At 48.5% G+C, this 70,968-nt stretch overlaps 1 protein-coding gene across 2 annotated transcripts; it reads right to left on the reverse strand.

Moving 5' to 3' along the window:
- Positions 1-11,807: 11,807 nt before the first annotated feature.
- Positions 11,808-35,834, reverse strand: LHX8 (LIM homeobox 8). Of its 2 annotated transcripts, none has more exons than XM_074221163.1 (10): positions 35,412-35,834; positions 33,896-34,508; positions 31,737-31,823; positions 31,228-31,389; positions 28,616-28,737; positions 26,332-26,549; positions 24,702-24,805; positions 21,739-21,834; positions 13,588-13,771; positions 11,808-12,424 (listed from the first exon to the last, which is right to left on the reverse strand). In XM_074221163.1, the coding sequence occupies exons 2-10, from the start codon at positions 33,971-33,973 to the stop codon at positions 12,348-12,350; spliced, it is 1,128 nt and encodes a 375-aa protein (XP_074077264.1). In that variant the 5' UTR covers positions 33,974-34,508; positions 35,412-35,834; the 3' UTR covers positions 11,808-12,347. The 2 variants fall into 2 exon arrangements, with proteins under 2 accessions (XP_074077264.1, XP_074077263.1); XM_074221162.1 differs by having other exon boundaries at positions 26,332-26,552; positions 35,412-35,832.
- Between the last annotated feature and the right edge of the window lie 35,134 nt (positions 35,835-70,968).

Below are 70,968 nucleotides of genomic sequence, written 5' to 3' on the forward strand. Positions count from 1 at the left end.
TGTTTCTCATAGTCCTGGTAAACTATTTTAATATATGCTTTTTTCATTCATTCATTCATTCATTCATTCATTCCTTAGTAATTCCTCTGTCATCCAAGGTCACTCCCTCACCATCTCACCTGGTCTCTAACTATGGCCTCCCAACTGGTGTCCATGTACCCAACTTCTCCCCTAGTCCAATTCATCCTTCACATGTGAGCCAACATGTCCCATCTATACCAAGACAAGCTCCAAAGGTGTGTATGACCTAGATATAAAGTATTCCATCTTAAATAAATTATATGATCAAGAAAGAAATTACCTGTCAGGCCTGTGGAATGGAAAGAGTTTCTGCCAACCAATAAATAGAGAAGATCTCAGAAGATAAAATAACTAATTATATAAAATTTAAAAGGTTTTGCACAAAGTTCATGTTTCTAAAATTAGAGGTCAGAGTCTCCAGTCTCCAGGATCTCCAGAGTCTCTAATCAGGAAAGAAGACAGTCTTCTCCCCATTTCCCAGCTACAGTGCTTGGATATTCTCCATCGTGACTAAGGACCTCCCTTCTCCCCTATGCTTTTTACGCTCCTTTTATGTGTGTTGGAGAGCTCTACAGGGGAAGACTTTCCTTTTTTTCTTTTTTAACCTGTATTTTTATCATTAAAACAGTGTGTGGTACATGGAACATGCTTTACACACATTTATTAACTGGCTAGACTGGTCAACACACCATTCGGGATGACTCATGATGAAGTGTCACCTAATAAAAAGGTCATGGGCTCAGATTGAGATGGAGATTTTGGACATAACCAATTCAGGAATTTGGTTTGCTTTTAATTACATATATTTATAATGGATTTTGTTTTTCCTCGATTTCATAATGGGGGTAGGATGTGGGAGGGAGAGAAATTGGATCTCCATTTGAGAATAAAATAAAATTTTAATTTTAAAAATGATCATAGTAACACCTAAAAGCTATGATCAAAAAATAAGAACCCAGATATCATATTTCAAAAAAGTTATGAAGATAAACTGTCCAGGTCACTTGAAATCTAATAAAAATAAAAAGAATCCATCATTTATTTCCTGAGATAAGCCCCCCCAATGAAAATAGCCAGGAACATTATAGCCCAAACCCAGAGCTTTTTAAAGAAACCGTATTTCAAAAAACCAAAAAGAAGTCACAAATAACGAGGCGGCAGCATCAGGATCTCACAAGACTTAGCAGCCATCAATACAAAGGAGTGAAGAACTTAAAACATCATATTCTGGAAGGCAGAAGATTCAGGTTTATCGCCCAGGAATAACCTGCCCATCAAAACCAAGCATGATCCTACAGGGCGGGAATGGTGGAAATAGCGCTCCTAATGAAAAGTGCAGAACTTCTAAGAAAGTGTGAAATATAAATTCAGGAGTGCAGAGAAACATGAAAAAGTAACCATAATCAAGCAATCATAAGGGACATGGATTCTACTATGGGCAGATGCCACATGTCCCCTCAGTGGCCTCTCCTCATCAGGGGCCAGAGATCTGGAAGGGATTCTGCTGCCTTGATGATCTTAAGAGAAGAAAGGAAAAGAAGAAGACAGTTATGTGGGGGGGGGCACAATAGAAAGGATGAGGGAAATGATCTTACATAATTGGGATGGGAAACAAAGAAAGAGGAAGGGATGAGAGGGAGGAAGGAACACTTGGATCTCACCTGAACTGGTCAAAGGAGAAGACCACACACACACACACACACACACACACACACACACACACACAGAGAGAGAGAGAGAGAGAGAGAGAGAGAGAGAGAGAGAGAGAGAGAGAGAGAGAAATTTCAGTCCATAAGAGAACAGGAAAAGGAGGGACAGGAGAGGAGAGGAGAGGAGAGGAGAGGAAACAGGGAGGGTAGATTAAGAGAATTAGCCCTAAGCAAAACAAGTTCAAAGATAGTGGACCTGGAAGATTAGGACAAGGCTCTAGGTAAAGAAAAGCAAGGTGGGACAGAGGATCAGAAAGGAATTGTGGAAGGGAAATATGTGGATTTTCATTGATTGAAAAATAAACTTTCATTTCATAAACTTCAAGGAAAAGCCTCGTCTCTGCAGTCCTCCCTCCTAGGGCAGGGAGGAAGTATCTACCTGAAGAACCTTGCAGACTCCACTTTGCAGCCAGCGGAGGCCCGGGATTCTCTTCACCCAGTTTCTGCAGAGGGATGGGATGAAGTTGAGATATCGATGGACATTCTCCTGGTCTGGCGTCAGGGGACCCGAAACCCCCAGATGCTCCCAGTGGGTGTTCAGCATCCCCTAAATACTCCTTTGGCCTCGATAGGTCGGGTCTTTGCACATGGGACATGCCACAGGAAGGCAGCCAGGCGATTCAGTGGTGGGGAATGAAGTGGACCGGTGCTCGGGAAACAGCTTTGGCACAGACACAGCCAAGCTCTCGGGGCAGCGGAGTGGACTTTGAGCCGCTGGTGGGGTTCCAAGGGGACTGAGAAGCTCAGGACTGCCATTCAACAGGCAGAGAACTGCTTAGAAAGAGATGGCATCAGGGAATTCGGGAATTCGCTAAACTGACTAGTACAACACAACAGATTGACGGAATCTCCAAAGATCCTCTGGTCCACTCCCCCTCCCGAACAACTCAAGCAAATAGCCCCCCCCCAGCTTTTTAAAGAGAGCGCCAGGCCACTTTAATGACAATTATGACTATTCTTTTTGTTAACCCATTGTGTGGGGGAGGAGGGTTATTGTGGGATCATTTAGTTGTGTCTGGCTCTTCATGGCCGCATTTGTGGTTTCTTGGCAGAGATACTGAAGGGGATCCCCACGTCCTTTTCTAGCTCATTTTACATATCAGGAAACTGAGGCAAACACAATAAAATGACTTACTGAGGGTGGCCCAGCTTGTGTCTGAAACCAGATTTGAACTTGGAACACCCCCCCCCCCGACTATCCACCTCAGCACCTAGCTGTCTCCAAGCTTTTCTTTAGATTGAGTTGAATTGGCCTGATTTTTATCATTTCTAAGCATTAGAGCCTTATTCTTTTTTGGGCTCCCCTTAAGGTGTTGTCTTCTTCCTTGGATTGTTTAAATTCCCACATGGGAAGATGATACTTGCAATTTTTTTTTATTTTTTGTTTTTTTAGGTATTTGCGAGGCAATTGGGGTTAAGTGGCTTGCCCAAGGCCACACAGCTAGGTCATTATTAAATGCCTGAGACCGGATTTGAACCCAGGTACTCCTGGGTCCAGTGCTGGTGCTCTATCCATTATGCCACCTAGCCACCCCAGATACTTGAAATTTTAAAAATTGTACCACTAGTAGTATAATCAAAGGAATAAGCATTTCTAGTTAGTGTTCTGTCATCTCAGTTGTGTCTGTCTCTTCATGAGCATATTTGGGATTTTCTTAGCAAAATTGTTGGAGTGATTTGCCATTTCCTTCTCCAGTTCATGTGATAGATGAGAAGACTGAGGCAACCAGAGAGAAGTGGCTTACCCAGGGCACACAACTAGAGAGTGTTTGAAGTCGAATTCTCTTTGCATCCCTGTTTACGTGTGTGCCACATGAATAGGAGCCAGAAATGAACTGGAGGAGAACAGAAGGCTGACATGCCTTTGGGGCTCTGTGGAGCTCTGCCAATGACTACCTGGGTGACCATGGGCAGCTCCTCTCCAGTCATTCTTCCCCCACCCTCAGTCTGGTTCAAGATTCTTAAGAAACAATCTTTCTGATGAGTGATACATCAAAGACAAGCATAGCCAACGTTTTCAGTACATTAAGGCAATGGCTTAAGGAGTCCCATTGTGGTGCCTCCTAGTCCCCTTGGGGGTCCAAGGACAAGGCTGGGAAGAGGGAATCAGTGGAATCCAATCAATATTAAAAAACCCTAATTTTTGTAAATCCCCAATGGCAGGCTTTTTGGAGAGCAACCCAGCTTGGGCTGCTGTTCTGTAATGGCATTCTGGGAACCAACCATCTACGTGCTGTTAAAAGGTGACCTTTCTTTTTTTTCTCCCCAGGCTTTTTTTTTTTTTTAACAACGGTAGAGGGTAGAATGAAGCATTTAATAGAACTAAAGGGTTCTGTGGCCACATTTACACAGAGAAAGCCAAGTGGAAGATTGAGCAATTATCCAGTAACTATAGACTGGGGAGCCGGCCAATTTGGATAACTCAGGGAAGGAAAAAACCCCTTTGGCTGCCTCTGCGGCCTGAATCGCAAGATAAGGGCTCAGTGGTGTGCCCTGCTTTGTTGAGGAGGCAGAGGCCAGCCAAGAAAGCTACTCACAAGCTGCTGTCTTGAACTCACCACCCCATACATAGACAGAAGGGAGGTTATGCTACTGGGTCAAGGTGGAAGAAGCCCAGTGGTGGGTCCTGCCCATAACAGGGAAGCACCTGGCGAGCAGGGGGCTATTTTTGTCTTTATATCAAGGGACTCTAGTGAAGAGAGAGGGCAGGGGCTGGGGCTGGGAGGACACTGATACAGGGATGCAGGAGGCAGATGAGCTTTCTCCCGATGCTGCCTGCAAGGAGAAGTCAGGGGCAGGAGGGGAGGCCAGCTCTTCCTGCTGCTAAGGTGAGCCATCTGGCCACCAGGCACTGCCCCCCACCTAGGCCATAGGAGCTGTTTAATGAACACTTGTTTTCTCCACTGTTTCCGATTATGCTGCCCTTGGGACCTAGGTTTCAGCCCAAATAAAAGAGGAAACTCCATCATCTCTCTTTCTTCTAGCTTCCTCTTTCCCTGTTTCCATCTTCTCAGCTTTCCTAATTCCCTCCATAGGTTTATGCCTTTTTCTTTTTACTGCATTAAAAAGTAGGTATTTCCAATTCTGGGTCAAACCAAAGTGATTTTTGAAAGATAGTAAAGTGTTGTGAAAAAAAAAAGCTATGTAGCAGCTGGGTAGTACAGTGGTTAGATCACTGACCCTGGAGTCGGGAAGACCCGAGTTCAAATCTGGATTCAGGTGCCATCACTACTTATTAGCTGTATGATCCTGGGCAAGACTGCCTCAATAACCAAGAAAAGCAGCAGCCTGGGGCATAGGAAGACCAGAAGGAGCCACAGGTGGGTCCCAGTCAGCAGAAGGGCTGGAAGCATTGAGTACTAGTCAGGTGGGGGGGTGCTCCAGGATGGCACTTGTGCTAACCCTTTGTCACCATTTTAATGCCCCCTTTTGGATTTGCTGCAAGGATGTGGGTGGGGGGAGACTGTTGTGCTGTTGCCAGTGCCCCCAGAGCAGGGTGCAGGATCATGGATTAGGACAGCCCTGAACTGGAGGGTCTGGAATTATCTCCCTCTGCCACACACACACACACACACACACATAAACATACACAGACAGGACACACAGACACACACATACACACAGATACATACACATGTCACAGACACACAGAGACACAACAGACACAGAGATGGACACATACAAAGACACAACACACACAGACACATACAGACACAAACACAGGCGGACAGACACACAGACACATAAACACAACACACGCACCTTTTCCCCAGGACCCAGTGGTGGACCTCTCCACCCTTCAGCAAGGAAGAGATGAAGTCCTTGATCTCTAGGGCTTTGGCAGTAAACTGAGTCTCCAGGGAACGTTCCTGCTCCCAGCATTGACCCTTTTCCTTTTATTTCCCTGTGAACCGCATGTTCCTTGGGAACTAATTTTCCCGGGGGGGGGGGGGTTGTCTTGAATACATTGTTTTTGTTGTTTCTCCTAAAGGCACTGGTGCATGGGCTCTGGACGATCCATCGGGACAGGCTTTAGCAGAGCCAAAGTGGTTTCCACGTCTCCTGAGGGAAGGACAAGGTCCGAGGGACCCTGGGCCCTCCATCCCTAGGGGAAGCTGTGGGATGTCCCCCTGGAGTGGCCTCCACAAATCCTGAAGGCACCCTCTCTGGGCCAGCCCTGGGGAGGGCGGCAGCTGTCCCGGGTGCTGACCACCTGTTGGGGCCAGCCCAGCTGAGGATGACCTTGAGCACTCCCCAAAGGCAAATTCACGTGATTCCTTTGTGGCAAGAAAACCCTCTCCCAAGGCAGCTCACAAGGAGTCTGCAGTGTAGCCCCCAGCAGTCCCAGGATTTGACAAGGCAGGGGCCATCCTGGACAGCCTCTGTGTTTGTTTTAGGGAGATGCCTAAGGTTCCTTGGGGTGAAATCCCTTTCCCAGGGTTGGGGAGCTTAGTGTCAGAGGCAGGATTGGCACCCAAGCCCAACTCCATCACTATTTTGGCGATGTCTAGCTGCCTCTCAACCTCACCTGCCCTCTCCTAAAACAAACTGTTCATATTTTAGATGTTTGTTTTTTACATTGTTCAGAGGTGGGTGAAAAATATATGATCTCACTTTAATCTCCTAATAATCCAAATTCTACAGAAGAGGAAACTGAGTCATGGAGATGGGAACTGGAAGCAGATACTGGACAAGTCTCATACTCAGATACTGGATGAGTGTTGAGCAAATGTTGGCTATTGGGGTATGGTTAAGGGCAACTAGGTGGCACAGTGGATAGAGCACTGGCCTTGGAGTCAGGACAGTTCAAATCCAGCCTCAGACACTTGACTCTTGCTAGCTGTGTGACCTTGTGCATGTCACTTAACCATGACTGCCTGGCATCCGGGGCCATCTCTAGCTGTCCTGATTCACATCTGGCCACTGGGCCTAGATGGCCCTGGAGGAGAAAGGAAGGCTGGGGACTTAGCATAAGACCCCCTCATTCACGCACTTGTCATGGTATCGCCTCCCTGATATCATGGTTTTCTTCAAGAATGAAGGACAAACATCACTGGGCTGTGGATCAAGTCCCTTGCCTGGGGTGGGGATGTGGGAAGCATTTTGTTTGGTCCTTTATCCTTTGGTTTTCATGAAATCTTACTGTACCCTGAAGTCAAAAATGGAAGCAAATAGACTATAGGTTCATCATCTGCCCATAAGAAAGATCATGAGATAAAGACATCAATTTGGTTTGGGAATGTGTCAATCAGATAATGTAATGATTCCCCAAATAGTTCCCATATCCTTTGATAAGTCTCGTGCTTCCTGGGGAATCTATGCTCCAGGTTGGGCCTAAGCTGAAGACTCCTACAGCTCCCAAGATGGAGCAGAGGATAAGTAACTACTGAGGCAGGGAGGTGGCGAGTCAGTCCGGAAGGGAAGGGAATCAGGAAGACTGCTCCTCATGAGTTCAAATCAGCCTCAGACATCTACTGGCAGTATGACCCTGGACAAGTCACTGAACTCTCTTTGCCTTGGTTTCCTCATCTGTAAAATGAACTGGAGAAGGAAATGTCAAACCACAGCAGTGTCTCTGCCAAGAAAACCCAAATGGGGTCCCAAAGCGTCAGACCCAGCTGAAGAACAACAAACACGGATGCATGACCCAGTGAATGACAATGCCGCCATCCTCTAGTGCACGCTGCCATCATTGTCCTTCACGTATTTTCAGCGAATGTGTGCTGCCTACTCTCTCCCAGCTCTTCCTCTCACCTCTCAGTGAAGGCAATGCTCAGTGCTCCTGGGCTCGAAAATCTCTGAAGAATCCCACTTCCCCAGCCCCCTTCAGCTGTACCCCAGCTACAGGTGAGTGACAAATAGATAAAACTTTGGCTCATTGGCTTTTCTAACTATTGACACTCAGGTCAGTACCATTCATCAAACACCACTGGGGCAAGGGTGGGCTCACACAACCAAGTGTGAGAGATTAAAACTACTAAAAGGCCCCTCCTTTCAGGGTAGTCCAGGGGAGACTTCAGCCTCTCTCCATTGCTCCAGGCCATCCATCTCCCCCCCTTTATTTAGTTCCTCCTGACTTCCCCAGCAGAGGTGGGGGCAGTCACCACCGATCCCCCGACATCCCTAGGTGGCCAGGCCAACGTCTCCCTTGGATGCATTCTGTTAACATCCTTTATGACATCTATGGCCTGCAGCTCTATCTTAAAGCACACTATTAATGTCTACTCAATAAATACAATGCATTGGAGCAATATGATGGAGAGAGCGCCAGCCCTGGAGTCAGGAGGTCCTGAGTTCAAATGCGACCTCAGACATTTAATACTTACTTGTGTGACCTTGGGCAAGTCACTTAGCCCCACAGCCTTGCAGACAATGCATTATCCTAACAATCTAAGAGCATGAAGATAAAGTACCTAGGTCCAGAAGAACCAGCAAGAGGTCAAACAACAGGAACCTGTCGGTCAGACCATAAACACCAAGCACCAGGCTGAGCAGCACAGATCTGAGAAGAGGCCCTCCCGGTGTGTGGGCTCCCTCCCCCCCGCCCCATCCTCCAGCTCCTGGGGCTCTGGGCGGGCCCTGGCCAGACGTCAGCCGTCCTGCTGGCGCGGGGTGACAGAGGCCAAGGGCCTCTTGGCTTCACGCCTCTCCACAAGGCTGCCCCATTAACCATCTCCACATTTCACCAGCTTCAGAAATCCTACTGCGATCACCTTTCAAGAGCCTGGAACGACTTATCAGGCGCAGCTCGGGCTCTCCAGGCCTCATCTGATACTGTACGGGAGGAGGGCATCTGGTTTGAGTCAGGTCTGGGGAATTTCAGGAATGACGCTTCCAACAGGCACAATTACTGCTAAGGGCCGAGCGCCGGCCTCGTCGGACGACAAACAACTGCAGACGTTTTGCCTGTGAGGCTTTCACAACTCAATGTTGATGAACTCTCTAAAATGAACCCAGACCCAACACACATTGGAGGAATCCCTGGGTGGTGTGCCGCCGGATGGTGTGAAGTTAGGAAGACCCAAGTTCAAATCCAGCCTCAGACACTAACGATGTGCAGCTGGGCAGGTGACCACTTCACCATGACCTGATTTCTTCACCTATCAAATAGTAATCATAAGAGCCCCACAACCCTTGGGAGGATGCAATACTAGTACAGGAGTCTTCAAATCTCAACACACCCTGTACATGGGAACTCTTGCTGGCGTGATCCAATCCCTCCCCTCAGAGTACCAGACCTTAATCAAGGTTCTCCATTCATTACTGGGGTAATGCCCTCAGAGTAAAAACCTACAAGTAACATGGAATCATTTGCATAGAGAGGTCCAAGAACTGTGGGTATGTGGTCCTGGTGCTCGGGGGTGAGGGGGAGCAGGAGAAGGAACCTGGGATCTGGGCTCTGAAGGAAGTGGATGACTGCAAAGAGGCAGGAGAAGGCCACTCCACACCAGGACAGCCACCTAGGCAAGACCCAGACAGTCTGAGGGAGGAGGATGTGAACAGGAAGAGCTGAAGGCCCATCAGACTGGACTGGAGAGGGGTAAAGTAGGGGAGGAAGACAGAATTAAAGGTCGGGGGGCTGCAGGCTGGAGGCTGGAGGCTGGGAAAGGCCAGCTGAAGACTTTGTGTTTCATCCCCACTCTCGGCAGCACTTGCTGATCCACAGACCCCAGAAGCATCCTTTTCTTCCTTCTCTTTCCACAATGGGAGGCTATAAAATGTTTGTGTGTGTGTGTGTGTGTGTGTGTGTGTGTGTGTGTGTGTGTGTCCTTCCAGAGCAGCCCTCTTTCTGTAACTGCCCATTCAGAAGTGGCAGCCCTTTCCTGGGCAGAATCCCAGGGGTGGGGTCTTCTACCCTGTGAGGTCCCAGAGTCAGAGAACCCATCCCAAATCTATCTACAACACGCAGCCTTTCACTGAGGGGCTCACCAGGCAGCTAGTCCCACTCGGACACGGGGGGGCAGTTCTGGGCACAGATTGCCCAACTTCTGCCCTCTGGACCCAATGGAATGCCACTCATGCCTCTTCTTAGAGGAGTCCCTCAAATGCTAAAGTAGAGCTCCTTGGGTCCTCTCCCTGCAGGCCAAGCCTCCCTGTTTTCTTGGATCCCCCAGGCCTGAGCCCCAAACCCTTCCCCATCCTGGTGGACTTCTAGACAGATGCCGCCCAACACGTCAATAGCCTTCGATGGTAAGACCACCAGGCCGATCTGGGGACTGGGCTGAGCAGCTCAGCTGACACTGGAGCTGATTCCCTAATCACTGAGGCAGATCTGAAGCTGGTGTGCCCAGAAGGCGGGACCAAGGAGGGGGACTCCCAGGCAGAGGTCTCCCAAGTGCAAGAACTAGCTGAAAAAGCTATCAATTTAGGCTGCCACTGCCTCTCAGCTAGGCTGGGAGGCTTCAGTGGTTCTCACCCAGGACCAACAGACTCCCAGACCCTAACCCATGGCTGCCATGAGTCTCCCAGGATGGTGGGGGGGGGGGGGATAAGCTCTGTTCCAAGGCCTGGGAACTGGTGGGAAAGTCTAATTGGAGTAACAGGTACAAATCTGTTTTCATTCTTCTTAGTCCGGAGAACTCGTTTGTTGTCCCTGATCTGAGCCGTTCCTAAGCTCCCCTGTCCGCGAGATTGCCTGGGCCACATTTATGATGTCAGCATAGAATTACCAGCGCACCTCTATTAGTCCTGGTCCTCAGCCAGATGTGGCCACTCTTTCATGTTAAACAAAAGCAATGGATTTGAACCCACCTAATATGGCCAGGGTTTTGTCAGGGATTTTTCATCATTCCTTTCTTTCCTTGTATAAGGAGGGCAACAGGGAATGGTTCCATTTATCTCCTAATATTCCATGTAAACTCAATCCTAAATATTGAGAAGTGGGCAGCGGCATTACGGATGGACACATCAAATGAGCCTTGGGGAAAAATGCCAAGAGCCCTGGCCTCAGTCAGGAAGCCATGCTTTGTCCCTCACTGGGCCAGTGGCCTTGGACCAGTCACTTCCCGGGAGCTCAGCAGTTGGACTTCTAAGGTTCCTTGCAGCATCAGCTTTGTGATCTTACCACTAACTCAGGGAGGGAGACCTCAAAGCGTCAGGGGCTGCACCCACCCCGGGTTGAAGAACTCTGAGCTACTCCGAGGCCGAAGTCCCTAGACTCCCCAGGACAGCCCCAAACAAATGCTCTGTAACGGTTTTGCATTTCCCCCTACATCCACTTGTTGGAGGGGACTAGTTGAGGCCCGTGTGGGTCTGTGAGGGCACACATTCTGAATTCTGCACCTTTCCCCTTTTCTTGCCCAAGTAAGTACTCATTCACCTCTACAGGGGGCTCTACATTCTAGAAAGTGCTTTCTTTATATCATAGCAGCACAGTGAGGATTCCCCATCCCCCTTCCCACATCCCACCCAGCTTTGCCAGCACAGAGTGAGCTTTGTCCCTAATCACACAACAAAGATCTGAGGTGAATTCAAATCCAGGACCCCAACTCTTTGGCCAACTCTTCAGTGGCTAGCTAGACAAGTGGGTTACACCTGGGTTTGAGGTACCAAGAAAGGTCAATTCTAGGAGAAATCCTCACCCCCTGGACCCATCCCCAAGCCACCCACTGCTTCATAGAAATGAAGGAGAATTGGAGAAGACAGTTTCCCATCATCTCAACTGTCAAATTTTAGTGAGGAAATGTTCTTTTCCATTAATGCTTTAGGCGCAGAATCAGAGAGTAGATCTCAGTTGAAGAAGCTTCAGGTCACCTTGATCCGCTCATACCTGATCCCCTTCCTGCCCGAGGAGCCGTGGGAAGGGGAGCCCAGGATCCCCCCAGTCAGCCCATTCTGGTCTGGGACACGTGACTTTGGGGCCTGGATACCCATCCACGAGAACTAACAAAAGGTTTTACTGGCAAAGGTGAGTCGTTCATGGGCCAAGAGCCTATGACGTCCTACTAATATGTGCGGGCAAGATATGGGACAACGCCATTTCACAGGAATAGAACATTTGCAAGCGCCTCAGCCTGGTGGGCTTCTTCAGCCCCCATGGTATTTCCAGCCAGAGGGTACCACCCACAGAAGACGGGCACAGGTCTGCCTGGCATGCTACAACAGAAGCTTTATTCATCTCATCCAGGGGGAAAGCCAATCGGCAAAATAAATTTCAGTTGCAAATTCACAGCTACAAACTTCAAAAGTATAAGTTGTATGTAACTCAAAAAACGGTAATATTTTATAACAATAACTTACAGATACAAACGGATGATAAACTACCATTTCACAAAGAATTGTAAACATTTTGCACACTTGTCAGTCCTCTCTTTTAGGCAAAGTGCTCTTTTGATGACGAATAAATTAACGGATACACAACTAGAGCAAACTACTTCCAGACAATACAAAACAGGGTGGAGTCATCTTCTTGTAAACATTGTTTAGAAAAAGGAAGAATTAACAAAAGTGTCTTGCAGGTCAACTCTACGCATGGCCGTACCTGGGCAACAAAAGGACCTTGAAGATGCTTTGGATGTTAAATAAAAAATTAACATTAATATTTTTCAATGATATTTAATACACAATAAATGACTTCAGATTATATCCTTAAGAATATCTATCCCTGAAACGAAGAAGTTAGGTATGACTTATTGGCAGCTGTGTCATCGAGTGGGGTAACAAGGCCTGGAGTCCAAGAGCTGTCGGTGAATGAGCTACAAAAAACAGAAAGAAATGGATGGCTTAATTTGGATGGAGTTTGGTTCATAAAACCAAGAGTGGTGAGCCCCTTCCCTCCTGCCCTACCCCCCAGGCAACCTCATCATAGCTTAGGGACTGTCCACTTCAACCCATTCAACCAATCCCAGAGAATGGCTAAAGCCTTCCTGGGCACAGACAGCAAACAAGGGATTAGGCAGAGAATGCCATCTGTATCTGGAGAAAGAACTGAGGAGTTTGAACAAAAACCAAGGACTGTTACCTTTAATTTAAAAAAAAAATGGTACCTTCTTATGTAATTCTGCTCTATCTCATACTATATGTTTCTTCCTTAAGGATATGATTTCTCTCTCATCACATTCAACTTAGATCAATGCATACTATGGGAATGATGTAAAGACTAACAAACTGCCTTCTTGGGGGGGGAGAAAGATTGGGGGGAAATTATAAAACTCAAAATAAATAAAACCTTTCTAAAATTAAAAAAAAAACAAGGGATTAAGGCTGTGACCCCTTCCTTTCTGGGTCATCCCCATACAAGTCCCTTCCATTGTACTTTGTCCTGAAGCCAAAGTAAAAACAGGGTCTGGGGCAATGAGGGCAGAGGGTCCCCATTTCATCACTAGGGTTTGGAAGGTGTGAGCCCCAGATCTTACATCTTTCTTAAGCCAAACAGGAAGAGAGACTTCCTCCATTACTTAACACCTTACTGAATATTCATTAAATCCAAAAATATACTTAAAACTCCAGCAGGAAAACCTTTCAATCACTTCCATGATACAATGTATGTTTTAAAAGAAGCCAAGATATGTGGACATGGGGGGGGGGCGAGGATGACTTTGGTTCCCCCTTATCCTGAATTTCAGAACATTAAATGAAAACTCTTAATGAGGACAAATCCAAAAATTTGAACTAGGACCTCATGTTTCACTAGGCAATTCCAACAAGGTTTTATTCCATTTAAAATTCCACCAAATCCACAGAGCTCTAGTCACATCAGCAGGAGAGACCTTCAAACTCACCTCTGCCTGCTGTTGTCAGACTTTCCCACGTTTCTCTTGGCCCACAGGAACTCTAGAACTTGGGGTTCACTGTTCCCTACAGGCCAGTGGATTTCTGGGCAATACTCAGGACATCAAAGGTTACCATCAATACCTACCATCCATATAACTGTGCAGAGCCGTTAACATTGTCCCGTCTTGGGGTACATATGCAGAATAAGCCATTTCTTCTAACATGGGTGGAGACAGCCGGGAAGGCTGAACTGCCGTCACTGGAGCCGTGGAAGAATGATTGGGACTAACATGTTTCTTATGGCGCGCTCTACAGTTTTGAAACCAAACCTAAGGCAGAAAAGACAATTCATCAAGGTCACTAATCAACTCTGGGGCACATCCAGACTCATCCAACCATAGCCAAGCAAAGCTAACCAATCAACAAACATTTATCACATACGTGCTGGCAATACACAGGCAGTGAGAAAGGAGTTCCTGTCCTCAAGGAGCTTACAGTCTAGGTTCAGAAAGAGTAAACCCAGAACAGGGGCACGGTATGGGGCTGGGGTGGGGGGATTCACTTAACACACTGGGCGAAATAAGGAAAGCAAATGTTCCAGGTCTGAAAGACAGCCTCCATGAGCATGGAAGCAGATCAGGAGCATGGCTGGCACATCACTCATAGGGCAGTTTGGCCAGGATAGAAAGGAGAGGGAGGAAGGGAGACTTCAGAATCAGTCTGGAAAGAGGAATTGGAACCAGGCTGAAAGAGGCAAAGGAGAGTCCCAGAAGCTTCTTGAGCAGTGCAGGAACCCTTTAGGCTCTAATTTACTGCCCAGACAACAGACTTTTAAAGAGAAAAAGGTCAATTTTGGAAGCTATTGCAATAAGATGATTTGGGCTAAGAGTTGCTGAGGGCAAAGTATGTAGAGAAAATGGGAAAGACATTCAAAATGCAGAATCAGCAGAACTGGGAAGCTAAGGGGATGTGGTGGGAGATGGTCTCCTAAGGCATGAACCTGGGTGACCAGAATAACAGCAGCAGCCTCAAGAGGAAGAGAAAGAAGGAGGAAGGCTGAGTTCCCAAGAGAAACATCATAGGCCTGGAGATTGGGGGGAGAGGAGCAATAGTTAGAACAAGAGGCCATGGCAGAGATCAAGGAGCCCAGATCCAAAGGGGATGGCTGGTCCTGCTTGGTCCAGGTCATATGCCTTTTGTGAATCCTGGATGGGCCATGCTTTCACCCTATCACCTTGGATGGTCTATGCCTGTACCCCTTCACCTTGAATGGCCAATACTTGCACCCCATCACCCTGGACAGGCCCTGCCTATCCTGAGAGATGCATGTGTGGTCCATGGTAGAGTATGCTTTCTTCAGGGCAAGAATCATTTTGTTTTGGATTCATATCCCTTCTGCCTAGCACGAGGCTTGGCATACGGGAAGCTCTTAATCAATGACCACAAATCACTTGAAAAAACGATTCATAAATTGACTCTTAGAAACTTCTCTTCTACAATCTAACCATATGGACAAGAAGTCCGCAAATCATATTGCATGTATACAGCAAGAAATCTACCTTTTGTTACAAATATATGGTTTTCACTACTACAGCCAGCAAGCACCAGGGTAAAAGGACTACTAGCAACTTTTGGGGAGCCCACTGAATGCAGTCTTCTGAGTCAAGTGCAGCCCAAGTGCTCTGAAGACGATGGTGGACATTTAGTCTGGGTCAGATGGGTTTTCCTTTGCTCCATTTCTCCCAGCAGATAACTGATTCTCCATCACCAGCTGTTTAGCTAGGAACTGCTTTGATGGCTAAGAGCAATGTCTCCAGACAGTCTCGGGTCCCCTTGGGGACCACAGCAAATCTAGGGGCTTCCATCTTTACTGAGTTTGTACCTCATCAAACTGAACGAGTCCCCTACCCCTTAACCACAAGAGAACCCCAAATATACTTGAAGGCAGCTGAACCATGGCCTCCCATGAATCTTTTGAGGTTAAGGATTCCCAGGTTCTTCCACAAAAGGTGAAAGAACCAACAATCCTCTGGGTTCACCATATGGTCCCAATGAAAGTATCAAAATCAGGTGGAAGGGGGAATGTCACTCATGACTGCAACCAAGTGCTGCAGCAAAAAGGACACTTCTAGGATTTACTTCTCCCCTCCCCACTGCCTCGCACAAGGTTCTGCATACAGAAGTCACTTTATACAGCGCATGAGAAGAAGGGAACCTCAAAGGTCTGGGGCCTAATGTCATCTAGTGTGTCTCCCAGTATGGGAGAGGGATGGGGACACAGTCATAGACCACCCAAGGTGCAGCTCATAGAAAGTGAGGAGGCTCCTCTGGAGGCCAAAGCCAGGTCCAAGGATTGGCTGCCAATCACTTTCTGTAAAGCCACAGGAAAACAAGGGAGTCTCTGGGTCTTGATTTCCTCATTTATAAAATCAAAGAGCCCAAGTCTCCCTAATCTCATTCTAGGAGCCCACATGGCTGCTGTGCATCTGGAGTGGGAGGCAAGCAAAGACAAAGCTTAGATCCTGCCCAAGGTGCCAGGCACTGGGGGAGGCCTGCCATCGGGGTGCAGCCTCAGGCCTGGCCACCCCAAGTGGCCTAAGAGGATCCTTCTCCTCTCTCATCACTCTATAGGAAACATGGATGGGGCACTTCATTTGGAAACATTTAGAGCTAAAGCTTTCCGATGAAAATCCAATTTGCTGCTACACCAAATTGCTTAATTGGCCCAGAACAATCTAGAAGAAACTACAAAGGGCTCTGCTTGTCAATGCATTCAACTAACTGGCTCTGGCTAAGCCCTTGCAGGGTTACTGTCCCACAGTCCCCTTTAGAATCTGAAGGCTCCCTTGGAACCGTGAACTCTCTCTCTCTCTGTGTCTCCTTCCTTGTTTGTGTGTCTCTGGGTATCTCTCTATGCCTTTCTCCAAACATGCTGAGGGAGATCTGTCTCTCTACATGTATTTCTGTTTCTCCCCCTCCCACTCTCTATCTCTCTGATCGTCTCTGTCTCTGCAGAGCCTTCCCCCCAAGTAGGGGCATGTGAGCCCAAGGTTGAGTTCAAGCCAGCACCCCAAAAGACCTGTACCAACTCAACTGATTTTTTCCTCAATTATTTGCATTTCCATGGCCTTGTCTGCCATCGGTTTCTGGACTTGCATTTTTGCTTTTCTATTCCCTAACAATGAGTGGGTGCTTCATGAATGCTTGATGATGAATGGGAGCTGCCACAACCTCTGTCACCCCCTAAAATGAGGCTGCTCTAGACAAGACCCTGAAGCAAGAAGGCTCCCACCCCCCAACCCTCACTTTCAGTCTCTTCTGGTCTGTGGTATGCTGTTATCACATCACCTTTAACCAATCACAAAAAAAGGCTCCAAAAGGGTATCAAGAAACCAGGTAACAGATGAGCCTCTGAAAGAAGGGGGACCCCAAGTTCCTGAGAAACATGCACTTTGTCAAGAAACACAAGAGGGAGCTGAAGGAGATGCAGACCAAGGATGCCCAAGCCTGAGCACTAGGGCCTCCAAACCCTCAGGCCCAAGCTCCCCAAAGTCAATGCCCAACCCAACAGACCCCAACTGGCCACCAAGAGCCCAGGTACCAGACCTACTAAACCCAAAGCCACCAAGTCTGGCATCAAGGTCACCAAACAGGGGTCACTAAATATGGCCCTAAGGTTCTAGTCAAAGGTATGTATGGCTACGAAGCCCAGGGATTAAAACCTGATAAGACAACTCACCCCAAACCTGTTGGGTTTGCCGATTCTAAGGCAGCCAAATGCTGGGGCTAAGGTTACTAAGGTTACTAAGACCCAAGCTTTCCAAATAGATGCTTCAGATGTTTCAACCTTAAAGTTCCATATTTTTCCTCTCAGAGTTTGATTACACACTGTTTTGTATAAATAAAAACAGAGGCATCACTAAAAAGAAATGGGGAACTCCAACTGGATCATTCTACTCTACCTAAGACTAAGACTCCCTGTTGGAAGAAGTCAGTTGGGGGTATTCTGGTCCTCCTGAAAACAGTGAACAGTCCAGTTTACATGGTACAAATGGAAGTCAAGAGCCAAGGGACTAAGTCCTTCTGAAATGTCCTAGTCTTAGGAAGGAAGGAAAGGCCAAGACAATCCCCATCAGGCTCACCCACCGCTTGAAGGGCAGAGTCAGACTGGGGCTCACTGGGGCTAAGACAAGCCTTCTACTCCCTCAAAAACCAACTGAGCAATGGGAAAGAAAAACAAAACCAAACCCTGATTTTCATGCAATGCAGCAAAGATTTGCTCCAAGAAATTAGTCGACTACATCTAAATCCTGCAACCCCAAAGCTCCTCATTCCTTCTAGGAGAGAAATTCATTCAGCAACGTCTGGATGCCCTGAGAATCCTGGGAGAAGCCACCTCCTGTAACACTCAGCACCTCGAAGTGACAAGGCAATCCCCTAGAGATAATCATCCCCGTGCCTCCCATTCCCTCCCCACCCAAAACCTCAATGATTCTGGGCATTCTCATGATCTGGCAAAGATCTAAAGGCAGAGGGCTGACTAAACCCCCCTCAGACCTCTGCTGGCCAAGAGGTTCATTGAACCTTTCCTGAGTTTCACTTGCTCAAGGGCAAATTGGGAAGGCCTGATCCAGGGGTGTTTCTGCCAAAGAAAATGTGGGCAAATCAATCTGCCCTCTTCAAAGAGCTCAAGATACAGCCACCCATCATCACCCCCAAAGACTGGTCCACAGTCTGTTCTTGATGGGCCAAGATTTCAGGAGGGGGGAGCCTGGGATGATGACGACGAAGCCCACCAGTCAGCCAGGCACCCCTAGGAATTCTCTAGCTCTGACTCCTCATAAAAGACAATATTAATATCATTGGTGGTGGCAGCCACACCATTCACCCCCCCCCCCAGTTTGCAAGCTGGGCATCCTTGGGCATGTCTCAACATTTTGGGCCCTCCTCAAATTTGAGCTGCATTGGCAGAGGAGAGGGGCTCTATCTGCCACAAGGAACTGATGGTCTGGACGCCCCCTACCCCCACCCCAAAAGTTTTCAAAGTACCTGCCAGACATCCTGATCTCATTGGATTCTTATGACCCACCTTGTATGACGTCTTTCCTTTGAAGAGATAGGCCTCCACCAGCTAACTTGTGCTCCGTGTAGAATTTCAATTCGGGACTCCTAACTACACTGAATACTGACTTTCTTTCAAAGGTTCAGGAATGACCCCTGGCAAGGAGAGACTAACTTAGCCTGGGCTCGGCCACGTTCCCGGTCCCAGCAAACTATGGCATTCTGCAGCCCTCCCCTAAGGGGGCCAAAGGCCAGTCATTCTTCTCTGTCATCCTGAGAATGCCTGCCAGACACCCACAGACCTGCACCATATGGAGCTGAAATCACCTCCTAGCCCTTGGATGACTTCCTTCTACTGGGCCTAGGCCTCTCCAGGGCTCCATCAAGGTCCACAGTTTGGCCTCCAAGGGGCTGCAGTCACCCATCCCAGGTCTCCGAAGTCTCCTGTCCACTCTGTTCCATGGGACAGACCCCATTCTGGTCTGACCTCCTTCTTCTGTATAAGGAATGTTCCTACTCAAACCCCAGTGCACACATGCAATGATCAAAGGAGGGTGGACCCTGAAGTCCCTGGTCCGCTCCAGAAACTAGTCTAGGATTCCATTCATCCTCATTAATCAGGCCCCAAGTCACCTCCGGCCCCATCCTCCCGTGAATCCTCCAGGGGAGGGTTACCACTAGCTTCTCTAGGAGTTAAGGAAGACCTAACATAGATGACAAATTACAGACAAGTTACGTACTGCAGCAGCAGGAATTCTACTAAAGAGATCCTAGGTGGGGGAGGATAGGAAGGGGGTCAGGGAGGGAGAGGAAAGAGAAAAAGGGACAGACAGAAACTCCTTACAGTAACAATAACACAGTGTTGCCTCATGGCAAGCTCAATGACAGAAATCCCTTGTTTTCCACGTGGATTGTTCTCAGCCACATCTCTCACGCTCCGTGGACAAGAAATACTTGACCTAAATAAAGATTTCCCAACAACTCCTTGTGAATTTCCCTCAATTAGAGTCGCAGCTCTTCTGGATCTCGTGACCTCTCCGGTTCCTCAGTCCAGTGGCCAGTTCCCGTCTCCCTGGACCTCTCAGCACCATGAGGGTGGCCGCTGCTTTCCTAAAACCCTGGACTCCCCAGGCTTCCCTAACAATCTCCTCTTCTGGTTTCTGGCATATTTCTCCGGTCATCCCTTCCCTGACTTTTGATTGATGGATGCTTACTCCAGGCCAAGTTGGAAGAGATGGAGGTGAGAGGAGAGGTTCTCAGTGGCACTTGCTATCTTCCAAAGTAGGTTTTTCTCTTTTACCTTCTCCTTCATCTCTTTAATGGTAACCCAGTTCTCCTTTGAGTTGCAATGATCTGCTATCTCTGCCTTCTCTCTTCCTCCAAACTCTCTCTCTCTCTTCTATCTAGTTCATCCATTGCTTGTCATCTTCCTAATGCCCATTTCTGGCTGACTAATCACTTGTTCATCTTATTATATATCATCACTTTCAACATTAGGCAATCTGTACCTCTTTTTTTATTTTTATTTTTTGCAAGGCAAACGGCGTTTAAGTGGCTTGCCCAAGGCCACACAGCTAGGTCATTATTAAGTGTCTGAGACCAGATTTGAACCCAGGTACTCCTGACTCCAGGGCTAGTGCTCTATCCACTGCATCACCTAGCCACCCTAATCTATATCTCTTGAAGCATCAAGGCCCTCCAGGCCTAGCTGAGCCAGCCAGGCTTAATTTCCACTATGATCTCTTATTTCAGCCAAGTTGAACCCTACTCTTCTTTTTTCCTGAATTTTCATTGGACTTTCCCACCTTCATGACTTTCCTCAAGCTATTCCTTCACTTAGAAAGGAATAGGTGATAGGGACCACCTATTGACACCTGCTCACTTTTTTTTAACTTTTATTTAAGGCAATGGGGCTAAGTGACTTGCCCAAGGTCACACAGCTAGGCAATTTTTTAAGTCCCTGAGGCTGGATTTGATACCAGGTCCTCCTGCCTCCAGGGCTGGTGTTCTATCCACTGTGCCACCTAGATGCTCACCCCTGCTCACTTTTGAAGGGCCATTGCAAATGCTACCGCAACCTCAGGCTTTTCTAGAAGCCCTTTTGAGAAGTCATCTCTCCCTCCACTGAAAGCCAATCATACAACATCTCCCACCTTTTTATTGTCCATAGTTGGCTACTCGACTGGGGTGTGGAGGAGCTATCTTGTGGTACTCATTCAGTAGAGGATCTGACCCAGCAGAGGCTTATGGTGCAGCCCCTGGCTAGTCACCCTACACGTTACCCCAATTCAATAATTAGTTCCTAACAGAAAAGGAACATACATAATCATTTCTCATGCCCCTCTTACATTAGTAACCAATTATTGAATTAAGACTAAGGCATCCTCCCTTCTATTTCCCCATAGGCTCTTCAGTCAGCTTGGAAGGACAATGCTAATAAAGAGCTGAAATCTTGGACAGATGCACCACACTGGGAAAACTTAGGTCCAATCAAAAGGTAAAGAGATGTGAATAAGCCTACTGGGGTTTAGTCAAAGAAGTCTGGAGGGAAATAGATCCCCCCTTTTGTCTAGACTACTCTCAACAGGGTGATACGGTTATAGAGAAGTCTACTGGATCAAGCCAGAGTGATCAGAGTCCCATCCCCCAGACACTCATTAGACTTAGCCAACCTGATTATAATATTCACTCCCTCATTCATGTTAACCAATCATGGGTTGATTTTCACCTTGGGAACAGCCACTCTTCCAAGGACATATAAGTGTTGAATACATTCCATGAGAGGCATTCCAGAGTGACACTGACCCCTTTTATTAATTATCCAGTACCAATAATTAATAAGGTGATTTATTATCCAGAAATTCTCTCTCCCCCAAATTTTTACTTGCCACAAATAGAAATACTAAGATCTAGCCTAAATTTATTTCTCTGAGAACATATTTGATCTCAGGGGTAGCTAGGTCCCTGGAGTCAGGAGCAGCCTTAGATACTTATTACCTAGCTGTGTGACCTTGGGCAAGTCACTTAATCCCATTGTTTTGCAAAAAACAAAAAACAAACAGGGAGAGATGACTTTTTGTCAAAAGGGCTTCTAGAAACCAAAAAAAAAAAAAACCACCCTATTTGATCTCAGCAGTGGAAGGTTCCTTGAAAGCAGGGAGGTAAGCTCACCCTCCTTACCCCTCTCTCCCCACCCCATCCCCCAGCCCCACTGGGAGGCCTGCCCAACAGTCACCTGGATTACTCTTCTGCTCAAGCCAGTTCTTTCGGCAAGTTTCTGAAGCGTCTGGGCATCGGGGTTGTTGTCCTGAGCAAACTGTGCCTGCATCACCTGAGGAAGCAACAAGGGAAGAGGTCAGCTTCCAAGGTACAGCACCAGCCAGGTTGGCAGAGCAGGCACTTGGTTCTGCCGCCAGAGCCCATTGGACTCCGAAGGGACTCACCCAAGAAGCGAGGGCCCTTTGGGGGGTTACTGCAATGCCAGGAACAGGGGAAAATATCCACCACAGAAAGGAAACTCAAAGAGAATACAAAACATGCGTCTACACAGTTCATGAAGCACTATTTGGAAAAGAGCAGAAGCTTTTCAACACTGTCAAAGCTGTTTCTTTCCTATCTCAAATTCACAAGTTTAAACTAGAATAAATTCACCTCCGATTCTAACAAAATGTGCCCATCTGTTTCAAAGCCTTAACTTTTCACCATCATCATGAACCAAGTCGGCATCATTGTAGCAGAGCCAAGTGCAGAGGGCTCAACCCATCTCTGGGGGCACAAAGCTAAGTGATGAACTTCCCAGGAGCAGCACTGCCCAGGTTTGCAAATAAGCATCTCTGGAGCCGAGTAGCCCCTCTGCCTGGGAGGGGGGAGAAAACCCAGTCCACTGAAAAAACGGATCAAAGAAAAAACCCAGCTCTTTTAAGAGGCCACTTGGCAAACCTGCCCCTGCCACATGTATGTGGATTGTTATTAGGAATAAAAGGCCAGATTTGCTTGACCCAGGATGGCAGCAAGATGGAAGCTGAACTTCCTCAGAATTGGAAGAGACGCTGGAGTCAAAAGGATGCCCCGCTTTGGCCTCCTCCCTTCCTGCTGTGGCAGCCCCAGAGTCCAGAAAAGCCTGGAGAACAAGCTAAGACCCCCACAGCAGCCCCCACTGCAACCTAGTACTTCCAACGCCCAGGAGCCAGGAAGCAGAGAATCCTTCCCTCCTCATCTCCAGGCTCTGGGCCCCGATTGGATTAATCAAGCCAAGTAGGCAGAATCACCATAATTCTCCCAACTGACAGACCCTACTGTGGCCTTTGCCGAAGGTTTCCCATATATAGTCTGTCCCTCACCCAAGGAAGGCCTCATCTTGCCTGGGAATGCCTTGCAATTCCTCCCTAATTGGAGACATTTCTCCACCCATGACAATTGTTGTTCTTGCAAGGATCTGGTAAAATCAGCTAGTTCACAATGTTCAAGCACCAGAAAAAGGCCAGTTCTGATTACACGGCAACGTGGAAAGGGACTGTGGAGAGAAATCTGCAGAACCCAGGCCTTCCCCTACCATGGGGGCCTCTGTGAACCAGGGTGTGCAGATAAACGTGTGTGTCTCAGAGAGATAGACACAGAGAGATGCTTTTCTAACAAAGGGAAAGAGACCCAGATCTTTAAGAGTGCTAGAGCCAGTTTTGTGCTGGTTGTGATTCTGTGCAGCCTGAACCTCAGTTTTCTCACCTGTGGAATGGAAGGCAATGAGATCATTGGGGGGATCTGCTCCCTGGCCATGCCAGTGAAGGAAGGTGCCCCACTCTCCAAGGGACCTTTCCCTCTGCCTAGCAGCAGACCTGGGTCCTATCAGTTGTTTCTACCCTTAGAACAGACCCTGGCAGCCTTTTTACCTCTCTGGTGCTCAATCCACAGTAAATACTTAATAATCATAATGGGCAAGTCAGGCACTGGGTCAAACGCCCTACTATTATTTTATCTGGTCCTCGCACACACCCTGAGAAATGGGTGCTACCATGAACCCCATTTTACAGATGGGAAAACTGAGGCAGGCAGATGGGAAGTGACTTGTCCCGGGTCATATAGCTAGTAAGCTGAGGCTGGAATTGAACTTCCTAGTTCTAGGGACGGGGCACCCCCTTACTGTCCAGCTAGTAAATATTTCATTCATTCATTTATTCATTCATTCTCATCTATTCCCTTAATAACCACGTTCTTGTTCATCAGTTCTAGCCCTAATGGCAATTGAGCTTTCACTTTTACAAAGCTGAACTCTGTCCCTAGAGGAACACTTTGCCCAGAAAACCATTTCCCATGATCCTCCCAACTAGTCTCCAGCAAGATGCTGTAAAGCTGTGGGTGAGATTCTGCAGGCAGTCAGTTTTTTGAAGGCCAAGGACATCGCTGACCTTGGAAACTCCAGGAGACACAAGAGGCTGGACAGTTTCCCAAATCCCCTTGAGGAGATCTGGGGGGACTCAAGCCTCCCCAGAAATACACCAGCCTGAAAGAAAATCAGCTTCCTTTTCAAGGAGGCATCCCCAACTGTCAGGCCTCAGTCCCTCTAAAAATAAGAAAAAGGTCCATTTGATTGGCACCAACCTCTGGGCTCTTGCTTATGCCCATGTGACTGCAATTATTTCCACCCCTGACAACAGAACATTTGGCTCCTCCTGGAGCGGGCTGGCTGTGGTGCGTTCCAGTGAAACATAAAACCCTAACATGTTCACGTCCCCACAAGCTGCATGGGACACAGCTCGACGTTCCATAATTTCTCAAAAATATTTTGTCTTGCTTTGGAAATGACGGGCAGTGATGTAAATGTGGAGATTAAGCCAAATGCACTGGGCAGACCCAACGGATCTCCCTGTGGCTTCTGCTTTGCAGAATGCCACCAAGCTGCCTCTGGGGGGGGGCACATCTGAGGAGCTGCCGGGTCTATTTCAAGACCGGGCCCGAGCCTCTGGAACCTCCGTGAGCCACTTTATGGCCAGGTCCCCTAGCTAGCTTCTACATGAATTCCAAGCTGGGCCCTGGTAAGCTGATAAGAGTCATGAGTTAACGAGGGCACCGAGGACAGGAACGAGGGCACCGAGGACAGGAACGAGGGCACCGAGGACAGGAACGAGGGCACCGAGGACAGGAACGAGGGCACCGAGGACAGGAGCGAGGGCATCTCCCCATCCCCCACGGGCAGCCTCCTACCTGAAGCTGATCGGCAGTAAAACTGGTCCGAGCTCTCTTGGCTGGCTTGGGGTGATTGACGTCTTGTTCTGTGAGCAGGGCACCTTCCACGCTGATTCCATTCCCTACATTTCAAAAGAAAAATGGAACAATTGGGTCGACGGTTCCGCTGAAGGCATGCATACTGCCAGAACTCATTCTTCCCATTTCTTATTTATTCACTCTGACTGGTCAGCCAACAATCCCATAGGAAACACAAAGAGCCAGGTCCCATGCTAAGCACTGAGGAGACAAAGAAAGGCCACAGCTTCAGAGTTTGCGTGGCAGGGGACCAGAAAATCCCCAGCTTGGAGAACAGACTTGGAGCTGACACGTAAAGCCACGACACAAGGCCAACAAACGGGACAAAAAGAGCATCTTGGTGCTGGCCCCACACAAATAAACACCCACATCCTGGGGGATGAAATGGGGCCTGGTCGCTAGGCTGAGGTAGAGACCAGACCACTCCACTATCCTTGAGTGAAGAAGTCACAACACAAGGAAGCAGCCGTTTTAGCTTTCCATGTGATCTCAAGAAAGATGCCCAGGGCCTCTCCAGCATCCACACCTTCCTGCTCTCTCCCCACTCTCTACCCATAGATACACACACATGTTATATATATATACAGGGATACTACTTTCAGGAAAAATATCAATCCTAACAAAAGACTGTCCAGGGTCCTACCTAATTCAAAGGGAAGGTCCTCTGGCCAGCCTTCCAGTCTCAAAACGTTAGCCTTTCTGGAGCATCCCAGGCAGAGTCTGTATCTGTGAATTCTGTTTCAGACTCAGCAGAACAACTTATTTTGAGACACATTTTGCTTTAAACTTCAATCTTCAAAAGTATAAAATCAGCTGCTGATTCCAACATCATTTCAGTAAGTGTATCAAGACATATACACGTGGCTTTTCCAGCTTTGGTCAAAGAACGTGGCTTCTGGTGGATGGTTTCTCTTTCATCTCAAACCCTAAATTCTCAGGATATTTGTGCTTTTTTTTTAAGATTCTGTTTGTCATTTAAAATGTGAAATCATTTTTCTTTCCAGAACTATCGGAGGTCAATGCCATTGCCTTCCTCCTCACTAAATACCAAATTACTTCTGTCTTTATAAAATACTGTATTAATGTGATTTTTTTCCCTCTGAGATTCTTCCCCTTAATCCATTATTTATAAATGTTTTTCTTTTAACTAAAGCTTGTAAGTTTATGAAGTTTTTTTGTGAATGAAATTAAGCATTGATATAATTATCATTTCTGCCAAAACTGTTTATTACAGTTATCCAGAAATAGCTAATCTGTCCATCAGAGAAATATGGCTTGTTTACTTTCAAAATTAAGATTTAGTTTGATGGCTTAAAATATATATATGCATATCTATGGAGAAAATCAGAGATCTAGGCCTAAAGAAATTAATTATGATGATGTTATAAAATTATTTTACACTCACCCCTAATTTGGGCTAGAATCTAACCAAGTAAACAATTTTCAACCCAACCAGCATGATGAAGTAAAAATGGTTAAAAATTAACATTTTTCCGTCTTCCTATTCCTTCTCTTGTCCCCACCCCCCAGCCCCACAAACAAGATCAGCTTCGACAGAGGGAGGATTTACCATTTTCTACTTCTCTCTTTAAATTGTCCATCATGCAGTCGTAATGGACTCTACAGAGGACTTTCTCTTCAACCAAAGCAAACTCCTCTCCTGTAGAGAGTTGTCTTTTGCAGGAGAAACAAGCAAAGCAGGCCAAGTGATAGACGTTCCCCTTGGCCCTTCGGACCCAGTCAGTAGAGTGGATGTGTCTCCCACAACGAGAGCAGCGGGTTCCGTATCTTCTACGATAAAGAAGAAGGTGGGAGGAAAAGGGAGGGGGCAGAAAAGGGAGACAGACGTTTTCATCTTGAGTCAAAAATGAGCAATGCAAGAAGGCCCCAACTCGACATGTGCCCCTTACCCTTAACTTACTCCTGGCCAACATTCAAACCTTAATAGGCTTTTCTTCTAACTCTCCTCCCACAAGGACTCAACATGTTCTGAAAATATTATAATTCCTCCTAATTCAAAATGAGCCAACTCTCAACAATAGCTTTCAATTCAAACAGATTCGCTCTGAGCAAAGGCTGCCCGTTATTACATAATAATAGTTTAGGAGGCTTGTGTTTTCGTGGGGGTTTTTTTTTAATTACTTACTCTACCGGCAGGCCTTCAAATCTAAAGAACGCAGTAGGACAAAATCGACTCACAGCACAAGCTCAAGACACTGGAAAGCCATCTTTGGCGACATTCTCAGGACTCCTAACAATGAACCGAAGGCTGCCCAGGGACAACGCTAAGTCCTCAGTTTCACCACTGATCAGCCTGCTTTTGGAGTTGATAAATCCAAAATACTCCAAAGCATTCTGTTACCAGAATGGATTGAAAAGATGTTTGTTTTATACATGCTGTAAATGGAGTAAAATAAATTGGCCTATTTCGATGGAAAATGGAGACTCTTCTGTGATCAAATGAGGTGGGATGGATTCCCCGCCCCAAGAAAAGCATGGGTCCCTTAGGCACAGGGCAAAAATTGCCATTTGATATCTTCAAGGAAGAGATTAACTTCGAGTCTCATTAAGGTACAAAAGGCTGTCCACCCCTTCCCCCCTCCCCCCCCCCCAAAATCCCCAACAAAACCTTCCTTTCCTTTCAGATTTAGTTTCTGGAGAGCATTAGTCAATCTGTTCCAGGGGGAGAAAGAAGAAAAAAAGCTAGAGGCCAGTCTGAGCCAGTTTTCAGTCCAATTTTGCTCAGGTACAACCCAAGGTATTTGGCCATAGCTCCAGCCTGAGCCGATCACATCCCGGCTGCTCTCAGGCATTTGGGGAGTCTTTTTGAACTTTTCAAAGCGGTTTGGGCTACTGCTGTCCTATGAACAGTTTTCAACATAAGGAAAACGCTAAGAATATCCATCGTCCAGATGTCCAAATCTGAAATGCTATAGCCGTCCTCAGAAAAGGAGTACTCCGGACTGAGTACTGAGGACGCCAACCCGGGCCTTTATGGCCCATTTGGGACCCTAATCCTTTTTTTTAAACTAAGCATTTATATTTTTCTTCCTCACAAAAGCTTCAGCTTTTCGGATGTCGCCCACAGTAAAAGCAAACTCCTGATTACCTTGATGCTCTCCCTCTCCCGTCTGCCGCCGCATGTGAGCTCACTCCACGTGAAGATGCAATGAAAAAACTTAAGTTTTCTTGACAATTTGGAAAACTGTGCCTAAGCTTTATGAAAAGTCATTTCCTGTTTCGGACACTGCTGCTCTGGGCTGGTCCAAAAGCAAACATCCAGAATTGGAGAATCATTTCAATGACATTCCACTCAGGAGAGATCCCGTCAAAAAAAAATAGCAAGGGCTTGTTCAGAGGTGACTGAAGTAGGCCTCTGCAGGTCAGAGATCAGGGCAGAACAAAGGAAGGCCAAAATTCTCTTAGACCAAATAACAGCTCCTAGGTAGACTGTGGAAGTACCCAGGGGGATTTGCTGCCTTCTCTGTGGGTCTGCCAATGACCAACTTCCTGAGGAGCTTTATGGGAACACCTTGGAATGCTTTGGGTTCATCTTAGAAGATGGGCATGGCTTTCACTTCTACTCATGGTCTTTCTAGCTCAGAATGATCTTGCCACGAACCCCTGAACTTTCATCAGAAACTGGGAAGGCTGATTTTAGAATTTTTCTTTATATTAGAAATAGTTGATAAACAGATTTCCAATAGACTGATCTTTTTAGAACAGCCCAGGTGCTGTGGCTACTCCAACTAAAGATATTATGTTATAATCATTTTAAGGTTAATTGTTCTAAACACTGGGTTTCAGCAATCTGCAAAAGCGAAAGTATCTGAGTCGACCCCTTTCTAACCTACCTGAAATAATCGAGTTTGCAGAAAATGTCTTTATCTTTAATGTAACAGCTGGTGTGCCTTCCTAAGGAGGTCCGGCAGACACTACAGGAGAGACAGCGGACATGCCAACACAGGTCATTCACCTGCAAGATAACAAGTGGGAAGAGAAGGAAAGTTCTTCTAACAAATAAGAAACCAGGAGATGCCAGCAAATAGTCAGAGCTTCCAAAGCCTGGCCCATACCCATGGGAGATAAACTCTGAGTGAACTCGTCTTCCATCTTAAATGGGGGGGGGGGGCGCGCCTCCAGCTGGCTTCCCAACTTGGTCTTTTATTATAATGTGTGTTAAGCTCTGATATGCAAATACCTCACCCGGAGCAACATCCTCAGTCCTGACTAGGTGAAAGGGTGCTGCCACTTCAGCCGTTCCCAAGGCATGGCTAAGACCCCTGCTTGTAGGGCACCATCAGCCCTTGGAGACACTTGGCAATTCTGCCTCTAACCTGAATGGTTTGAGTTAGCATTTTCATAAATATGCATCTGGATCTACTCCCTAAATTTCCCACCAAATCTCCCAGAAATGTGAACGAGGAAAACTGCTTCATGCTGCTTCCAAAATCACCTCAAAAGTCTGGGCCTTCTTTGGATTCAGACTTTTGGACTCAGCTTTTTCTACTTGCAGCAGCAACAAAGCCAGGCTCCTCGGCAGGAGCAGGTGGGTTTCTTCCCCACACTCTGTCCAAAGCCCCCAAGGCAAACTGATGTGCCCCCCAGCCTGGGCCGCCTCCATCCACAGGCAAGCATCGGCTTTGGCTCTTTTATTCTGGGAACTTGCGGGGCAAGCTTCTGACCGCCGCAGGATGGGGCATTGCTCTGCTCTGGCAACATTCAAGTCTTGTTGCAAGGGAATGATCCCGCCAAGGGGGTGGGGGCAGGAGGAAAGCGGTTCAGAAAGGTAGTGGGAATTCTTAAGTTTACTGGGACAAAGTTAAGTATAAGGCCTTTTCTTCCTGCCCCCCCCCCATTAACTTAAATAAGCTTCTCCCCAGCAGACAATGGGAGACAGCCCAGCATTTCTGACACAAAATACTCAAAAACATCACCCGAATGACCAGAAAAATGGGGGTGGGAATCCCAGATCTCTTACTTCAACCAGTAAGAAAAATCTGTGTGGCCCACCCATGGCAAAGCGGGCAGCCTCCCTGCAGCGAGGGGCCGCTTTCGGAGGAGGTCTCAGGAGTCAGAATCCAGAATTACGGTGGAACGAGGGTGTCCCTGATGGCCCACACAGTAAACATGTTGGTTGGGGGGCCCGCAGAGCTCCGTCTTCAATGCGACAATACTGGGGGGGGGGTAACTAACTTCCAAAGGCAACGCCAGGCAAGCAACAGTAGGGACTCTTGTGAAGGTTTGTGCAGTGCAGCGTAGACGGCTCTCCTTTAGGCCGGTCCAAGGGCTCCACAAAACCAAATGCGGCACTCAGGCCGCCCCCCCATCCAGTCTAATTTTGGGGGACAGCCGAACAGCGCGGCCCAAGTTCGCATCTTTCCCTAAGCCACCAGGCATTTTTTGGGACTCTGCGCAGTCTTTCTACAGCTGCAGCCCCAGGTGTCGTCCACAGAAACCCCGAAGGAGTGCCGGGCTTCAGATAAACGGGAAGGGCCAAGGCAGACCTTCCTTTCAAGGCTTTTCTCAGGACCAATAAACGAGCCTTCGGAATGCCCCAGGGAAGGCTTCGAACCCTCTGCGGCTCCACCTGCTCCCTCCTTTCGGAGGGAGGTTTGCATTTTCCTTGTGAGATTCGGGGTTCTCTGTCCTCTCAAACCTCCAAGCCGCCCCCGGACGTCTACGCAGTCCCGAGTCCAGCCCAGTCTGCTAAGTCCCTCCAACTGCAAAGTGAACTTCATGGCTGCGCCTGGCCAGGCCCGTCTTCCTGCCCTCTAGTGCCCCCGATGTCTTCGGGCCAGCGAGGGGGCTGCGTTTGAGGCCGCCCTCCTCTCCCAAACGACCCCGGCATCCTCCCCACGCTCCCGTCGAGGCATGCCGCCGAGGTCCGGGAGTTCCTTCCCGGGTTCCCCGCTAGGCCGGGCGTTGGGAGGGGGCTCTGGGCACCACAGGCTGAACGCGCCCTCTCCCCGACTTCTGCTCGGCGCCGGCCGCCACCTGCCTCGATGGCTCCTCTAACGAGAGGGAGCCCCCAACCTGCCAAGCTGGCCGCTTCGGAGCCCCCCGAAAAAGCTCCTTTGGCTGCGCGCTTCTGCCTTCCTGCCGGCCTTCGGAAAGGCCAGGCGGTCCGGGAAGGAGGACCTTGGGCGAGTCCGGTCGGGGAGCACGGGGGGGGGTGGCACCCACGGGGAACCCCGACAACTCCGAAGGGCCGGTTCCCGGAGAAGCCGGGTCACGGGGAGGGCTCAAGGCGCGTCCCGCTAGAGCCCCCCAGCTGCTCCCGAGGCTCCAGGAGGCCGCCCCCGTCCGAGGGAGCCCCCGGCCCGACCTGGGCCCGGCCAAGAAGCCACCGAAGAAAGCGTTCCGGGGGTGGGGGCTGCTTGGGGGAGTCTCCCCCGCCCGCGAGGCGGGGCGCCCGTCTCTCCTGGCCCCGGCCCGGCCTCCCCGACGCCCCCCGCGCCCTTACCTTCAGCAGGTACTTGTCCACGATCTCCAGGCCGCAGCTGCTGCAGACGCACTTGGCCGGGGGGCAGCCGGGGGCCGAGGCCATGGACCGCGGCGACGAGGACGGCGACAGCGGGGCCGACGGGGAGCTCGAGTCCTCGTCCGCCGCGCCCTCGGGGCTCACCTGGCGGAGGAAGCAGAGCGCCGGACGCTCGCTCGGACCCCGACCCGCCGCCCCCGACGGCTGCCGGCCCCACGGGCTTCTGCCGCCGCTCGGCCCTGCCCGTGACCCCCGGGCGCAGGGCCGGCCCCGACCGCCCCCGCCCCGGCCGCGCTTTCCCCTCCCCCTCGCCCCCTCGCCCCCGCCCCGGCTGGCTCCCACCCAGTCCCACCCCCTCCCAATTCCACCCGCAGAGGCGGCCACACGTGGGGCTCGTGGACTCTCCCCCAGCTGAGGACCCGCCCCGAGCAAATGGGCCGGCCCAGCCCCCCCGCCGCCCCCAGGATCCCCCCCCCAGCCCTCCCACTTACCAGGCCCCCGTCTGGGGCGCCTTTCCGTGTCCTCCCGGGCGCCAGGGCCGCAGGCCGGCCGCAGTCCTCGGACATCAGCCGGGGGAACTGGGGGGAGGGGGAGGGAGAGAGAGAGAGAGAGAGAGAGAGAGAGAGAGAGAGAGAGAGAGAGAGAGAGAGAGAGAGAGAGAGAGAATATGAGAAAAGAGAGAGAGAGAGAGAATATGAGAAAAGAGAGAGAATGAGAGAGAATATGAGAAAAAAGAGAGAATGAGAGAGAATATGAGAAGAGAGAAAATGAGAGAGAGAATATGAGAAAAGAGAGAATGAGAGAGAATATGAGAATAAGAGAGAAAATGAGAGAGAGAATATGAGAATAAGAGAGAGAATGAGAGAATGAGAATAAGTGAGAGAAAGATGAGAAAGCAATACGAGAGAGATGAAAGACAGATAGAGCGAGAGGGAGGGGGGGGAGAGAGAGAATAAGAGACAGAATAAGAGACAGAATGAGAGAGAATGAGAGAGACAGAATGAGAGAGTGAGAATAAGAGAGACAGAGAATGAGAGAGTGAGAATAAGAGACAGAATGAGAGTAAGAGAAAGACAGAATGAGAGAGTAAGAGAGAGAGAATAAGAGAGAGACAGAGAATGAGAGTGAGAGTGAGTGAGTGAGTGAGAGAGAGAGAGAGAGAGAGAGAGAGAGAGAGAGAGAGAGAGAGGAGCCAGCTGAGGATGAGGCTCCGGGCGGGAGGGGGCCAGGACCCCCCCCCCCCCGGGCCGGGCTGGGCCTCCCGGAGGGCTGGGAGTCTCCGCCGGGGGGACCAAGCTAATCAGCGACAGGGACAAAGCGGCGGCCTCAGTCCCGGCGGAGCTGGGATCCCGGGGCTGGGGGGGGGGGGGGGGGGCGGGGGAGGAGGGGAGAAAAAGAAGAGGGTCCGGGGGGCTTGGAAACTTGATTTCTTTAATAGCGGCAATTAAAAGGGCAAGCCGTCCCGGGGGGGGGGGGGGGCTCTGGGAATCGGCCCAAAGGGGGAGAGCCCTAATGGGCCTCTCCAAGCTAATTGCGGCCCCGGCGGCCGCCGCGCGCCCGGAAAGCGCTGCCCAGGCAGCGGGAGCCGCGCGGCCCCGCACCCCGGCCTCAGGGGAGGGGCCGCGGGGGCGGGGGGGCTGGAGCCCCCGGGCGACTGCTTTTCCGTTTAAATCGCTACTTAATTGCTCAATTAAAAAGAGTCAACAGGAGACCCCGGGGGGGGGGGGAGAGGGACAGCCGGGGGGACCCGGGGGGCAGCAAACAACACCCCCCCCCCCGCAGGCCCTGTGCGTCTCTCTGCGTGTCTCTCTTTTCCTCTCTGTCTGCCCCCTCTCTGTCTCTCTCCTCTTTCTGCCCCTCTATCTCTCAGTCTGTTTCTTCTATCTCATTCTCTCTCTCTCTCTCTCTCTCTCTCTCTCTCTCTCTCTCTCTCTCTCTCTCTCTCTCATTCTCTAGCTGTTTCTATTCTCTCTGTGTCTTTGTCTCTCTCTAGCTATCTCTTTGTCTCATTCTGTCTCTGTCTCTGTCTTTCTCTCTCTCTGTCTCTCCCTCTCCCGCCGCCCCTTCTCTCTCTCTCTCTCTCTCTCTCTCTCTGGGACCAGGGACACCGGCTGCCCTCCTGCCCCCGGAGCCCAGGGGCGGGGAGACCCGGGGACCCGGCCCTCCTGTGGCCCTCCTGCCCGCCTGGCCCCAGGCTGGTTAAGGCGATGGCCCGAGGGCATCGGCAAAGAGCCGCGAGCTAGGGGAGGAACTCCCCTAGGCTCCCCCAAAAGGGCTCGCCGCTGTTTTCCCGGCCACAGACTGTGGGCGCCAAGGAGGACCTTAGGGCGCGGTGGCTCGGAGAGGCCTCGGGCTAGGGTCCGAGGCGATGCTCTGTGCCCTTGGGCTGCCGCGGGAAGCCTCCGCCCCTCCCGGGGACCCCCCGGTCCCCCGCGCTAGGTCCCGTCGAGGGCTCGCCGGCCTCCCCAGCCCGGCAACGATGCCCCCCACCTCAGGCCGGCAGGTCCCGAGGCGGCGGCCCCCCGGGCCTCCCTCTCCGCCGCCCCCACTTTCCTGGCTCGCATGGGTGTCTCCTGGTGGGGGGGGAGAAGCTGGAGCCTCAAGAAAGACTAGGCCCCCCAAATCGGAGCGGCCGGGGCCGCCGGCTCACCTTCTGGGTGCAGACGGCCAGCTCGGGCAGGGCTTCTTCCAGACGACACCCCAACAGCCGCTCGCTCTTCCAATACATGGCCCAGCCGGGCCCGGCTAGCACATCCCCACCGCGGCCAGAAGACGCGCCGGGCCCCCGGGCCGCCCGCGCCGCCCCCTCCCCGGCGCGCCCCCGGAGGCCTGAGAAGGGCGGGGGGGAGACCAGCGGCCGGCAGAGCGGGCGGGTGCGAGCCTGGCAGGCCTCGGATGGCACGGAGCGCCCCCTCCTCGAGGAGCCCGTCCCCTCTCCACTGATGTCAGTCCCTCCAGGAAAGGGGAAAAGAGGAGAAGGAAAAAAAAGCAAAGTTTTGTTTTCCAGGGGGTGGAACCTTCCACGGAGGGAGGGGAGAAGGGGGGAGCCTTGGGCCTGGACTGGCCTCCCCTCCTCAAGTAAAACCCGCCTTCCGACATGTCCAGATCCTTATCAGAGCCGTCCTTCCCGCTCTGGGCTCGGTACCAGGCACACGGGCTCGGCCTGCCCAGCGCTGGCCTCGGCTGCGGCCGTAGCTGTCCAGCCCGCCCCCTGCCACCCTGCCCCAGCTCGGAGCCAGGCTCCAGCTCGTTTCTGAATTAGCCTAGAAGAGCAGAAGGGAAAGAGAGTTGGGTGTGAGCCGGGGCTCCTGGGCCCCGCTTCTGCAGCTTCCCTCCTGCCTGCCTTCCTTCCTTCCCTCTTTCCTAACCTCTTTCCTTCCCCCCCCCCCTTACCTCCTCTCTTTCCCTCCTTCCTTCTCTTTCCTTCTCTCCTTCCCTCCCTCCTTCTCTTTCCTTCTCTCCTTCCCTCCCTCCTTCTCCTTCCTTCTCTCCTTCCTTCTCTCCTTCCCTCCCTCCTCTTTCCTTCTCCCCTTCCTTCCCTCCTTCCTTCTCTCCTTCCCTCCCTCCTTCCTTCCCTCCTTCCTTCTTTCCTTCCTTCTCTCCTTTCCTCCCTCCTTCTCTCCTTCCCTCCCTCCTTCCTTCTCTCCTTCCTTCCCTCCTTCCTTCTCTTTCCTTCTCTCCTTCCTTCCCTCCTCTTTCCTTCCCTCCTTCCTTCCCTCCCTCCTTCTCTCTCCTTCCCTCCTTCCTTTCCCCCTTCCCCCGTCCTCCAGCTGGAAGCGGTCTAACCCGGACAGCCACCGCCTTCCAGCCCAGCTGCCCATTGCTCTGCGGGCTTCCAGGGCCCTTGGCTAGGATCCCCTCACAGGGACAAGGGAAGCTTCGAGCCCCCCCCCCCGGGGCTAGGGGGACCCCTAGACCCGGCCCCAAGGCCGCAGCCGAACCCGGAGTGTGTGGCTAATTAGGAGTCCTCTTTCAGCTCGACCCTGGCCCAATCTGAAGCCGCGCAGTTGCTGTCCGCGGCCCAGAGAGGCTCGTCTGGGGTGAGGGGAGTACGGGGTGTTCGGTACAAGGCTATTTTTTGGGGGGGTGAGCGGGCCGGCGCCGCCGTTGCCGCGGCGCCGGCCCGGTTTTGTTGCTTTTCTGCGAGCCAGAAGGGCAGCGCGCACCTAGGGGTACGTTACTTGAGTCAGCTGCTAGTCTTGGTCGCATTACAAACCGCCGTCGGTTCTACAGCCCGGGGGGTCAGAGCCTCTCCCAGGTCGCCCCCGAACGGCGGCTCGGGGTTCCCCCTTTGCCTCCTCTTTTCACTCCCCTTTGCTCTGATCTCTTCATTCTCCCGAGGCAAAGAAGCCGAGATTTGGGAAGGGCCAGAGAGGGGGGCGCTGTCCGGGGCCGGGGCCCCCGGGGGCGCTCGGCTGGGACCGCAAAGTAGCCTTGGCTCCGATCCGTTCCGGCCAGCTGGTTTGCGACCCCGCATAGACGCATCCGCGCTCTTAAACGCCGTTTCGTTCCCTAACCCGGCTGAATCGAACCGTCCCGAGGTTCCGAGCGGGGCCCGAGGGCCCCGACTTCTAGACCCTTGGCCCAGCCGGTCCCGGTCTGGGCCTCCGAATGGGAGGCTGGAGGGGGCTAGGGGGTACCGGGGGGCTCGGACTGCCCCCAAGAACGGAACCCAAGCGAGGATGGCTGCCAGCCGCGCGGTTCTCGTGCCGTGTGCTAGAACCTGCTTCGGGCCGGGGCCTCCGAACCGAGAGGCGGAGTGGCGGCTCCCCGCCCCGGGCTAAAGGGGGACCCGGAGGAGAAGCAGAAGTTCCGGCCAAAGTGGGCTTTTTCGTTGTCTTTTCGATTTTCCTTCCTAATTTCGTTCCTTCTTTCGTTCTTTCTCGCTTTTTCTTCTCTCTCTCTCTCTCTCTCCTCATTCTTTGTTTGCTTCTGTCTTTTCTTTCTCTTCCTCCTTGTTTCTTTTTCTCTTTTCTTCTTTCTCTCTTCCTCGCGCTTTCTCTTTCTTTCTTTCTTTTTTCTTTCTCTTTTCCCTTTCTTTGTTTTCCTTTCTTTCTTTATGTTTCCCTTTCTTTGCTTTTCTTTTTCTTTCTGTTTCCCTTTCTTTTGCTTTTCTTTCTGTTTCTTCCTTTTTTCTTTCTCTTTCTCTCTTTCGCTCTCTCTTTCTCTCTTTCTTTCTCTTTCATTCAAAGCGGGTTCTGCCTGTTCTTTCCCGCACGGGAAGCAACCCCCCGCCCCCCCCCTCCAGGCTTTCCCACTTTCCAACTCAGCCCCCTCTGCGGCGAAGTGTGCAGAGTCTAGAAGGTGGAACAAAGCGGGGCCCGAGTGGGGCTTCCCTGCCCCGGGTCGCTGTCTCCGTCCCCTCTCCCTCCCTCAGTGTCCCCATGGATACATTGCCACTGCCTCGTTGGAAAGGGCCAGTTGGCTCTGGGGGGCTGGGGGGCCCCGGACTCCGGGCGGACCCCTCCTAGGTGAAGACCTGGGGGGGGGGGTCTTCAGAAAATATCGGGCTTTTTTTCTACGAAGCAGGATCCGCTCGGCAGCCCCGGAGCCTCCCGGCGCCCTGCAGGGTGCGCCCTCGCCGGCTGCACGCCCCGCTCCAGGCCTGGGCCCCACTTCTCTAGCACCCGAAACGTTGTCCGGCTCTTCTGCCAAGTGCAAAGGAGCCGTCCGGCGCCCCCGAAGCCCAAACCTCAGCTGGGGGGCGGCGGGGAGCAGCGCGCACACGCCGGAGACCCCCCAGCCACCTTTCCAGGCAGGGCTTTCTCTGCCTGACGGTAGGAGACGAGCCGAAGTGGGGGCCGAGTCTCCCGGGCTTCAGCACCGACTTCTGCCCCGGCCTGGGGGGCCAGGAGCACCCCGAAGCCCCGCTCGGATCTCCAAGCGTAAGGCGCTGCCCACCGTGCGAGGCGGCGCTGGCACGGCAGCCCTAACACCCGGGGAGGGAGGCTCCGGCCCCCAGGTGTGTGCGGGGCCCGGGGCTCCTACCTTCCCCTCGGGCCGCGCCTCGGGCGCCACCCACAAACCTCCCTGAGGGGTGCACTTTGAAGGTGCCTAGGCCGCGTCCTCAGACCTCGAGCTTTAAAAGCAATGGACCCGAATCAGCCGTCCGCCGACTCTTGAACCCCGGGCCGCCCTGCACCTCGGCCTGAGTAACTGCTCTCCTGGGAGCCGTCGGGGGGAGCCAGGAGCTGCCCGCGCCCTCCGGCCTCCGTGCCCCTGCCCCTCCCCACCCCTCCGCCGGCCCCCGCCCCCCACTCCTTGGACCCGGAACACGCAGCACGTTCCTCAGCAGACACTGCCCCCCCATCCTCCGAGCCCTTCTAAGGAAACTCTGCCCAGACGGGCCCTGCCCTCTGCGCCCCGCTGCCCGCGCCCCCCACCCCATTGTCTGCGGGCCGGGGGCCGGGGCGGAGGGGGGGGCGAGCCCTCCAGAAGTCACTTGGCCTCTCCCCAGTGCCCCGTGGATGCGAGGGCTCCCCCCCGGCTGCCCTCAACACCCCCAGCGCGGGCCCAGCTCCCGAGGCCGCCCGGCCGCTCCCCTCGAACCCCAGCTAAAGGCGCTGACTTGAGCCCGGCTTTTCCCGGAGCCTCCGAGGGGGCCTGCCCGTGGGCTTGGGGTGCGGCCCCACGGCCCGGCCCCCCTTTGCTTATTTCCAGGAAGCGCCCCGCGGTCACTCGCCCCGCCCCGGAGAGCTGCCCTCAGCATCCGCGTCAGCACCCCCCGAACTCGGCCCACGCGTGCCTGGGCACCCCGGGGCCCCGCCCCAGCCCAGGCTCTGTCGCGCCCTTCCCCCCCCAACAAAGCTCTTCTGCCTCCCCCCTCCCTGCTTCCTGGACGCCCGGGCCTCTGAGGAGCTGATGGAGCCCCCCCCACCCCCGGCCAGGCTCCCGGAGCGGGGAGCGGAGGGGTTCGGCTTCCGAGCGCCTGGGGCCCGAGCCCTACCCGCCCCGCAGGGCGTGGACCCGAAGAGTGCGGTCTCCGGGGGTCTCCAAGAAGGGGGTCGGCGCCGGCCGGGGGCGCAGCGCGCCGCCTGGACCCGGGAGGCAGCTTGCTGGGGGCAGGAGACGCAGGGCTAAGTGTCTGCAAGTGCTGAGTTCGAATCCCTCTTTTAACCTCTCCGCACTTGTGCCCCCGGGCAGCCTCCAGGGTACTCGACGTGGGGGATCCGAGAGTCGGCCCGGGGTTCCAGTCAGGGGCAGGGTCCGCGCCCTGCTAGGACTCTCCGAGACCCAGCTGGCGGCCCTGGTGCTGGGCAGTGGGTGAGGGTTGCCAAGGAGATGCCCTGGCTCTCTGCACAAGGTGGGAGTGTGAACCTGGGATCTTCTTCGGCGCCAGAGAAGTGCCAGAGACGCCCCCGGTTCCTCCGATGCTAGTGGACACCCGTCTCCCAACTTTGAGAGGAAGTTTCAGATCCTAGGGATGAAGGAAGGGTCCCAAGGGCTTGACGGGTTGCATCCTCCCCGTGCCCCACAGCTCGTGTCTCTCCACCCCCGGGTGCCCCAACTGGATGGAGAGGGGGCGCTGCCAGAAAAGATCCCAGCAGGCGGGGAGGAGGACATGACACTGGGCTGCCCGGCCTCCGGAGGCCCCCCCTGCCCAGCAGCTGCCTTTGCCACCCTAGCCCAGAAGGCACCCTTAGGGTGAGCTGCCCAGCGCCCTCAGGGCGGGCCATTTTTCCGGAGGGGGGCCCTTGGTGGAACAGCAGGCTTTTGTTATCTCGTTTCCAGAGCTAGGGTGTGAGCTAGGGCAGGGCAGGGGGGGGCCCGCAGGGGCTGAGTCCCCACCACAACCCAGGTCTCCTCTCCACCGAGGGCCGAAGCCCTCCTGGAAGGAGCTGCCTCAGACTCCCCAGCCCTAGCACTTTTCTCTATTGGCTGGCCTTGGTCAGGACGTCCCAACAGGCCAAGAATTGGGAGTCTGAGGGGAGTCACACCAAGTTTTTCAAAAGGAATCGATCTTTCAAACTCGGAGCTACAGAAGCCTTTGCGAGCACACACACACAAACACACACACACAAACACACACACAAACACACTTACACACAGTTCACACACTCACACAGACACACACACACACACACACACACATATAAATTTAAGTGAGTCGATCTTCAAATGCAGCAAATGAGTCTCCTGTCTCAGTCTATTGTTTCTTGGAACCCAGAAGACACATGTTAACAGGGATCCATATAGGCCCACTGCCCAGATCATGAGTGAGTCTGTATTTAGAGCCCCTTCCTCTTCTTCAGTGGCTTCCTAATCCATAGGATTGGGGAGTTTCCTGAGCTCAAGAGCCTGAGATTTGCCTAAAGAGACCATAGTGAGGTGGCAGTGGCAGAATTTGGCCCCCTGGTCTTCCTGACTGCTAGGCTGACCTTTTTTATTCTCTTTTTAAGTTTGTTTCTGCCTCTACCTCTCCCTCCCTTCCTTTCCTTCTCCCCTCCTTCTTCTCTGCCCCCCACCCCCCTTTAAGTTCACTGGACAACAGAATTTCCACCTGAAAGGGTGCTTAGAAATCGTTTGTTCATCAAAACTCCCTGGAATGACAGATGAGGAAATGAACTTCAGAGAGGGAAGGGGGGAAGGAGGGAACCAGCATTTAGTGAGCATTAGGTGCATGCACTGGGCTAAGCACTGAACCCAAGAGAAGTGAGAAACTTTCCCTGGGCTCCCCCTCCTCCCTCCTCCCTCCTCTGTCCAGCCCAGATGAGCTGGCCTGGGGCGTTTCTGGAGCCAGAGAAGGGGCCACTTTGGCTTGGCCCTGGCCTTCCTGCCAAGCCTTTGGAACATGGCCAAAGGACAGAAGTGGGATTCCCCAGAGAGAGCAGGCTTCATTCTGGAAGCTGTCTTCACTCCCTGCAGCCTTTGCTGGGTTCTTTACAGGGCTCAGGGTGGGGGTGGAGACCCCCCCCCCAAACCCTCTCCCCTGGTTTGGCTCTCTGGGAAGGCCTAAGGGCCCAGGGCAGGCCTGCTCCTCTGCCTTTGCTCTGGGCCAGCCCAGCAAGGAGCTACAGGGATCAGGGAGAGAAATTGAGCTTCTCAAATGGCAGGATCCAGAGAATTTAGAGTTAGAAGAGTTTGAAGAGGTCATGGAATCCAGGCCTCACCCCCACCCACTTGGGCAACTCACTTTACCTTGTTTGCCTCAGTTTCCTCCTCTGCAAAATGAACTGGAAAAAGAAATGGCAAACCACTCCAGTAACTTTACCAAATGGGGTCACAAAGAATCGACACAACTGAACAGCAACACCTCCATCTTAAAACTGAGGCTGGAGAGGGGAAGTGAGTTGCCCAGGACCATAGCATTGGAGGTGGCAGTGTTAGGGTTTGAACTTGGGTTCTCAGTCTCTAAATGGTAGCAATTGAGAGCAGCAGGCAGTCAAGACAGACTGAAAAGGGCCCACAAGCTAGCTAGCTGGCTATTTATTCATTTCTTTATTTTGGGGCGTTTATTTTTTTTGCAAAGCAATGAGTTAAATGACTTGCCCAAGGTCACACGACTAGATAATTATTGTCTGAGGTCAAATTACACCTCTGTCCCTCTTCATCAGAGCAGAGCCAAGCTGCCAGTGGGGGGGGGGGGTGGGAGGGGGAGAGGGATGGGGGGGGCGGGTAGGAAGGAAATCAGAAATGACTTCAAGCTCTCAGGAGTCAACTGGAGCCAGACTTTCCCTAGTTCCAGAGCACATTGGCCCAACCCTGGACTTATTACAAGGTTTCTGATCCCTTCTCCCATTTTCCAATTCCCAAAAGAACTCTAGGGAAAGATTTGGGGAGAAGCCCACTCAGTGTCCCCTCTTCAACAGTCTAATGAATTCAACAGCAAACATCTCTCCACTGGAGTCAGTTTTGTCTTCCTTTACCTCCAATGAACCCATAGGAGCAAATCTTCAAGTATCTCTGAAAACCTGTTGAGATTTATGAAGGAGAAGGGAGAGCAAAGAGTATAGGAGCTAAAACCCCACCAGTCACTCACTGACCTCTGAATCTCTGCCTCCTGTGGGACCTTGGACAATTCACCTACCTATCTGGGCCAGAGTTCTCTTCATCTCCAAAATGAGGAGGGTTGGATCTCGCCTAAGCTTCCTTCCAGCTCTACCATTTTCTCTTCCCTAGAGTCATTCATTCTTCCTAGCATATGGGAAATCACTTGCACACAGCCTTAAACCCACTACTGGGCAGCAAGGTCTCCCTTGGCCTTGGGGTCCTAAATCCTTCTTTCCTCCCTCTCCACTTTGGACAAAAGCCCCAGAACCCACCTTTCTGCCCCCTCAGCCTCCCCACCTTTCTAGTCAAACAACCATAGTTTAGTCTTCCTTCCCCTGCCAGCTTTGCTTACCCTGAGTAGCGTTTTGGACAACCATCCTTAAAGAGGCTGGCAGGGGCCTCCTCCAGAGAGGTCTCCCGCCACCGAGTTGGGGCCCTCCCTTTGCTTTTGCAGCCCTCCCCCACCCCACCCCACCCCACCCCACCTGCCTCTCAGACCTGCCAAGTTCCAAAAGCCCGAGCTTGGGGTAGAGCACAGTTTTTCCAATTAAACTGGAAACCTACATTCCGATTACCAGGAGAAATGAGCTAAGGCAAGATCATCACTTTTCCAGCTCTCAGTTGTTTTGCATTTCTGAAACTGCTTTTTTTTAAGTCTGTGGCCTCCAGGAGGCTGTCTGGAGAATAAATATGTATGTACAGGACCCATAAAATAGCCCAGCCCTAATTGATCTCCTCAGTAAAGGGCCCTTGGAGGAGATGGAATTTGAATCAGACACCAGGGATGGAGAGAGTCGATATTGAAATATGCTTTCGATTTCCTTGGGATGAGAACAATCCCAATTTCCTTGGGATGACTATGTTGGCCATCAGAAAGGGAAACCAATCTGACTCTGGGAGAGATTGAAAAACCTGCTTAGCTAATGGGAAGATGCTTATCCTTTCTTTCCAGGCTGATGATCTTAAGGATGGAAAAGGTCAGAGCTGCAGAGAAAAGATTCACTTATTTAGGGCAAATGAGTGAGGAGGTGGCAGATGGGATGGGAATGCTAGAGCCAGTCTTCTACCACTAAAGCCAGTCGCTGTCAGCTGGGGAGTGTCAGACACATCATCTTTCAGACTCCGAAGGGAGTCAGCAGGAAGAGACCCTCAGAAGGGGGAAAGACATGAAGTCTCTGCTCCCACTCCCTACCTAACTACTGGCAGCCGGGCAATTGTTTCTGGTTGTTATCGATTCAGAAAAGGGTCTGAGGGGAAGTACAGGAAATCTCTAAAGTGAAAGGGGGCCCTGGAAGACTTGAGTTGATGAAGGAATCACTCAGATTTATACACACAGATTTTCTGGCAGATCAATGGATGGAAATCTCAGGGAGGTTCAACTGCAATTTGAAATATTGCAAAAGTCATGGCTGTTGGTGGTGAGTCGTGTCTGATTCTTTTTGACCCCTCTTAGGGTTGTCTTGGCAAAGATCCTGAAGTGGTTGACCATTTCCTCCTCATGCTCATTTTACAGATGAGGAAACTGAGGCAAATGGTCACCCAGGGTCACATTGATTCTTCTTGATTCCAGGCCCAGTCCCCTATTCACTGTGCTACCTAACTGCCCCCAGATGCATGGTGTCCCTCTCAAATACTGAATTCTCAATTCTTTTGTTTTTATCTTTGGACCCTCAGCATTTACTTATAACCTTCCCTTCCGCCAAGGTGGCGAGGAGGGTGGCAGGGAAGGGAATGACACCCTTGAGAAGTAAGCCCTAGGCTATCAAACCTTGGCATGGTCAAACTGAGAAATGCACTCTTCATCATTTATAGTAAACAGACTCAGAGAGGGCATGTGAGTTACCCAGGGTCACAGACATCACTTTCCAGAGCTTCCATAAAACCCTGATTTTCTTACTGTGAATTCAGAACCCTTGCTTTTACCTCTTCCTAGCCTTCGTCAGTCTGCTGAGAAACAAGCTTGCTAGGAATGTGTTAGCTAGAATTCACTCCTCTGGAGATCAAAGATTTAAGAGATGGGAAAAGGACCTCGAAGTCATCTGTCTTTTACTTTACAAAAAAATCAGCAGAATTCAGATTATTTAATATGTAATTTATTTTTCTTAACAGAGAGGCTTCTTTGTTTAGCAAATGGGATACTGGACCCCAGAAATCCTGAGTTCAGATCTAAGCTCCGACTTTGACTTGGTGGGATCATTGGCAAGACTCTTGCTTCTCTGAGCCTCAGGACCCCTTTCTGAAGGAGAAAATCAGAGCTAAGTTTCCATATCCACAAAATCACAGGCCTGGATATTTCATCATAGACTTTCTGAAGGCATGTCCACATCCCTTCAGGTCTGACTAGCTTCTTCTAGGATGACCACAGCAGTAGAATGGTCTCCTTTGAAGCAGGGCAAACAGCATCAGAAGACATAGGGGGATGGGGAAGGTGTGCCAGAATCATAGTCATGGAATGTCATAATTGGAAAAGATCTGAGAAATCACCCAGTTCAACCTTCTCATTGAACACTTATGGGATGGGGGCTGAGGTGGGGCTGCCAAGGAAGATAAGGCCAGAGAAGTGACTCCTGCTGGGTTACCTGGTGGGACTGGAATCTCAGTCATTGAATTCCAAGATCAAGGTTCTTTTCTCTATATATGATTAAGTTGTGACTGTTCTCCTGTTTCTCAGAGAAAAAAAATGAGTCTAAGGTTGCTTTCCCACTCCGCCAGGAGCACATTTTGTTTTTAATTAATACAAACATATGTGTTTATATGAGCAGCTAGGTGATGAAGCAGATAAAGTGCTGGGCCTGGAGCCTGGAAACCTGACCTCTGACTGTAGCTGTGTGACCCTGGGCAAGTCATTTAACCCTGAAACCCTACATTTCCCCATCTGTAAAATGATCTGGAGAAGGAAATGGGAAACTATTCCAGTGTCTTTGGCAAGAAAAACCTAAATGGGATACTAAGAGTTGGATGCAACTGAAATGACTGAACAACAATGTGTGTGTGTGTGTGTGTGTGTGTGTGTGTGTGTGTGTGTGTGTGTGTGTAAACATTTATTCATATGGGGGGCAGCTAGTGACCTTGGAGTCAGGAAAATGGGATTTTGAATCGAGCCTCAGACACTTGACTCTTATTAGCTGTGTGACCTGGGGCAAGTCACTTAACCCTGACTGCCTCAAATCCAGGGCCATCTCTAGTCATCCTGATTCATGCCTGGCCACTGAGCCAGTTGAAGTGAGGATGGGGATTTAGCACAGCCCCCCTCACTCAATTCATATGCTTCCTGATAGCATGATCTTCTTTGAGAATGAAGGACAAACACCATCATCATCATCATCATCATCATTGTTTTAGGGTAGATATGGACAAATAGAGGAGGGAAAGGAGAAGAGGAGAAGTGGAAGGAGAGAAAGAGGAGGAAAGGATGTAGAGAGGAATGGGGGAGGAAGAGAGGGAAAGGATTGCATGTGCACTAAGATATTGGAGTTGAAACTGTGTCATAAATAAAATTTTAGAAGTACCTGGAGATGTTTAGTTCCACTGAAGGACAAGCATTGGGGAAGATGGGGTTTGACTTATTTCTGGCCCAATGGGTCAAAGACCAATGGGATGCAGATCCAGTGGGAGGCTGACTCCTAGTCTTTTAAGGAAGAAGTTTCAGACGATCACTCTCCAAGAGATGAACAGCTTGTCTCCCTGCAGAGTGAGATCCTGTCACTGCAAGTTTTCTGGTAGAGGATTCTACCTGGGGGGGGGGGGGGTGCCGCTGCATGAATAACTGGAGAAGGGGCATCTCTCAGCTTCTTTGATAAAAAGAAATATAGTGTAGGGAGTTTCTTGGATAAGTTTATGGTCAGATCTGGAAACCATCCGGGTTTCTTCTTTGCATCTGAAATTCTCTTGCAACTGTATTCCCATCATCCCTTGCCTCACACCCAAAAGTCAAATTATAAATTTGACTTTCTCCATAAAGAAGAAAGATTTTCATTCATTTGGGGGGAAGATTCTGATCAGACTATGGCCTAATTTCTGGTGTTGAAAGACCAGGAATAATCAAATTCCTGAGGGCAATGTCACAGTTCCTCCTCTTCTGCCTCCCACCCCAGATCTTTAGACTCTAATAACTGTCCTTTGATTTTTTTTTTTAAACAGCGATGGAGGAAGGGACAGAGAAGAGGTTAAGGATGCTGGCCAGAATGAACTTGGGTCCCTATTTCTTTAGGGTCTGTGTCAATTGATCAACGAAGATAGCGCTTATTGTGTATTGGCGTGTTTCTGTTTGTAGCATTTGCTGTCTGTGGATGTCCAGAGAGCGTGTGTGTGTGCACGTGTGTGCGTGTGTGTGTGTGTGTATGTGTGAGCTTACATGGGATGTAAGGTAAGGTAGCCTTGGGAATAGACTCCCCACTCTGGGCTCAGGAGGTATATATTGGTGCCTTTCCCTGGCAATATTCAGGGCTAGGTAGTCCCCCTTGGCTGGCTCCACTTCCCCATGTGTTCTCAGCTCCTGGCCCCAGCATCTTCTGGGGACTCCAAAGGTCCCAGTGCCCTTCTGGAGTGATCTCCATCCAGGCCAGTCCCTGCTCCGTGCTCTCTGAACCTTCTTTTCCCCAGCTCCCTCCGCCAGTTCCGAGCCCTCTCTGCTCAGTTGTCTTGGTTTGGGAGGACCCAACTGTCTCCCTTCAGGGAGAGAAGTGCGCAGCTCAGGGAGGGTGGGTCTAAATAGACTGGGTGTCTCTCTGGGTCTGGACACATCTTTATCTCTGAGGTGGGAAGTAGAAGCAGACTGGGGGCCCAAAGATCTGGGTTCTGGTTCTTCTGTGGACTTTTGGCTCTTTGAACACTGGCAAGTCACTGGGCGGGGGGAGGCAACTCACTAAAACCCAGAAGAGGGAGGGCCCTGAGGAACTTTCCTGGGGAGTTCAGGCCCCCACCCATGTGCACAGTCTGGACACGTGTGTTGTGTTTGCACCCAGAGCACGCAGCCTAGACAGCCCCACCAGAACTGCGAACCAAAACAAGCCTGGGAAACCATGGGGTCTTCCTCAGGGCTCCAACGAATCAGGTTTGGTCTGAGCCAGGTTTGCCCTCTGCACCAATCACCATGGAGAGATATGCCCCCCCCCCCAGACACCCTCTGTATCTGCCTGGGGCTGCCCAATCCCCTGCTCCTGACCTTGACTTGGCCAAGAGCTTGGGCTCAGGCTGGGGTGGGGGGGTCTCCTCAGCCAGGCTCCCTCCTGTGGGCCTTCGGGGCACAGAAAGCTGTCTGGACCAACTCAGGCCTGGGGGTTCAGGGACCCCCAGGCTGCCCGGCCTTCATGGGGCAGCTAGAGCAGAAGAGTCTTTGCCAATGGACTTAGTGGGGTGGGGGGAAACGGGGGCTCTCCCAGGCCCTTTCAGTCAACCTTGAAGACCATCAGGATTTCTGTCCTGGGAATTTCTTTGAAAATGAATGGGCTCCTTATTTGGATCACCCCACTCTGAGGCTTCAGCCTCACCCATAAGATGCCACCAGAAGGGGATGAGTTGTCCTCCAACCTAAGTCTGGTCACTGGCATCTCTGTCTGTCTCCTCCTCCTCCCTCTCCTTCTCTCTCTGTCTCTCTCTTGTCTCTGTCTGTGTCTCTGTGCTCCTCTCAGTCTTGGCAAGGGCATCACTTTTTAATGTAGAGCCCATGTTTCTTGTTTCTGTTGTGACTTGGTCATTGTGAGCACATCTGGTTCCGATACAAGCCCTGTGCTCGGCACACACTATTCTCTTAGTGAGAATTTTACACCCATCTGGCTGGGGGAGTTTTTGCCAATGCTATTGGATGCCCAACTCCTGCCTGTGGATGCTTTCTTCCCCCGTCCCAAGGCTGGATAATAAACTTTAATGAAATTAGCCTTTGGGACTTGCTGACAGACGGGAGAAACACATTTGCCCAGGTCAAAAGCAGTTGAGCTTAGAGCTAGCAGGGAGCACACTCTTGCCATATAGTGAAGATGTGGGGAAAAAGGAAAAAGATTTGGGAGTATGACTCTGAAATGGAGACCTCTGGGTAATTACCGAAACATCAGCCCCTCCCAGGAACCACCAAAGATCATGAGATTTATTCATTTTCAACAAGGAATTAGAGTTTTGGACACTGTGGTGACCACATGGGTAGCAATATCTCCATTTTTTCATTTGTTTGTTGATCTAGACTTATGATGGCATCACCATGGGGAGCTGCTGGGATGAAAACACTGCCCTCCAATGCCAACAAACAAGCAGTCTAGAATTGATGATCTTAAGCCTATAAGGGGCAGGGCTAGGCCATAGAACACCAGACCTGAATTCAAGTGTGGGCTAAGACATTTACTGACTGTGTGACCCAGGCCAAGTCACAACCTCTGTGTGCCTCAGTTTCCTCCTCTGAAAATGAAGTCATAATAGCACCCATCTCCTTTCATTGCAAGAATTCAAAGAGATGATATTTGTAAAGTGTTTAACCTATTATCTGACCCATAATGTGTGCTTGGTACAGGTTTGCTTTCTTTTTTAAGGTAATGGCCTGAGGCCTTGTCTAGGGTCATGTAACCATTCCATGATAGCTTCACGACTTGCTATCCAGGTCCTTTTGACCTAAGCCCAATTCTCTATCCCACTAGGACAATCTTCCTTTCCCTCTGTCTCTGTCTCTCTGTCTCTCTCCCTCCATCTGTCTGTCTCCCTCCATCTGTCTGTCTCTCTCCATCTGTCTGTCTCTCTCTGTCTCTTTCTCTGTTTCTGTCTCTTTATCTCTGTCTGTCTTTTTTTTCTCTGTCTTTCTCTATGTCTCTCTATTTCTCTCTGTTCTCTGTCTCTGTCTGTCTTTCTGCTCTTTGTGCTGTCTCTTTTCCTGTCTCTGTCTCTGTCCCTGTCTCTCTCTTTCTGTCTCTCTTTATCTGTCTATCTCTCTTCTTTCTTTCTCTCTCTCTATGTCTCTCTCTGCCTCTCTCTCTCTCTCTCTCTCTCTCTCTCTTTGTCTCTCTGTGTCTCTTTTCTCCCTCTGTTTTCTCTCTGTTATCTGTCTCTGTCTTTGTCTCTCTTTGTGTCTCTGTCTCTTTAAAAATGATGCATTGTGATATCACCATAACTAATTGCTGAATCAAACCCCACAAAACACCATCTATAGAGCAATAGAGCTTGGTTTTTGCAAGACAATGTGGTTAAGGGACTTGCCCAAGGTCACACAGCTAGGTAAATATTAAGTGTCTGAGGTCGGATTTGAACGACCTCAGGTCCTCCACTAAACCACCTAGCCAACACAAAGCTTGTAAAACACTGGAGCTCTATGGGATGGGTTGGAGTCTTGTTCTGAGTAAACCCAATTAAAGCTGGAAGGGGATTTGAGATCAGGACCAACACTCTCACATTACAAATGAGGAAACTGAGGTGTAGAGATTCACTAGGAAATAACTTGCCTGAGGTCACTTATAGAGAGGGCCCAGAGTCAGGAGGAGGGCTGAGCCAGATTCTAGCTCTTGGAATTTTGCTCCCTGAGGAGGCACCTGAAGAAGAGAAGAAATGCTGCTACTTCCCAGGCCCTTCAAGAAGAAGCTCACCTGTGGGGATTAAACAGAGTGAGCTGGTTTAGAAGACAGGCTGTGGTTTGGTTTTCAAAGGAGGGAGAATCCATAGCTCTTTGATTTGAAACTGAGACCTGCTGTGATGGAATTGTCTTCTTGGTTTGATGAGGGAGAAACCAGGGGGCATCCAGCTTAAGTGTCATCCAGATGTGCTGGAGATCTCTGCCCCCCCACGTGGCATGGAAGCATCTGCTCCCCAATCTGCTCCCCAGTCTCCTCTGGCCAGGAGGAGGAGGAAATGGTTGTCCACTTGTTTTAAAGTAAACGATCTTAGAAAAGTGTCATTTGGTTAAATGGAATTGAGAAAGAACACATGGAAATGGAGGCTCAAGCGGATGGCATTAGGGGAGACAACCCAGTCCCTCAGGGGGTCCCAGATTCCTGATGGTGGTGGAGCTGGCCTAGCTAGGAGTAAAACAAGTAATTATGATTCCAGCTAGCATTTACATAATGCTTCCCATTTGCAAAGTGCTGAACAAATATTCTCTCATTTGCTCCTCTACCTTTTGGCCAGGATGTTAGATAAGGGGTCCATTGACACAAGCAGCAAACTTTCAAATGAATGCAGAGATATAAAGGCCTTCTGGGTCTGGCCCTGTCAATCCAGATCTCCAAGAGGCCTGGATCCCAGCTGTACCTAGAAGGCCTTCCCTTCTCCCTTCTGCCTCTTGGCATTCCTCAGTTACTTCAAAGCTTAACTTCCTCCACCAGAATTTTGCAGACACCCTAAAAAATTGAAGTCCTACCTTCCCAAGGTTTTGTGTAGAAACTGCATTTGGGCCTTATTTAGGTGTGCAGTTTGATTCCTCCTATAGAAGAGAAGCTTTTTGCAGAACAATGAGTGTTTCTTCTCTTTTTTCCCTCCCTCCCTCTCTTCTTTTCTTCTTCCTTTCTTCTTTCCCCCCTCCTTCCTTTCCTTCCTTATCTCTTTTACCTCGTGACATTACTTAATTTAAAAATCTGTGACATCTTTGGGTGGCTATCAGTGACTATCACCAGATTGGGATGAACCGGGGACCACTCAAAAGGCATATTACAAACATATCACACAGCAGAACTTACCAATGACTCTGCTTCACTAATGATCCTCCAGGGAGGCTATTTCTGTTGGGGCCGTGATGGTGAGACTTGGTGTCCATGCTCACTCAAATCATAGTGTGCTCCCATAAGTGAGAAGAGCTAGGCATCCTCGACTCAGGATGACGCAAGGTGGGGGATGTTCCCTCCTCCCCACTCTCTAACAAAGGGATTCAGTTCTTCAAAACTGACTCTTTTGTTTGGAGTTCTGAACCGTTATTTTCCATCAGGGAGCATGAGACTATTGATGTGTGAGAGTGGACTGATGGATTGTGGAGTAGTCAATAAACAACTATTAAGCACCTACTATATTCAGTCCCAGGGAAGAGCAATGAACAATTGCACCAGATGTGAGAACTCTTTTCAGATCTGATTCCATAATGACACCTTGATGGGTCGTATAAGCAACCACATGGAAGGCTTGGGCGAATTTCCTGGGGTCAGAAGCGGAATTAGCTTGTGAAATTCAAATAGAATTAATTTGTTAGGGGCTATAATTTCGCCTGGACATTTTACTTAAAGTGGCCAATAATTCACTTTGGAAGTCTACTACCTGTTTGTCCAGAGGCCTGGAGTATAATGAGTAGCATGGGGGGGGGGGGGGACTAGAAGCTCCCACTTGGCTGAATTGGAGATAATTTCTAAAACTTAGTCAAGTTGAAGTTTTGGCCCAGCACCCAGAGAGCTGGGCTTGGCATGGAGAAGGTCTGAGTTCAAGTCCTGCCTAAAGGCAGATTGAGTGTATGATGCTGGCTAAGTCACTGAAAGGCTCAGTGATCTAGGAGAGCACAAATCTAAGCTCCAAAGTAGGGCCAGAATGCCAACAGGAAGGGGACACCCAAGTTAAGGAGGGAGGTCAGAAGAGAGCACCCAACTGCCCTTGGGGGATCTGGAGGATGTGATTGCTGAGAAACTGTCAGTGATATTGAAAAATCACGAAAAATGGGGAGAGGACCCCAAAGATTGGAGAAGGGGGGAAACTTGGTCCTGGTTCCAAAAAAAAGCCAACGGTCTAAGTCTTTGGCTAGTGAGCCCAGTGTGGACTTCTGGTTGCTTTGAATTGCTTTTTGGATTGCGGTGAATTGAATTAGGAGCTTATCTTCATTCCTTATCATTTAACACTGGGGCACTTTGCCAAACCTTCCTCCCAGAGGTTTCCCACATTCATCAGCTCTTTCTGGGTGCTAGCCAAGAAGCTTCAGGGTCAGGCCCAGAGAAGGAAGGGCTGCACAGGTTTCCCAGTGTGAGGGGAGCTGAATTTTAGTGCAAATATTGGTGCCCTTAGTAACATCCAAGGCAGCAGCTCCTCTGCATCTTTTCTTTGGATTCCTAGTTTAAAGATCTGGGGGGTTTGTGGGCTTGACAGATCAGTTAGAGTTGCTCCCTTGGGTGACTTCAAGCAGCCTCCCCAAAGAGCTTTCCAGACCTTTCCCAGAGGCCTTTAGTCCTCTTCTTTACCTGTTCCTTATACCCCATAATTTCAGCTCTTCTCCTTTAATCTGTACTTGAGAGTTACTTAGGAGGAAGCTGTGAGGAAAAAGAATGAGAAGTTATAGGGAGGGCCTCATTGTGCTGCCGCTAACACCTGCGAGGGAAAGGTCCTCAATGTTTTGAAGCCTCAGTTTCCCCAATAAAATGGGAGCACAAAGATATCCCTTCACAGAGTCCTTGTAAGCTCAGAATGCCATAGAAAGCCTCCTCGACAGAATTGGGGTGTTTCTCCTTGAGAAGCAAACAGTGGAGGGGGGAGTATATGGGGGCTTTATTGGAGACATTTAAAGGACTGTCCAGTTAAAGATGGTTTGGCCTGAGGGTAGAGCCAGCAGCAGGGGGTGACCTTGCCTAGACTCAGTGTCTGGGAGACTTTGTAATTAGACCTGGGCCAGAGCTAGATGTGCTGCCCAGGGATGAGGCAGATGGGGTGAACTCCTCCATAAGGGGACTGGAAAGCCAAGGCTGGACAACCACTTACTGGGTTTGCTCTGGTGAGATGCTTCAGCATTACAATGGAAACTTCTAGAAAAGTTGGGACATCCTCTGATTGTCCTTGAGAATCTATTGTGGGGCTGGAAGCCAAGTTCCTGACACCAACCTTTGTCTAGGGCTGATAACGTTTTTTCAAGGCCTCTGAGACTTGTCCAAGCTCATGTCCAATTCTTTGGTGGCCTGCCCCAACTGTTCCTCATATTTTTCTGGGCTCTGGGCTTTGTGGAAACAAAGAAACTTTGTGGGTAGTGCCTTGGATTTGTTGTCAGGAAGACTGGAGTGGGACCCTAGATCAATCACTTCACATCCGTTTTCTCTGGTTATTATTCTGTTAAATGGCAAAAATAAAACACCTATTTTATAGGGTTGTGGTGAGAATCAAATGAGTAGAGTATGCAATGCACTTTGTAAACCTTAGATTTAGCATTTATTCTATGCCAGACATTGTCCTACGTATTGGGTCCTCAAAGAAACACACACACACACACACACACAACACAACACAACCAGTCCTCTCAAGGAAGTCATAGTATAATGATGGAAGACATAAGTTCAAACCCTGCCTTAGGCATATACCTGTGACCTTGGCCAAGTCACTCAGCCTCTTTCAGCTTCTGTTACTTTATTTGCAATATGGGATAGTAAAAGCTCCTGTCTCAGGGCTGTTGGAGGATCAAATGAGCAACTACTTAAAAGCCCTTTGAACATGTGACTTATTTTCATTATTATTATTGTTGAAATGAAAAAAGATTATTCTAAGTGTGAGAAGTGGGGAGAAATAGGCCCAGAGGAAGGGGTTATCCCTGAGGAAAAAAAGGAAGGCATTAGTTCAAGCATGGCACAATGACAAAACAGTGGTTTTGGAGACAAAGGACCTGGGTTGAAATGATCCCTTTGTTACTCTGACCTTGGGCAATCTCTTTAGCCTTCCTCAATCTCAATTTACTCAATTGTAAAATAAGGATGCTAGACTAGAAGGTCTCTGGGATCCATTTTGGTTATGGACTTCTGACCCTAGGCTCTGCTCCAAGAGAAGAAACAGAAACCCATCCCATCCCATCCTATCCTGTGCCAATGTCAAAGACCGAAAGAAAGAACAAGTTCAGAAAGTCTATGAGTGGAGTAATGAAATGGCATCTAAACAAAACGTCTAAATATGGAGCAGATACTCCACACTAGTACCCAGAGGGGCTGGTGAATGAGTTTTTCCTCCATGTGTGGAAAGGAGGGTGCTTGGCCAGGAGGACCTTCAAGGTTCAGTCTTTCTCTAAACGTCTTGTTTCTAAGTCTCTGCCTTGGATGTTTTCCTTTATATGCTGCCCCAGAAATGCTTCAGGCTTGGACACAGTCTTACTGGTTTAGAGAATCACACCTCTAAAAGCCTGGGAAACAAGTCAATGGTATTTTCTTTTAGAAAAAATATCTATGGATCCTTTGTAAAGAATTCCACCTTCACTTTTAAATATATTCTCCTTTTCTCTGACCTCTAGAGGGCCATCCTTTGCAACAAAGGATAAAAATGACAGGGGGAAAAAGAGTCGTTCAGTTAAAAAAACTAACCAGCACATTGACAGAACATACCAGTCGAGGTGATGTTCCACACCATGGTACCTCCACCAAGATGAGAGGGAAGGAACTCTCTCCATCAATTGGTAATTAGAATCAAACTTGAATTTCAGGGTCTTTTTTTCTTTCTAGTCTCATCATTGTTGACATTTGTCAATCTTGTTCTCTGGGTTCTACTTACTTCACTCTGCATCAATTCATGTCTTCTTATTTTTCTTCTCTTCTTCACATTTTATTCCATTCAGTAACAAATAGTCCTGATTACAACTCATGAAGAGCTAGCTGCTCATGGCCAATGCAAATCATCTAACCCAAGAGGCAAAACTCATTCCTTACACAAACCAGCTAGCATTTAGGAACTAGCAGTGAGGGCTTTAATGAGCATAGTTTTTTCAACTGTCATTTATACATTTCTCTGAACATTGATTTTTGTTTCTCTACCACCCCAGACCCTCATTTCTCCTCTAAGGACTGAGATTTCTTAGTCTTTCTTTTACTCTGAGCTGCTTTTATTTAGCGCCAGCTTGTCTACTGACTCATTGGGATCACCAACTTCACTTCCCCTAATCAACAGACCAGTTTCTATAGGAAGCCTTTCCCCATCTCTCTTTATTCTAGTGCCTCCTTCTCCTCATTATTTTCTTTCTGTATATAGCTTGTCTCAAGTGTTTACTTGATGTCTCCCATTAGATTGTAACCTCCTTGAGGGCAGGGATCCTCTTTTGCCTTTGTATTCCTAGCACTTGATAGAGATTGTGCTACATAGCAGACCCTTCAAATATACAGAGAACATAGATATTTCTGGTAACAGTGCTGACTCTAATATGGTAGCAAATATATAATAAACATACACACAGAGTTGCATTTAATATGATTGGAGGATTCTGGATTAAACTTTTCATTCATTTATTTTAAAAGCATTTATTTTAGTTCCTATCAAGAATGAATCCATGGGTTCCAAAGACTAGAACAAAACAGGTCTTATCTTCAAGATAATTGGCGGGGGGAGGCACAACATGAACTCAGAAAGGTGAACACAAAATAGATGTGAGGTAGATACAAAATAAGGTGAGAGGGGCAGCCCCAGAAGCTCACATCATCAGGACAGGCTTCCTGGAGGAAGTAATCTTAAACTAGGTGTAGAAGGAAGCCAGGGAAGACACTGATCAGGGCAAAGCCTGCAGCCTTGGAGGCCAAATGAAGACATGGAGATAAGAAATGGAAGGAGGCCCTTGGATCTGAACTGTGGAGTATGAGGAGGACTACAGGTCAGGATTTCCTATCTAGAATCTTTTCTGGACAGGCAGCATAGCATCTCCTGCAGAGTGCCGGTCTTAAAGACAGGAAGACCTTCTCTGACACACACTGGTTTTGTGGTCATGGGCAAATTACATGAGACTTTCAAGGTCCAAGACAAACATCTACAGGATGCTAATCTGTATTGGAGGAAGGTGAGTTCCCATTAAGAATTCTCCTCTTTTAGGGGTATGAGTTTCTCAAAAACGAGTAAAGAAAGAACTGGGAAGTTTGCCCTTAACTCATTGAAACTGGAGATTTGGTGGGATTTTTCCCCTGGCTCTTCTTAAAATCTTGAGTGTAGAAAATTTTTTTATTCCACCTAGGGAATTTGTACTCGGTTGTTGAATTGGGGGTATTTAGAAACGTCCTATGTGATTAGTTCAGATCCATAAAGCTCACTGAACATGTAAAGGGCTCTATGAGAGCTGTTATTATTTGTCTTCCTGCCAATGTCACTGTTATATATACCCTGTTTTTTATAGTTTAATCAACATTTTTGTCTTTGAAAAGTATTTCTAGGGAACTCCAGGAGGTGAGGGATAAGAGAAATACATTGAATACTCAGATATAAGTTATCTTGGCTGCCTGCCAAAGGGAACCAATGTCAAGAGAGGCTGAAGACTATATTTTTAAACAATGGTTGGTGGAAGCCAAGCAACCAGTCAAGACCGAAATTCCCATCCCAAAAGCTGGCATTTTAGCGTGGCTTTTTCCCTTGAGACTCTGCTCCTTAGAAAGGAAGAAGACCCTTAGGTGTTGTGAGATTATCATTTCACCTTAAATGATCTGAAGAAAGATGCTAAGCAAAGATTTATGCACAACTAGCAGCCCAGTCCAGAGGAACTGTCTGTTCCAAATTTCAGCAGACTTCATAAATGAAGAATTGATATCCATTTCATTTAGAAACATCTTTCAGATATGAGTATTTGGGGTACAATTTACCATAGGACTTTGGGGAGATATGGCAGGGTGACCTGCTGGCCTGGAAATGGGAAGATGCTTTTAAATCCTGCCTTTGACTATGCAAGGTTTGTTCGTGAGCAAATGACTCAGTCTCCCAGCACACAACCTCTTCCTTCCCTTCTAGAAGCCTGGTCAGCATCAGTTGTGGGAATTTCTGAACCAGGTGCCCCATACTGATGAAATCACAAGGTTGTATCAATTCCCTTGTCTTTCCCTCCCCCACTTCCTCCACAATAGTAGAAAGAGGCAGAGATTCTCTAGGAGTCATTATAAACACTACAGTGGGATGTAGAATAAAAGTCAATGAGTCTAATGAGCGCGCACAACCATGGGTCATTCCCCAACAGACAAGTTATCTAAGGATATGAACAAATGAACATAGTTATACAAAAAAGAAAAGAATCTATCAATTATCTGAAAATTATTCAGAATCATTAAGATAAATCCTAATTAAAATAATCAAGAATTACCAATCATTTAGCAAAGAGGAGGAAAAACCCCCACCAGTGATAAAGGAGACATGAGAAGAGAGGACAGTCATTCCATTGCTCATGAGGCTTTGAATTATTTTAAACTTTCTGGAAAATAATTTGGAATTAGTTATTAAAGTTGAAATCTGTAGGATCCCCTATGGACTACTTCCTCCACACTTCATTCAGATTCAGGGGTTGGGAAACTCCAAGGATGGCTGAGGGTAACTCTAAAGGGTTAAGTTTCCAATATTATCATTTATGAGCCCTAATGGCATAATATCTAATAATCATAACAGCAGCAATAATAATAATAATTAACATGTATTTAGAGATAACTAGGTAGTTGAGTGGATTTAAGAAGACCTAAGTTCAATTTTGGTCTCAATCACTTACTAGTTAAGTCACGCAATTTTATTTGCCTCAGTTTCCACATCTGTAAAATGAGTTGGAGAAGGAAATGACAAACCTCATTGTTATCTTTATGAAGAAAACCTCAAATGAAGTCATAAAAAGTCAGACATGAGCAAAATAGTAAAAACAGTTGGTATAAAACATTCCCCCTGAATGAGTTCAAACATTAAGTGCGATGGTAATGAGGCAGACACTGAGAGAGCATATGGGGGGGTGCTTTGGAACCGCTGTGACACTCCTTTCAATTCATCTTTTGGCTGGTTAAGTGGCTTGCTCAAGGCCACACAGCTAGGTAATTATTAAGTGTCTGAGAACGGATTTGAATCCAGGTACTCCTGACTCCAAAGCCGGTGCTTTATCCACTACGTCACCTAGCTGCCCCATGGGCACCTCTTTCTAAGGAGGATCTCGCATCCTGAAACTATTGCTGTCCTTGGGCGACTGTCGTTCCCCACCCATCTGTAGTTGCCAGCTCCCATTAAGTGCCACTACACCAATGGCCAGGAGCACCGTCCAAATCTCCTGAACTCAAGGTTCCCTGAGGGATTTCCCATCTTGGTCGACCCATTTGTTTAACAAGAAAAAAGAATAAACACAAAGCTAGAGGGGATGATGTGCTCCCAGATAGCCTCCCCAGGCAGATGGGAGACAGGGCAGCTTTCCAACCCTCCAGTTCCCTTGAGAGACAGAAAGACAGACATAGAAATAGAGATAAAGAAGGAGAGAGAGAGAGAGAGAGAGACAGAGACAGAGACAGAGACAGAAACACAGAGAGAGACAGAGACACAGAGAGAGACAGAGACAGAGAGAGCTGCTTGAGGGAAATGCCAGATATGTCGGAATAAAACACAGCAACAAGAACTATTCGGGTAGATCATATAGGTCAACTACCTTTATTCCCCACTAAAGAAGTGAGAATTATATCTTCTGTTGAAAAAGTCCTGAAGGATGCCTTTTATTCGTGTACCCCTGACACTAACACCATGGTATTCTATTTATAAATTAACATATAAAATATGGAGCAATGTATGTCTTACATCACATGTGAATTGTATATGTGATTATATAAGAATTCATACATATATGAATTTGTGTAAAATATAGAAGATTTATGCCTATCACCTATTTGCCTGTCTGTCTACAACATTCCCATTCCCAGAGGAAAGCTTTTATTCGTCATCAACAACAGCAAGTGAAAGGCAAACCGAGTAAGTGCGGTAACCAGTCCTGGTTGATGAGGACAGCATCATCATCTCCTCCTATCAGGGAGGTAGAAAAAAGAGCAGAGCCATCCAATGTCCCACCTAGTGTGTGTGTGTGTGTGTGTGTGTGTGTGTGTGTGTGTGTGTGTGTGTGTGCGCGTGCACGCACCAGTTGGGGGGAGGTATCACTCTCTGGTTTATTTTTCACACCACCTCTTTTCTTTTGTTACCTTAAAGGCTTCAAGTCTGATTAGAAGTCAGGAACAGAGGTCACTGGAATTGATGAAACTTATTTTTATAAAAGATCATGCTGGGAATTATCTGTCTCTCCCAGGATTTCTCCTTTTAGATGACTGTTGATGAACTAAAGCCACATCTCCTTTGCAATGAGTTTCACAGACCACAACACCATAGTACCTGCAGCTTGCTCTGTTACAAATATTCTTCCCCTTTTGGAGATGAGGAAACTCAACCCCAGTGAAGTTTGGTGACATTTAAGATCCCACAGTTTCTCAGTACCTGAACCAGGATTCTAGCCCAGATCACCTGGTTCCAGGCTGCCACCTCCAGGAGGTAGATCATGCCCAGAGACCATGCTCTGCGTGGAAACAGCGTGGATTCCCAATTAGAAGCAGTGGGTTTGAATTGTGACTGTGCCATTGATTACCACTGTGACTTGATTCATTTCCTTCCCATGGAAAAGGAGGTATTTGAACTCCACCAAAGGTGTTCCCAGAACTAATTTCAGGAGCCTAGAATGACAAGGGAATGTCTGGACCAACACCTCAAAACAGCACACTGCACATGCTAGGTGCTGAATAAATGGGGAACTGCATGGGATATACTAATTGTAAGTGTAGAATTCATAGTGAATCAAATGGAATTTATTCCACCTTAGTAAGCATTTTATTAAGTGATTCATGGTTCTATTGAGAAAGTTCAGTTTAATTCTTTGTCTTATTAAAGTAATGTCTTGGAAACTTTAAGGTTTGTTTTACTTAATGAAAGGGGGAAAAAAAGAGCACAATTGGCTTCCATCTTCAGTGTGGCGCTGCTTAATTTCACCAGTCACAATGAAATCCAGTCAAACCCAATCTCAGTTTTATCCTGGACAAGGATACTTCACTTCAATGGAAAATCCTCAAATATTATAAAGAAAAAGAACATTTAAAGTCATTTTCCACTAAATTCTGTGCCTATAGCTGATAGGTAGCACATCATCCATTTCACACTGATTATTTGAGATGAAAAGCCACTACAAATATTCAGACTTTTTAATGGGAGTTTAATGGTTAGGTACTACCTGTATTAGGAAGACTTTTTAAGATGGCAACTAGAGAGAGGCACAAAAGTCCCAAAAGACCCAAAGCAAAGCTATGTTTAAAGTTCCTGACGAGAAGGAAAACTCAAATCCGAGAAGGACTTTTATGACTAATCGATGTTCAATCAAACTCCAAGGGCATTTCAATGAATGAACTAGATGATCTTATTTTCTTTTGCCCCTTTCCACTGTGGACCCATGCAAGGCCCAGGGCTCCAGGTCTGGGAGCCCCCTTGTATTTTCTTAGCAGCATTCCAGCTGTTCTGTCCAAAATGCCAGCCTTCCTAGCCAGCTTCTGCTGACTATGCTTCTGGAGGAGGCTCAGAGGCTGGACTTTCTGTTTGCCTTTCTTTGAATAGAGGCAAGGGAAGGAATTTCTGTGTGTCCACAATGGTTAAGGCCGTTCTGACTGAAGGAGCTGAACACCTTCCACCTTCCAAGCCCCGGCAGCTTTCTCAACTTTAACTTCAACCTGAAGGAATTGTTTGTGTTTCTGGGTTGGATCAGGCCCCTCCAGTATGGATTTATACCTAGCTTTTCTCGTGGTTCAGCAGCCAGATAGACTTGTATTGGCGTTACTTTTCTGGGTCCTGGTGATCTCAGCTCTCGGTTTCATTCTCTTAGTTTTAAATCTGAGGGAAAGAGGAACCGGAAAACACAGAGACAGACAGACACACAGAGAGAGTGAGAAGACAGAGAAAGGGGGAAGAGACAGAAATAGACAGAGGCAGAGAGGGAGAGAAGGACAGACAGGGAGAGAGACAGAAATAGAAACAGAGGTAGGAAGACAAGAAGCAGGAGGAGAAGCAAGCAGAAGCAAAAGGAGAAGATGAAGGAGGAGAAGAAGGAGAAGGAGAAGAGGAAGAGGAAGAAGGAGAAGGAGAAGAGGAAGAGGAAGAGGAAGAAGGAGAAGAAGCAAGAGTAGGAGAAGAAGGAGGAGGAGGAGGAGAAGAGGAGGAGGGAGAATAAAGAAGGAGGATGAAGAAAGAGTAGAGGAAGGGAGGGGGAAAAGGAGAAGAAAAGGAATAAGAATGAAAAGTAGGAAGAGAGGGAGGGGTAAAGGAGAGGGAGGGAGAAGAAAGAGAAGGGAGAAAGAATTTTTGAGCAAAATTCTATCTAATAAATCCACATTCACTTCTCTTAATAAGCTATTGTTATTATTTCAATTTCTTTCTCCATTGAGGGTGCTGAAGTCTCCCATGATGTGGATGTGTCACTTCTTATTCAGATGGGGATGGTTTGGCTTCATTTGCCCAGTTAGAGCATGAATTGAGGGTTATGCTTATAAAACCAAGGAGAGATTTTGCACTTGTAAAATGAATGAATCCCAAAGGCCACCTTTTCCCTCTAAACTGCATTTTCCTTCAGCTTACAGTTATTTTAGTCAAACAATTTGCTAAAATAAACCCAGTCAGGAAAGAAAAGGGAGTTAGCCATCTAAATAAAGACTTCCAGAAATCTCTTGCAGACACACAAAGAGGGTTAACCTTGAATTTCACTGGTATGTTTATTCTAAACAAATATCTCAAAATACTTTCCCTAATACTCACCACCAGGGTAGACTGAAATTTCTGGTTTTTTTACAAAATGACCAAAGGAGAATGAGGGTATGGGCGGGGAGGGGCACCTGGCATTTCCTTGAATCCTCTCCCCGCCCTCCCCCATACCCCAACAAAGCATCTTTGGTCCAGAGTGATTTCTGTTCATGACACATGGTTTTTCCTTCAGGAGGCAGCAAGGACCAGGTCTTTTTGGTCTTTGTCTGCAAACCCCTTCTGATAGAAAAGTCCTTGGCTTATCTCCTCTTGCCAGATGAACTTGGAAAGGAATCCTAAGCAGGCATGGGGCTCCCCCAATCAGGGTATCTCCTGGGGACCACTGGGCAGGCCACCCAAGGCTGGGGACCCAACCGAGCTCTAGGCCTAACTCCCATCCAGACATCAGCCTAGGTCGCTGAGATGTTCCTTATTTGGAATTTTGTGATTAGCGGGAACTGGAAAGACTGCTTGCTTGCTTTTCCTTTCTTTTTCTCACTTTGGTCAAGGTTTTTAGTGATGACTGGGACAGCTAAGCAGCGAGAAGAAGACTGTTTCAGGGTTATTCAATTACTTACGAATACAAACTATTTTCTTTTATTGTCTTTTAGATTTAATGCAGTGGATGAAAGGATATTACTGGCCACTAACTGCTTTCCCCCAGTGCATTTTGCTCCCACAACTTCAGTTTTAATACCTCTCATGATGGGGAACTCACTACTTTCATATAACCTCTGAATTGTTGGACAGTTATAATTGTTAGAATGCTTTCCTTATCCATCTCCCATTTGCCTTCTGAGAGAGCTGACATTTCTAGAGTCCTTTATTGACTAACAATCCCCGGAAATGTGTGCTATGAATATGATTTCCCAACTCTCAGCTCAATACTCTGTCTACCATTAAGCATCCCAGTGTCCACCTGTACTTGGGAGTCAGGAAGAACTGAATTCAAATGATGCTTCTACAATTCCTAGCTGTGTGACTCTAACCTTGTCTCCAACCTCAGTTTCCTTTTCTGTCCTATGCTTCAGAGATCATCTAATCTGGCCTCTCATTCTGTAGTTGAGGGAACTTCAGGGGGTTGGTCTAAGTTTCTCCAGGGAACCAAATTCGAATTCAGGCTCTCTGGTGCCAAGTCAATACTGTCTATTTTTTCTCATTACTTGGCTGTGGATTTCTGGGGAGAGCCGCTTCCCCCAAACCTCTCTAAGTTTGGCAGATGTCATGGATGATCACATCAGGGAAAAGGAGCTCCGAGAGCATGAAACACAGGGACCAACCACAGAACAAGATGCCTCCATCATCCAGGTCAACTGGCCAGGAAGGAGAAGAATGCCCAAATAGTCACCTTAGGCCAGGGTGTGCCCATGGAGGGCAGCCAGATTGATTATCTACTAGCCAGGCAATGTCACAAACCAGTCCTAGGTGGGACCCACCTGAGCCCACTGGCATTCTCCAAGAGGGAACCCCTAGCTGGGATGCTCGGATCCCAGGATCCTGAGGGGACCTTTGCCATGAGAGAGAAAAGAAAATTTCCATCTCTTCCTGTGAAAATACTGTGGTTTGGAGCATCCGTTTCACATTAAAAGCCCCAATGCAGGGACTTTAAAAACAACAGGCAGAGCGCTATTCTCACTCAGCATTTCCCCTTCAGAGTCACACATTCAGACACTTGAAAAGCGGGTCCCCAAAACTACACAGTATTTTTTCTCCTTCTTGGGGATAGCAGATGATGTCTCAGTGCAAACATTTAGGGTCGACAAGTCAGTGTTTCTTAATTATTTATAAAAATCTGACTTCAAAAAAAGAAAGAAAAGAGGGGAAGGAAAAAAGGACAGAAGAAAGGAAGGAAAGAAAAAAAGACTTGCCATCCTCTTCCAAAAATGACTGCTTTTTTCTTATAAATGTAAATGGTTTCCAATTGTAGGGACCCTGGGATTTTCAAATTGGGGGAACTTATAAAAGGGTTAACTATTCCTCTATGTCATTACCATGCTTCTACTCCACCAACTTCTGCATCACACAAAACAGGTCTCAAAGCCAATAGTCCAAACCCCCACCATTGACCTCCCTTCCCCCAACCCCTCCCCCAAAATAGGGGAGGGAAAAAAACCCAAACAACTCCATTCAAATGACGCCTCCCTTGAGGCCTTAATCGGTTTAGTCTGTAGGATTTCCTTTTTTGGTGACATTATCAGAAGAAATTACCTTGTCCCATTACCTAGACTCAATAAGGGTTGACAGGCCCCCTTGCACTCTTGTCTCCATCCGAGGGGGGGCTGCCAGCAATTCCCTGAGACAGGAAAGTGTCGTCTAGACGGGACCCTTTGAAGTTCTCTCTCCCTCCATCTTCCTGCTCCCTGGCTTTTCGTTCTTGATCCTGGGGGTCTGGAGATGCTCCTTGCCTCAGTCCTCAGAGCCCACCATCGAGTGTGTGTGAGCCGGGGTGGAGGGAACAAGCTCCAGGATGGTGGGGGGAGCTGGCCTGGAATTCATTCTGGTTCAGCCTTGGGTGGCCCATACCAGGCCTGTGGCTGCAGGCCAGGAGGGAGGGAAAAGTTTGGGATGAAGCCTCTGCAAGCTGAGGAGACCCCCGCTTGGGGAGCCACAGGGACAGAGCAGGGCTTTCAGGGAGGAGGAAAAAAGTGCTCATTGAGAGCTCCCAGCCTCTTGGTGAATGACAAAAAGGGTTTATTTTCTTCCCAGGACTACTTTGAGGACAATAGAATTAGTGAAAAGAGACCCCTGAGGTCAGCCAGTCCAGTCCTCCTCATTTTACCGATGAGGAAACTGAGTCCAAGAGACGACCAGACTTCCTTATGATCAAACAATCAATACACTCCAGAGTGGAAACCTGATTTCAGATCCTCTGGCCCAAACCATCACTGTCCCCTGGGTACCTGGGAAAATAAAGCTTCCTTATGGGGCTGGGACCTTGGCCAAAGGACACGGACTTTCAATGGAAAGGAGGCACAGGACAGAGTCACTGACTATAGGTTGCTTCCATTTCAAGAAATCAGTTCAGAAGTAATGATTGAGTTCCAAGGGGCCTCACGGATGCTCTGATCCCAAGGGTCTTTGCCTCCTCTGGATTCTGGATCCCTCTGGCGGTCAGTCTGCTTGGAATCATGGGTTAAATCACTAGAACAAATGCTACAATACAACTAGAGATAGGTAACAGAATGGGGGCCAGCCAATTTTTTTCCCTACTCATGTTCATGGACCCTTGGAAATCAATGAATGCTGGGAGGTACCTTAATTTTGCAGATGAGGAAACTGAGCCCCATCCAGGTTAAATGACTTGCCCTAGGTCTCATGACTGGTTAGTGGCATAGCTGAGATATGAATCTGATCCTACTGACTCCAAAATAGATGCCACCTCCTCTGGACCTGACTGGCACTAAGCAAGAATCCGACTGGATCTAAGAGGCAGTGAGGCCCCAGACTTGTGCCCCCTTGTTCAAAGCTGAAATCCAACACCAAAAGAAATGGCAACCCTAATGAGCTGTGAATTTCATGGGAAGGTTTTACCTGAAGGTTTTACCCTGCAAAGGGTCTCATCTATCTATCTATTTGGGAGTTCTAAATTTTGCTAGAGAGTGTTAGATGGAATCTGAGTAGTTTCTCATTAAAGACAACTTTCCTTGTCAACAAAAACAAAACAGAAAACCAACTTTCCTAAATTCCTTCATTTTTCTTGTTGTCAGTTGAAAAAAGAGACAATGAAACCCAAGACATCTCCATAGAATTCTTGCTCAGTCGACCTGGAGGGTGAGATTTACAAGGCCCTTGGTGAAACAGAGAAAGATTTCATTCCTCTGACACCTTCAGAGGTGGGGTTGGCCTGAAGACTCAGCCAAGGTTTGACTTCAAGGACTCAAAAAGACCCAAATGAATTTTTTAAAGTTAAATTTTATTTTATTTTATTTTATTTTTGGTTGTGAAGTATTTGATTTTTCCTCCTCCCTCCCAACAGATGGCTTGGAACAAATATGCACATGCAAATAAAACAAATCCCCATGTCCACTGCGTATCTGATTCTGGATCTTCCTCCTTCTCCAGTGAGTCAGGAGGTGAAGAATTACTTGCTCTTCTGGCATCATGGATCAGATCCAAGTTCTGAAGTCTTTCAAAATTAGTCCATTTTATGATGTTGACATTTTAGCAGGAATTGTTCTCCTGGTTTCACTCACTTCATTCTGCATCACTTTATACAATAGGACAGCCTGGTGGTACAGTGGATAGAGCATTTACCTTGAAACAGTGCTTGGTTTTGGAGTTAGGAGGCTGGGAGTTCAAATCCAGTCTCAGACACTTGACTCCTACAAGCTGTGTGACCTTGGGCAAGTCTCTTCACCCTGACTGCCTCGCATCCAGGACCATCTCCAGTCATCCTGATTCCTATCTGGCCACTGGACCCAGATGGTTCTGGAGGAAAAAGTGCGGCACAGCCCCACTCACTCAAATCCAATTCATGCACTTGTCATGACAACAGTGATGTCATGGTCTTCTTCAAGAAGGAAGGACAAAAAAACCCCCGTTTCCTACAGTACTCTTAGTTTTTTTTTGAATTTGTGTCTTTGAGCCTTTTGTATGGCACAATGGTCTGTGATAAGCGAAGACTATCATTTGGTCAGCCACTCCACCCACTCTGTCACCACAGAAAGAGCTGCTATGAAGAGTTTTGAATACAAAGGAATCTTTCTTATTAAAAAAAAAACACCTCTCTTTGGGAATATAGACCTACAAGTGAAGATACTGGGACAAAGGATTGGCACAGCTTCATACTCTTGGGGCAGAAACTTTCGCAAAGTCGCAGGATAGAAATAAGCCCTCATAAATCCTCAGCATTTCTGTATATGACTAGCAAGATACAGCAGGAAGAGCTAGAAAGAGAAATCCCATACAAAGTCACTTCAGACAATATAAAGTACTCAGGAGTCTATTTGCCAAGGCAGACTCAGAAACTTTGAAAATAACTATAAAACTCTTCTCACACAAATATCAGATTTGAATAACTGGGCAAATATCAACTGCTCATGGATAGGCTGAGCTAACATAATAAAAATGATAATTCTACCAAAACTAAACTATCTGTTTAGTGCCCTACCAATCAAAATTCCAAAATATTTCTTTAATGAGTTAGAAAAAGTTGTAAGTAAATTCACATGTAGAAATAAAAACTCAAAAATCTCCAGGGGATTTAATGGAAAAAGTGCAAAAGAAGGTGGCTTAGCCCTACCCGATCTAAAATTATATTATAAAGCATCAGTCATCAAAATTGTTTGGTATTGGCTAAGAAATAGAGTGGTGGACCAGTGGAATAGACTAGGTGCAATAGCAGGAAATGATTACTGAGTAGTAATCTGTTGATTGATAAACCCAAAGAGTCCAGCTATTGGGATAAAAACTCTCTAGTCTATAAAAACTGTTGGGGAAATTGGAAGTTAGTATGGAAGAAACTTAGATTAGACCAACACCTCACACCCTAGACCAAGATAAGATCTAAATGGGTACAAGATTTAGACAAAAGACAATGTTAGAAGCAAACTAGGAGATCAAGGAGTAGTTTACCTGTCAGATCTATGGAAAGGGAAGCAGTTGATGACCAACTAGATAATTTTGATCACAGTAAATTAAAAAGTTTTTGTACAAACAAAATCACTGTAACCAAGATCAAAAGAAATGTGGCTAATTGGGAAACAATTTTTATAACTAGTATTTCTGACAAAGGACTCATTTCTAAAATATATAGATAATTGAGTCAAATTTATAAAAAAATACTTTTAGGGAAACTTCTTTCCAGAAGCCTGGACCAATTCATACTCCCCAACAGTTCGCAGAGGAGCCTCTTCTTCTGCCATCCCTGCCAACATTTATTGATTTCCTCTATTCCTGGTCAGTTTTGCCAGTCTTATGTGTATTAGGTAGAATCTCAATTTATATTTTTCTGATTAGTATGATTTGGATCATTTTTATATGTCTGTAGAGAGGGATTTCTTCTTGTGAAAACTATCTGATCATATTCCTTGACCACCTAAATAATTTTCTCTCACTCCCTGGTCTGCCTAGGCTGGGATTCCCACCAGTAGAGTCACTGAAGGGTGATGCAGACTACAAATGAAAGGCAGCACATGTGTTATCCAAGAGTCTCCAGATCTCTTCTATAATCACATCAGAAAGGATCCCTTTGTCAGATTCATCAGGCAATGAGTTGGGTCCTAAAAGGACCAGAGAATTGGGACCAGAAGAGACTTCAGACCATGGACCCAACTCCTTTATTTTACAATGAGGAAGGTGGGGCAGGGAGGTTCAGGGCAAGGAGATGTGAGCAAGTATTTAATATCTAGCTCTCCAGATGAAAAGAAAATGTCCCCCTGGCACACTCCAGTTTAATGTGCTTTATTAAGCTTCTCCAGCACCTCCTTAAGTCTGGACAATCAACACACCATCTAACGAGCCCTGGTTTATGCTGTTTGCTGATTTCAGGGGTTCAGATCCCCCCATAACCTTTGACAACCAGCTCTTAAAGCCAATTGGAGTGGTTCCATCACACCCCTGGTCAAACATGGACTGAGTAGGAAAACTTGCTTTGGTCTCAACTTCTCTTCTCCAAATACAGGTCCAGGGGCGGCAGATGATGGAGAAGAAGGGGCCGAGCAGGGGATAGGGGGCAGCAGGGTGGTCTGGGACATGGATACACAGTGTGAATGCCCAGGTCCTTTGACCCTGATCCCCTGAAGGAGGGAGGATGGGGCGAGTCCAAAGAGAAATTCTTCTCACATTGCCCTATTGTCAGGGCTGACCCTGGACTTGGAAAAAGCATGGCAAATAGGGTTTGTTTCTAAACACCCACAAATGGATTTATAACAGCCTCTCCCCCTGCCTTTTACAGGACTTCTTACAGATGTTCCTTATGTGAGGTTGTCTGTAGAATGTGATTGACCCTGGCCATTTCCAACTTGTATACAGAGCCATTCAGTATCATAAACTCTCCCCCCAAATCCCTCCATGTCTATTTAGGGAGTGGTTTTGTAGCTATTTGACAAAAGAAGTGAAGTAGCATGGGGGGGGCAGATGATAATGAACCAAGGGGGGCAAGCTTGGAGCTGAGGGAGGGGGGGACAGGGGAGGAGGGCCAGGACAGGGAGGTGAAGCATTCTTCTCCCCCAGAGAGGGGCCACAACATGCCATCCTCGACAAACTTCCTCCCAGGGATGGCCGCAGGCGGGGCCTGGCTTCACTCTTTTTTTGGTTTTTTGATTTCCTCCACAGCCTTTCGGCTCTGTCGGACTTGGCTCTTCCTGTCTGGCCTCTGTCCAATTCACCGGGTCCCATTCCTTCAAATTGGCCTCAATGGTCTTAAAGTGCCCTCCCATTGAAAGATGCCCTTGGACAAGCCGAAGAGGTTATGGTGAAAATCCCCACTGAGTCACACTCACACACTCACACTCATACATACACACACTCATACACATACTCATACACACATAACCAAATACACATACACACTCACACACATTCATACACACATAACACACACTCACACACACTCATAAACATACACACACATACAGCATATATACACTCATACATACATACATTCACACTCATACATACACACACTCACACATGCATGCACACACACAGAGGCTTCCCTACAACAGCCTTTATGGAACAGTCTTATTTCCATTTGTCATTACCATTTTTTACTGTCTTTCTGAAATATACTATTAACCTCATTTCCTAATTTCTGGTGTGGCACATGAATGACATTTTCACTTGTGATTCACCCTATTCTTCCACCTAAGGAATCTCTCTCTCTCTCTCTCTCTCTCTCTCTCTCTCTCTCTCTCTCTCACACACACACACACACACACACACACACACACACACACACACACACACACAGAATTTCCCTAGAATTCTGAATTGGTGAGTAATTTTATCGGGGCCTCTGAACCTTCTGTGGCTGGAGGAAACGCTCTGTGTAAAACTTGTAGCTTCATCTGGTAGTGATTTGTCATTTACTGTGTTTTGGGCTCTCTGCCAGATCAGCTGCTGCCAAAAGAAGGCAGACGAGGGAATAAAATTATTATCAAGGAAAGTCCTGGAAATACAGTGAAGGCAGCACATGGAGAGCTCAACCTGAGTCTAGGGTCAAATGGGCTCCCCAAAACTACTTTACTGAAGGAAAGACAAGTGAATATATTCCCTCAAAGCTTATTTTCTTTTGTCTTTAGAATATCTAAGTCTTCTTTTTTAGAGACACAATCAGGATGAAGTGACTTGCCAAGGGTCCCACATCTGAGATCAGATTTGAACTCAGGTCCTCCTGACTCTGGCCTGGTATTCTATCCACTGTATCACCTAATGCCCCTAAAGTAGTATTCCTTAAATATATTTAGCTAATTAGACAGCCAGGAATAGGGTTTTTGTATCACTTCACTCATGATATGAATCACCTAAGTGGTTGCCCCTCCTTTACCGGCATTTTTAGTGTCTTGAAAAACCAAATTTCTGTTCAGAGGTGTAACTAGGGTGGGTTGGCTGAGCTTTGGATCTGAGCACTGAAATTGAAAAGGTCTCCAAAACTTAAACATGGACTTTTTTCAGCAGTTACAAGTATTTATTATAAATAATTGTCTTTCCAGCTTAACTGACCTTGGGTTAATGACTTGCCCTCTTCATTTTCATATCATGATTACATAGTTGTTTTGGGGGGCCTGGTTTATGCCACTTGCCTGGGGTGCATTTTTGTGTTGTTTGCCCCAGGAGTGTTTTCAAACTACTTGCTCCAGTGCCAAAATTGCTAGTTAACAGTTCTGTTCCTGGTTATAATTATTCCTTGGAATATGCAGTTGAAAAAATACACATCTTTAAAATAAAACATTTCTGAGAAAAGGCACCATTTAAATATAGCAAATCCATGTTATAGGAAAAGGTAAGTGTGTGTGTGGAGGACATTTAAGAGAATGTCCTAGAATTTCTCTGAATAAGTTAGTAATTGAAAATAGCAGGTAGGGAAAAGATTTATAATAGCCTTGAGTACCGAGTCCCCAGTGTCTCCAGGCTGCAAACAGTCCTTTGGAGTCCTAACACTAAAAGTACAAGAGGACATAGGCCCCCCTTGACAGAGAATCAGGTCCCAGCTGGACATCCCCCTCACCCCCAAATTAGTTCCATTGGGGTGTGTCCCAGTCTACTCCCAGGGTCTCCAGAATTGCCTTTGGCCTGGATGAGCCCTTTCCACACTGATTAAGCAGGAAATCAGTAATGACTGCTTCCAAACTTGAAAGGGCTGGGAGTGCACCCCCATCTGGAGGAAAGCAGCAGGTTTGTCTTCTTTCACCACTTCCAGGGGCTGTGAGTGTGGCAGCAGCCAGAACATTGCCACAGAGGCGGACTCCGACTGGGCTCCAGGTCCTCTGGAGGAGAGGGTTCTGGAGTGACAGTGGCCAGCGGCTCATCATCCTGTGGTCAGACCAGAGGTGACCCCTTGGACTCAGCCAGGTGGAATCTTTCAGGGCCAGCCATGTGTCACTGACCCATGAAGGATGGTGCCTATGCTCTCTGTCTGTCTCTCTCCCTCTTTTCTACTTACCATCAGGACTATTTCATGTCTATCTTTGTATACCTAGGAGCCAACACTGTTCCTGGCCCACAGTAGTGCTGGGGTGAATTAAATGAATGAACTAATGAAGAAGGTCTCTCTGAAACCGCCCTCCAGAGCCCGGGGACACCTCCAGAGAGAGGGTGGAGGAGGCTGGGGGGGATACTGGTTGAGGCCACCACTCTGTGTTGTGATGCACATCCCTGTCTGTGGTCCTGGGTTAAGCCCTGAGGATACCCCGCCACCAAGCTACCGTCCCCTCCTGGAGCTCCCATGCTAAGAGAGATACAACATATTTCAATGGGACAAACATTTCTTCAGTGTAAGCCTGCGTGCAGGGGTTTTGGGGGTAGAAGAGTTGACAAGATAGTTCTTGCTGGAAGGGGAGAGATCAAGGATTTAGACAAACAAGGACAGACTTGTGCGCAATGAGGCAGCGCAGGACCAAGCAACATCAGCAGCCAGCCACAGCCAGTGGTTAATAAAGACTTACACGGGGGATTTTGCTTTATTCCTTAAACGAAAAACCAAAGAAATACTTCTTGCCCTCCAGAAGCTAACAGTCTCCTGGGGTTACACACCCAAAGATGAGCAAATAAAGAGTCACGCAGATGCCTCTGATCAACATCCCCAGGGACCAGTCAGAGACAGCCTCGTGGCCGAGGCAGCCCTCCAGCTGGGCCAGGCTGGGACATCCTAGGCTT

Source organism: Macrotis lagotis, chromosome 2, assembly GCF_037893015.1.
Source record: "Macrotis lagotis isolate mMagLag1 chromosome 2, bilby.v1.9.chrom.fasta, whole genome shotgun sequence".
Lineage (NCBI taxonomy): Eukaryota > Metazoa > Chordata > Mammalia > Peramelemorphia > Peramelidae > Macrotis > Macrotis lagotis.

Bases quoted from the DNA above. Each gene is read 5' to 3' on its own strand.
- LHX8 (XM_074221162.1), bottom strand. From the start codon at position 33,973: ATGTATTGGAAGAGCGAGCGGCTGTTGGGGTGTCGTCTGGAAGAAGCC. The intron at 24,806-26,331 runs GTAAATCCTCCC...TTTGAAATGTAG, and splicing joins AAAGAGAGAAGTAGAAAATG to GGAATGGAATCAGCGTGGAA. The intron at 12,425-13,587 runs GTAGGTATTGAT...TGTTTTTTGTAG, and splicing joins TCTGCACAGTTATATGGATG to CTCATTCACCGACAGCTCTT.